Source organism: Sylvia atricapilla, chromosome 7 (assembly GCF_009819655.1).
Source record: "Sylvia atricapilla isolate bSylAtr1 chromosome 7, bSylAtr1.pri, whole genome shotgun sequence".
Classification (NCBI taxonomy): Eukaryota; Metazoa; Chordata; class Aves; order Passeriformes; family Sylviidae; genus Sylvia; species Sylvia atricapilla.
Window position 1 is genome coordinate 31,112,595 of NC_089146.1, and position 71,838 is coordinate 31,184,432.

Here is a 71,838-nt window from a genome sequence, read left to right on the forward strand (position 1 = left end):
CTTCACGAAATCAAAGTGCATTAGCAATAATTAGAGGAGTTCTTCTCTAAATACTCATAGCTCTGTAAAATACAGGAGGCACACACAGCTGCTGCCCAGCTGCAGCCCAGGATCACTTCCAGGGTGTCTGCTTGGGCTGAACACTGATTACACCAGAGCAGCCTGGTTATGGCTCAGCTCCCCAAAACAATGTAAAAACTTTTCTCTTCCCCAAATCAACCCTCAGGTAACAGCACAATTTGCTCAGAAATGCCTGGTGAGCCACAGTGAGAACAGTGCAGAGACATCCGTGCAGTGTCACCACAGCAGGGTAAGATTATCATTACCTACACTCTGTGGGGGACAAACACAGAACACTAAAGGCATCTTATTACAACCAGTCTCTCTCAGGACCACGATAAGCAGAGCTCTCCCTGGATTTATCTCTGCTTATGGGATGGGTGCCATCTCCTGTGCCCTCCCTACAACCAGGTGCAGAGAAAGGTTGAGATAACTCAGAACTGAATTGCAATGAGAGCGCAAAAACCTCCTGGCAGTTACCCAGTTATCTCCTGGAGCTGTGTCACATCCTGCATGTGACATCGATTCCCTCTCAGTGCACCTCCCGTATTCCCTGTGCTGAGATTCAGTCCTGCCCAGCGTCCCCAGGTGAGCGCCCACCGTTCTGCCTGGAGCACCTGCAGGGAGACACGGCTCTAATCTTCCTCCCCTTGACGTGACTACAAGGCACCAGCCTTTCCACGAGGGTTTGCCATCAGACGCTTTCACTTAGCTGCTTTTTTTTTCCAGGCAGGTTGGGATAAAGGGTTTTCCAGGCTGCAGCCACGCAGGATTTCTTGTAGGAAGGTGCCATCCTGTGGTGGATGTGAAAACCTGACAGCACTGAGCTGCACACTCCTGCCGGGCAAAGCTCTCACAACTAAAACACGTCAAGTGCTGCAATAAGGCAAATTCCCCCTCCCCACGGTGCTTCAGCTGCAGCTCCGCACTACAGCAGACTCGTGCATGTGCCTGATGTTCTGGCTTCCTTGGGAGATTTATCAGTTGCTTCATATTTGTTATTTATTATTGTTTCAGGCACAACTTTTGGTATTTTTTCACCACTAATCACTAGTTTGAAAATTGGAGAAAGCAATAAAACCCACAACGAAACTCCCAAAACCTCCGTTCAGCAAGGTGGTGCTTAATCTCAGAGCAGTCACATTAACTGGAGAAGGAGAGATGTATTTAAACCCCTGCTCCAGTTAATGTTCATTTCTTAAAAAAAAAAAATAAAATACTGGAACAACTCCAAGATGCTAAAAGAGATTAGTCCTGGGTGCTCGTGTAGGTCAACTTCTGGGCTTTCATGAAGTGGAAATGTTTTTTTCTGTGCCGGTCTGTCTTCCAAACAAAACATCTTTCTTGACCTTTTAATTCACGAAGACTAAAACTAAAGCTCTTTTCTCAGCCATATCAGTGCTACATGCTCTGCATCAAGCACTACATCTTCAGCTCCTATAAACTAATTGCTGCTGTGCTCTCTGGGCCTCCTCCCAGCAGTAAAAGACTTTATACTAAAAATATATAATTTATACCACAACGTTGGAGAAAAAACCTACAGCCACTGTACATGCTACTGTCCAAAAGCACAGGAACTCTGCTTCTCATGGAGGTGAGGGACACCTGCAGCCAACACGAGCCAAGCTTTACCTTCCCTTTGGCAACCCAGTTTCAACATAAAAATGTTAGAGACCTCTCCAGCATCCACATGGGAGCTGGGATCTCTGTCCTGTCTAAAACAGCAAACTCACAGGCTTGTACTGGAACAGGGGACTAGCACTAGGAGCTGATTTTTCCACCACTTTGCTTCTGTGAGGGAAATAAAGGAAAAAAAACCAAAACATAAACTAAGTGACACTAACAACATATTTCTTAATTTTACTGCCAGAGGAGTTTTGGCCTGCACAGAGAACAGCAGCCATCAGACAGGGGGGCTGCACAGCACTAACCCACAGCTGGCAGGAGCTCAACCAGCCCAGCAGTCGCCTCCAGGCAGCTTCTCAAGTAGTAACTCATCCATCCCACAATACCTAACGTTTGGTATAAACACTATCACAAAATGAAGAGATGAGCCTAAACCCATTTGGCAGTGATCTTTGATTTATTCCAAGTTCAGCTGCGTGAAACTACCAGCTTATAAGCCAATTAAACCTGGTGTCCTATCCCATCTATTGGAACAAAATCAAATTCCCGGAGAAGGGTACAGTGAGCCAAGTTTGGGCAGGCTGGACTGCAGCTGTACAGTGCTCTTTGCTATTTTCTGTGCACAACCAGCAATGCTTCAGACCATCCTGCAGGCAGCAGGACAGTACAAGTGTGTATCTCCACATTTCCTTTACAGAATTATAAAATCAGTAAGTTGGAAACTACCACCTCAGCTTTCAGCAGGTGGGGACAGCCGGCTCCTGAGTCTTTGAGATTTCTTTCTTGAAGAAGGTGGAGCCTTCCTGGAGTCCTCTGCCCTTCAGGGTCTGTCAGGCACTCTCACACAGGACTCAAAGCTACACCATGACATAGTCCCATTAAATCCTCCTACATGGGTTTAAAATTGCCTTCATACAACCTCCCCAGTAACAAGCCTTTGGAGAAAAAATATAATTTCATTCTATGTGGGTTTTTTTCATACACTTGCCTTTGCAATGAACCTTTCAGGTACTTTAAACCTAACTCCACACAGAACTACAACAGGAGATGCACTTTTGAAGACTGCAGTGTTTTCCTGCAGCTGTCTGTGTTTCACATTGTACAGTGTGTGCTTCACACAACCCCTGGGATGAGCTAGCCAGAGGCTGCTCAGCCCCTTCACCACTCAGCAGCAGCAGATTGATTTGGATCTGGTATTACAGGTGCACAATACTGATGTGAGACATTTCCAGACAGCTCTTCCCCTTGTACAAGACTGAATTTACCATTAATAAGAGCTGCTCATACTTTTTTTTAGTTCTTTTAACACACCCAAAATCAGCTGTGGCTGTGTAACTTCTCCAAAAGTACATCTACACTATTAAAAAAAAAAATAAAAAAGTTGCAAGAAACTCCTACTTACTTCATTCTATGAGAAAAAAAAAATCAACAGTTGTGTAAGGGTACAGCTGCTTTCTGTTCTCCTCTACACAAATGACACAGAAGCTTAGAGCAGCTTCCCTGGGGCCTCATGAAGATGAACACAGAATTTGTGTAACACTCAAGATCTCGCTACAGCTGTGTGTGACAGGAAGAGGAATTCACTCCTCCTCTTTGCACTTGTTCACTGTTACATGTCGGTGTGTCAGGAATTTATGTGTTTCAAGTGAATTTTTAAGACTTTCCTGGAGAGGAAAAATATCCTTACCCTATTTCCACACCACTGCTGTGTATCAAAATACCCTGGCACTAGAGTATGACACAGTGGCAGAACCGCTGGAAAAGGCACAACTCAAATTAACTTTATTTTATATGTATCTGCCTGTTGGTCCTCCTTAGCACATGAATCAGTCTACAGTTATGACTCAAACTGAGTTAAAAAGTGAGTTGTAAAAAACTAAAATACTGTATCACTGTTAGGGAGATGTTACTAAAATAGTTTTGCAAAAGAATTGTTTAAAAATTTGTTATTTGCATCATGTTCTGTTTGATTCCAGCATGTAAATTTTTTACAGTGCTTGCTGTAGAAACACTTTCCCACATTTACCCTTGTTTTGGAGTCACATTTAAGAAGTTTTGAAGCTCTGGCAATTGATAAGCTTCTCTGATAAAAATGTGAGGCATCTTTGCAACTCAGAAGAAACCGGGAAATCTCCCTCTTGTGGTCTTCTATGCAAACAGCCTCATTTCTATCTGTGGGCTCAGAAGTGCCTAAAGAAGAGTTTTCTCTCATTAAATAACAGAAATTGTAAGCAATTCCAGTCACTAGAGAAAGTGTTCTTCCTAGAAAGAATGAGAAAGAGATTGTTTTCACTTTATTTTTATCTACATGGTATTTTCTTGCAGAAAAACCACAGAGATTGAAAACGCAGTGCTGACTCCTGAATAGCACCACCTGCAAGAAAGTGGGGGGGAAAAAAGTTACAGAACAAAGTAGATGAACAAACCCAACAGTGGAGGAGCTGTCAGGCTTCTCTAGGTAAGTGCTAGCTAGCTGAACACACAAACTGCAGTTCTAAAATGCTCACACTTGAGTTACACAAAGCACATTACATCTCTACCTCACAGACCAACCTCACTCCTCAAAAGCCACAGCGGATATGTAGGGACCCATGCTCAGAACTTCCCATGTCATGAGATGAACAAGTCTGACACCAACATAAAAAGAAATTTTGTGCCTTTATTTGAATGGTGTTAGGCTTTAAATACACCAAATTTTGATAACCTGATTATTTGGTTTAATTAGAAATGACACTACAGAACTGCAATACTGGTCCAACAGTCTTGTCTTTACTTTTTTTTCCTTTTTTTTTTTTTAAAGCAAGAGATAGTATGAAAATGCACCAAGTAATCAGAAAGCACTAGCAGGCATTGGTTAATCCAAGATAGTAGCTTCTTAGTTCCAAAAGCACTCGCATTGTATGGAACCCAGGATTTAGACTGGTCATGATCTGCAAGAGCTAGTTGCACGAATCATGACTTTTTTTCTTTTTTTTTCTTTTTTAATTTACTTTCAAGTTGGTCACTGGTAATATTTTTTTCCTCAAATATTACAGTTTCTTGTATTCATATTTTTCCTCAAAGTATAAAAAAGTATGAAATATAAACAAGCTCCTGTATTGCACCCATGAAGGGGTACAATGGAAGCATTAGAGAGCTGACTATCTACACACCATCAAATCCCATCAAATCTTGGATATTCATTAATATACAAAATATCGGGCACAGAAAGAACTAAAATCCACTTTTTTTGTTTGTTTTGTTACGCACAGGTTCAAATAATCAATCTAAAGAAAAAATGTGATCATTTTGGCTTTCCACTACATCCGCATGTTGAGACACTTATTAAAATTATCCTGCTTAATTGTGTTTGGTCTTTTTCTTATTGTCAAGTCATGTTTGTTATCTTAATACCAGCCATCAGACAAACAAGTAATCAGAAAGACTCTTCCTCCTCCCCACTTCCCCATCCCTGACCCCTGCAGGGTCAGCTTTAAGACATGACTCCAAACACAGGGTTGTGACGACAGATGCTAGGGCCAATCTCTTCATAATCTTTTTTGGTATGGCATACTTGGTAGAATTCAGGCTGCAAAGGGAAGGAAAGAAAACATTAGTGTATGGTACAGACACCTTATTTTAACAATATAAACTTTTATGTAGCTAGTGGAAAAAAAAAAACCAAAAATAGCACAGAAATCCTAAAATTAAACACCAATGCAAACAATATATTCTGCCATAATTCTAAAATGTGCTATTTAAAAATTCACACAAATCTTTAATTCACCTTTAATTTGCCCTTCCATGTCTTTAAAGTCTAATGCAAAAACAGGGAAGGTATATTTACCACCTGGGGTCTATCAGAAATTCCCCTATCACATTTAATATACAATGAAGGGGAGATGAGAGCTCCAAAAGCACGGTCAGAACGGCTCAAACACGCTCAGCTTTACAGCTAAACTCACTGTGGAAGCCAGCATTGATCCTCCAAACCAGACTGCATATCTCTGCATATGGTGTGTGATGACCTGGACATCAATGGGCTTCGGCTGCAGAAAAGGAGACAAAAGCAACACATTACAACTCATTTCTGCTGGTAAAAAGCAGATGTAGTCTTAAAAGACTGTATATACCAAATGAGTATTTTCATAAATGCTGTGCATGTAAATTTACATTTGTGGCATCAGACTCTCTTCTACAATGAAGAGTAAGAAACAGCTCCTGCTTAAAGATCACATTACCTGCTTAATCAGACAGATACTTCCATTCACACCATGTTCTGATTAATTTCTTGATGGCCTATTTATTTATGCCTTTATAAGCATTGATCCACAGTACCTAAACGTCTCAAAAACTCACACTTTAGGAAGCTAATTTTCAAGTTTCATATTTCATTCTAACAAGGCATCAGCTGCAGATTGAAAGTTAATTCAGGATCAGTACAGTCTGTCATGTTTTTCTGAACTACAGCACTCATTCCAGTCAGCCATTCCCTTTCCCTCCATAGGCACACAACCCATCCTTACTCCTGCCAATCAAAACTGCCAGTGTATGTAACAGTTTCAGAATTTATTTATTGCAGCCCAACCTGCTGAAATTTGAAACAGTGTCTAAAAATGTTCTGTAACATATTTGCAAAACTCCAGCCAGTGATTCTTTGCCATGCCTGGCACTTAGAAAAAAAGAATCACATCCAATTTCCTTACTCAGATTCTGCTTCCTAAGTGGTACAAGTCTAGTAAAGAAAACAGAGACTAAATTATGTTCCTTGGGCCAGAGAACTGTGTATGACTGAAATTTCAGAGCTGTCTACATGACATATTATAAAGCTCTGCTGGGGTTTTAAAGGATTGTTTGAGCTCACCTAGCTAGAGTACTACTGAAAAATGAGGGAAATCACTTCAATTTTGCTTTAAAAGGAAAAAAAACCCACTTTTTTTTTCTCTGCTGGTCTTTTATTTATGCAGAGACAATAGAAAGATGCTCTTAAGTCAGAGGTCTGAAGTGGAAAGAGCACAAATTAAGGATCATGCAGTTTAGTAAAAAATGTTGCTTATAAGATAATTGGGGTGGGAAGGGACCACATATCTCTGGTTTGGCCTCCAGCTCAAGGCAGGATAAGCTGTGAAGCCAGAGGAAGGTATTTAGGGTTTTATCCAGCTGAACCTCACAATCAGTCATCTCCCCACATGTACTGAGGCACTATCAGCACTTCCCTTCTCTAATCAAAGCTCCCTCTTTCCTCACAGGACACGTGCTCCTGACTCTCCTGGTGGCTCAACAATGAGCTGGATTCATCTCTCTTATCTTCAGGCTCAGAAAGACTGAGCACAATCAACTGTAACTGATCAATAAACACCAAGCATAAAGACAGCTGGAGTGGCCAACTGCTGGTATGTGATCAGTGTAATGGATGAATGCCTGAAAAACCTCTGTAAGAACTTCACATAAGGTAAAAAGACATTTCAAAGACCACAATCATTACAAGATGTTATTTGCACGTTTTCCAGGTAACAGATGCTTTTTAAGTGTGTGAGCTGCAAGAACCAACCTTCAGCCTGCCACCACTAAGTTCTTCACTAAGTTTCAGCCTGGCATCAACAGTCCTTTTCAAGTCTCGCTGTAAACGGCGACCAAAGTCCCTGAACATGGTTGAGCCTCCAGAGAGGACAATATTCTGTTTTGAATAAAAAAAAATTGTTAATGCAAGTCTCCATCTTTACCCAGTTCCTACATTCTAAGTATCTAAACACAGTTTTTAAAGCTTCAGTTAGCAGGTATGCTTTTACTGTAAATTATCTAACATATAAGCATGACACAACATGAACTCATCGAGAGTTTGCCACATTAAAATTGTAATAAGATATAAATGGATTTTAAAGCACAGACATCTCACCACTTTCGCTCAGACTTCTGTTTCTCTAATGAAAAAGCCCACACTGAAAATTTCTAAGTGAACAACAAAGCCTTCTGCATATTGGATTAACTTCTAGAAAAAAGGTTAATTTTGCTCATTTGGTTTTGGTTTTTCAGAGTTTCAAGTATGTACCTTGATAAAAATCACAATTCTTCTAAAACCTGTATATTAAAAGACACTATAGCTACTGACCTTATATAGAGGACGTCTAACATCAATGGGACAATTCTGAATAACTTCATCTACTACTTCTGAGATTGGTTGCGTGAAGTCAGGATTAGCAAACTGCAATCAGGAATAAAATCAAGTCAAGTCACTGTGCAGGACCACATATTGCAAATGAAAAGAGGTAAAGTGGAGAAAAGGGAAATTACCATTTTATTATACTAGAGATGTCATGAAAATTAAAAATGGAAACAGCTGTTTAGTATTTTTGCTGCCATTTATAAATGCTTTGTGTATCAACCTGGATTTGTATGAAGATTAGTAGCAATCAAGAATCAAACCACGCTGACTTGCAACAATAGCTGGTATCTATTTATAAATAAGCAATGTAAGTCAGGATAACAACTTCTTTACAGTTTTGCAAATAGGATTTCTATGCTATCATCTAAAATGCTTTTAAAACAGAAAGTATAGACAAGTTAAATCAACTTACCTCAGGATGGAAGAAAATCTCTGGCCCCAGGAATCTCTCGTAACCAACATCAATGGTAAATTCTTTCTTTGAGATAGCATTAATTCCAGTATATTGTTTAATCCACTTTGTACCATCTGTGTCATACTTGTTAAATTCTTTTACTAAGTCAGGGCAAACATAACTAAAGCGCTCCTGAAAATGGAATAGATACAGTTAGAACTATCTAATGTAGAGAAAACTGGCAGGAAATTTCAAAAAATGTAGTAATTTTAACTTTTAAGAGTAAGTATTAAATTGGCAGATAAAGAATAGGCCTCAAAACAGCTGAACTGACATTTGCTGTACCCAGGTAGATAATGGCTCTGCTACTACAGATCATTTCTGTGCAGCACTGAAGGCTCTGGCTGAGCTAAATTACTTCTCTTCTGCTTTTCCTCTAAACTTCGATGATTGTGAGAAATTAACTCTGAAATACATTGAAGAGCTGCCAGAGAAACAAAATTTCAGTGTACTTTAAGCTGAATGTCTTTCAGAAAAGCTTTGTTCTCTGTGTAGTAGGCATTACAATAAAGAACACATTAATATTCAGAAAGAATATAAGAGCAATTACAGCTCTGTATGACACATCCAGCCAACAGTATTTCCTACAGAACAGTAAAATTATAATAGCAACAGGATAATAACAACAATAATAATGATAATGGAGGGGAAGAGAAAGGGGAGACAACAGGTGAAGAGTGAAATGCCAGGCCAGACTGAGCAAGCATAACCCAACTGGAAACCTTGAGTTTAAGCTATTTCATGTTATTACATTATTAAGACATTTTTACATTACCTAGAATCAGAGCCCCATTACTCAGAAGTACAATTACTTTCAGATATTCTTGTACTTTAAAACCAGATACCAAGTCGTGAAAATAAAATAACGTTGAGATCTGCAGCATTCACATTACCTTCACTGCTTTAGCTGTTTCCAAGGATTGTTCAGGAGGAATTCCTACTTCTCTCTCCCTCAGCAACTGCTGAATGAAGTATGTGATATCTCTTCCAGCAATTGGAATGTGTTTGATACAGCTGCCAATCACATATCCTTCAGCCTGTAAACAAAATTAATGAGGACAATGAGACTGGTAAGAACTACTTTCACCAAAGCTCAGACGGGGAGAGAAAGGCAAGGAGTCTAAACTCCTACCCACTACCTGTGATTCTGAGGCTAAAGCCCTTTCAGACTGGCTCATTTAATTACCACAAATCCAATTCTCCACAGCAAATACAGCCTTACTTTACTCTGCATGGCACTGGTTTATAATTCTTACAAGGTTAGAAGGAACAGAAAGGTCACTAGTACATAAGGCAGACAAATCACTATACTCACTATTCCTTGGCCTTTATTTTCTCTTCAAAATGAGGTTACTCTTACCAAAAAGGTCAAGGAACCTTTTTTTGTGAAATATTATTTTAGAATAACTGATGTGGCCCTGCAGTCACAGCCACTGATGTAAGATGTTACAATCCACATGAACCAAAATTAATTTTCTGAAAGCAGGGAGAAAATGCATCATTTCAGCACATTAATTCAGACTGCTCAGAACATCAGACTGGCTCATCCTCATCCATCAACCTACCCCTACAATCCACACTCATCCTGGGGAGCAGTATCAATGCATTAAAAATATCTGGTCTAAAAAGAGAAACCAAGTGTGCAAGGCTGGCCTTCAACCCTACCACACCTGCTAAATCCAAACAGAGGAATCCAGACATCACATTCACAAAATGCTTAAGTTTTCCTATATACAACCCTTATGTTCATACAAAAATGTCTTACTAACACAGAAAATAATGTCATAAAAAAAATCTACCACTACTGTTAGCTTCATAACAGAGATAAGCATTTGTTAATTCCTTTTTATCTACTTTGTAATAGAAGTGGTAGAACATTGCTGACAATTTGTCCAATACATTTAAAATTTTCAGAAGTAAATGACATTCTGCAAAGAAAGGTAATGCTGCAAGTGATACAGAATACCTACTCTTATTTCAATTAAAAAAAAACCCTGAAACCCACAAATCAGGAAAAGTTCAACTGTTTTAAACACTAATTTGAACAACTAAGGACAATTTTACAAGTTTACCTACAGAAGGTCTGAGGTGTCTATTGCTACCTAAGTGTTATTAAAAATACACTAACTTGGATGAACAGTCTGAACAAAGATTTAGTCACTATATTCCACCAAAGTTAGTAGGAAATTGCTACATGACATTATATGTTTGACCACCACCAATGATACTGGTTTTAAAAAATTGATGTTTCTATGGCATGATAAAGCTTTGTATAGATACTTGTCTTAAAAATTGTAATCCAGCTTCATTTTGAAAATACAAATGAATCTGGTACGTAGACATGAATTTAACTCCCCCAGAAAAGATGGGCAATAATTTGACAGTAAAGTAAATTACAGCAGCTCTAGGTGCTCATTACTTAATAAAACATCATACAATCATCCAAATTTCTGCTTTAGCCACTTGATATACTGGGGCAGATATTCAACACTAACCAATCCTAGGGGTTGTTTTCTTCCAGTCAAGCAGAACTTTTGCTTGTATGGCTGAGGCACTACTAAATATTGGGAACAGATGGAGAAAAACTATAAACAATACTACATCTGCCCTAGAACACTTTGTGTTATTTCTACTTTAAATGGACTAAGCTAAATAAAAAGTCAAACTTTTTTTTTGTAGTGGCTACTGTAAAGAGCCTGTTCACTCCTACCAGCAAACCAAACTGGAAATGTGCTAAAGCAATTTCACCCATCACTTAGCACAGCCTTGGCAATTCACCTTTTAAGGTAAGTCACTGAAAGACAATTAGCCCTGCCAAACTCAGCGCTACAGAGAAGCTCTTCAAGAGTTTCTGCACTACAAAACGAACCAAAACTCACACCCACAGCCCTGGGAATTATCTGATGTTTCTGAAGACTCCTATCTATACTTCAGTGTGTGTAGGTGTACACGTCAGAGAACTCAGAGGACTAATTGTTCTCCCTGGAAGCTGCTGTGGAGCTCTGAGGCACACTTACCACAGGAATGACATGAGTGACACCATCCCCACTGTCTATAACTGTGCCAGTCAGTGTTCGCTCTCCTACTTGTCTCGACGTCCAAGATGCAGCTAAGGCAAGGACAGCCTTGGAAAAAAACCACACCAAAATCAAATATTAGCAAAACATCTGCCTGCAGAACTCACTTCCCACCACCCCTCCTCCCAAGGAGAGACTGACACCCCCATGGTAATTTACAGCATGGAAACTGATTAAATAATATTATATATGGCTACACAACAGCTTAGGAAAAAAAACGCTGCACAAATGTAATTTTTGACACTTGCCTGATATTTTTTCAGCCATGCTCAAACATAATTTTTCGTTACTTCATACTGAAAGGGATTCAGTTCATGGATTAATAGAATTATTATGATGTGGTGTGGTTTTTTTATTTACTTATGACACAACAGATATCACACTCTACTGCTCAGAAGCCTGTAGAGGTAACAGAAGAACAGTATCCAGCAACCACCCACAGAATCAAACATGCAGTTCTGGAACTGCCAACCAGAAAGACATAAACGTTTTCCAAACACTACTTACACAGTTTTTTCACAGTGAACTTAGTTTTTGCCCAAGGAGAAATATTGCAGCTGTGACTCTCAACAGCCCTGCTCTTACCTGAACAGCAATATATAGCCCTGGAACGTTGAAAGATTCAAACATGATTTCAGCAGTATATTCTCTATTTTCTGGAGTATTTAATGGAGGCTCAGTCTGAGAGACAGGAAAAAAAGAAACCACAACCCATTAGTTTTACTTGCATTCAAATCAAACATTCGACTTAAAAAAAGAACCACCAACTCCTAAGTTCTGTTAAGATGAGTCATTCAACAACAATAGCATGTAAAAATAGTAATGGACAGAGGGCACTTTTAAGAATTTATGCAAATTGTATTAAAGAAAGAAAAACAAAAGTGCAATAAATACTACATCAGTTACTGCTTAAGATTTTATATCCAAGACTCCCTTTGTGGGTCGGTTAGCTCATTAGAACTTTAGATTTCACTTGAAAAAAAGCCAAGGGCTATCGAAATATGTCAAAGGCTGCAGTTTAGCACGTTTAAAGAATGGCATATTTTAGATTTCTCAGTGAAAAGAGCTGTTTTCCTTCTGAAGGCAGGAGAAGAGCTGTTTTCCTTCAACTGTAACACAAGTTGCTATGCTCAGCTGCAGGAATGTACTCAAGTGAGAGAAGCTGAACAACATAAAACATACCATAATAGTGTGCTATAGCTTTCATTGAAATACCAAACAAACTCAAGGCTCTACTCTGAAGGAGCATTTTGGATAGTGCTACAGAACACTTGAGAAAAGAAAATATCACTCTTCATTGCAGCAACTGTGTAACAGGAGGGTAAAAAAAGAGGGTAAAAAGATTCTTCACAAAGGGGTTGGGACAAGGGGCCAGGGAGACAAAACTCAACTTGGGCAATCCTAAATAGGTACTAGGAGGGAAAGAGGTAACTTAAAGGTGGTTAAATATTGACAAGGGGCCCAGGGTTGTCATGGCATTTTGATCCTTAGAGATATTCACAGCTTGGCTGGACACAGCCTTGAGCAATTGGACCTAACTATTGCTTCAAGAAGATGAAGGCATTTAAACAGGTATGGCCAGCACCTCTAATTCCAAACTTCATCTATAAATAACACACTAAACCAAACTGCCTATTTCAATGGCCCTAAATAAAATACTAAGGAATAGCAGATGCTTCAGAATAACATTGACCTTAACTGAGATCAAATCAGCCCAAAAAAGACAATCAACCCTTCCAGTTTCACAGAAAATAAAAGGCAAAAATTTACTCTCTAGATACTTCATCCAGATGGCAGTACTGTAAAAACAAAATAATTGCAATTATGTAAAGTCAAAACACATTTTTTTGGTCTCAAACATATAAACTCGAGATTATTGAATTCAGTAGAGAAAGAGAAAATGAGAAAGTGATGAATCAGACAACTTGGGAGGGAAATGAGAATAGAAAAATGTTTGCTGTTCAGACACACTGACATTTTTAGAAAATTAAAGAACTTGGATGGCTTAAGGCAGGTCAAGAAAGCTCCAGCTAATTTATTTACTTTTGCTTTCAAAATATGCATATTTATATTTGAGAATTTACATAAATCAGTGCATTGTTATTCATCATGTGGAATTTCTTAAACAGGGCATAAATTTACCTACCAAAAGAAAATAATGGTCCTCGGGTTCTGCCCTTAAATACTTAAAGATTACTTGCTCCATAAACCTCTCCATCAAGTCCCAGTCTTCAACTATACCATGGCGGATAGGCCACTGTTGGAGAAAAACATCAAATTATAACCGGAAACAAAGAAAGAAGAAACAAAAACTCCCAAAATCAAACCAAAAATCTGTTTTTAACTGCAGTAAAGGTATATGATCTACACAGGTAAGAAACCTCAATTTAGGCTTCCCCTATTCCCATCTGACACCTATTCAAAATTCTGATTCTAACCTTGAGTAGCAGAGGCAACACATTGCATTTTTCTCATTTGACCAGAATGGTGGCACTGGGAAAAAGCAGAAGCTCTCCCAGGCCAGTGTCCCACCCTGATGCTGCTGACAGAAGTCACCAAGGAACAAAAGAGTGTGGCATTTCCACTTAAAACCCTCTCAGCCTCCTTTCACTTACGAACAAATACATACATATGTGTAATATATATATTCACAGTTTTTTCCAAGTTCCCACAGGCTCCACAAGGTCAACAAAGCTAACATCAAAGCTTATTTTCTATTTAAACAGAGTTAATATATAAATAAGATTGAAGTAAATGTTAAGCATTCTTCACATTATATTTACTCTAGATGTGATGTTTGCTAAACAGTACTGAAAAATGATTTTAAATATTTTCTTAATACCTTGGTTGCATAAGTTGGTTTTTCTATTGCTTCGTCCCCAATGAAGAAGTCTAAATCATCCACACCTTTCAAAACCCTCCTTTGTGCTTGATCGACCACTTTTGCTGATTCTTTGATAGCAATACCTTCAACAGAGAACACAAACATTATTGTAGGTCACATATCCTGCACCAAAAAAGAAAACCTACACTGAGGAAACAGACACACTCTAATCACAACCATCCTTTGTTTCAAGTGTAACTCTCAAAAGCTACACAGAAAAAAAGATAATTTGACTTCCAGTCATGGGGTAAGCATGGTAAGGACTTAAAAAGTAACACAGTAACAGACTTCAATACAAATTTAATTGTTAGATACTCAAACATGCAACCAGGAAGATAAAATATACACAGAAACACTAAAATAGGATAACCCTACAGATCTCATTTTATTCAACAAATGTATTAATTTTCTGCACACTCCAATAGTGACAATTTTAAATGTTATTATTCGTGTTGTTACTCTTTTAAAAAGAATCACTCCCCAGCTACCAGGGCTGCAGCACAAGCAATATCTGCTGTAGTTTTTCAAATCTTATTAATTGCCTTTAAACACAATCCTTCACACAGATGAGGAAATTTATATGTTATAAATTTATTTATTTATAAGCAGCATTAAAGTCAGCCTCAGATGTCCCAAGCTTGTGCTCCAAAAGCTCTTTCAAAGACAGAAGCATTTTCCTAGTTCTCACCTTCAGCAAGAAGTTACCTTTGCTCACAACTAAGATTAAGAAAAAAAAATTAAAAATAGAGATGCAGTCTCAAACCCAGCAGCCAGGGCAGCACAGCTAGAGGATGTGGAAATCAGCAGCTTACTGAGGGGTAAAGCACCCTGAGTTCATGGATCCTCCCCATCCCCTCCCCTCCCTTCCCTTCCCACGCAGAGCAACACAGGCAGAGCCAGAGGAACCAAGAAGTTGAATGTTGTGAAAGACTGAACAGGATGGAACAGAAGTCATTATTTTGAGCTCTTCAGGAAGAAAACTGAATCATACTGCAACTTCTGTAGTTGCTTACAGGAGAGGAGAGAGGAAGCAGAAGGCTGGAGGAAGCCAAAGAGAAGGGGGGTAGATGAGAAGCAGAAGCTAGAAATCACAGGGAAGGAAATGTTGCAAGGCAGGTGCTTGCTTCAAGTCAAGAGAGGAACCTTGATAAATATTTTCAGGTCATTGTTACAGAGCTGACACATTTGGGTGAATTTTGCTGTCCAGATGGGTGTTATCCTCAACAACTTCCAAGCAAGATCCACCACTTGCCACAGGATTGCACCAACTGATTTCACCCTGTTACAAGCCTAAAATGAGATGGGAGGTCTCAAATATTTCGCTGCCCTTAAGGCCAGCTTGTTCAGCCCTGCATTTGAAAGACAGAAATTAGGAGCAAACAACCTGAATCAAGAATCATATCCTTGAGAACACAAACAAGAAAATAAATCTTGCTGAAACCTCAGCTGTGGTGCCTGAGGATGGGCAGCACCCCAGCAGTACTCGGAGCAGTTGCCTTTGGTTTGCTTGGCACAAGAATTAAAGAGATTTTGGGGGGTGGGGAAAAAGAACATCCTTGCATTGAATTAATTGTGCTGAACCACTACTCAAGCCAGTTTTTTCTTTTAGAAGTAAAGAAAAAGCCATCAGCTACCACAGATACTGAAATAATGAAAAATCAAGGGAACTACTGGGTAATGGAAGAAGGTGATTCCCATTTTAACAAACAGCAAGAAAAACCTGCTTAGGTGAATAAAAATCAAGTAAAATTAATGATCTAAGATCCAAAAAGCAGCCAGGGAAGAAAATAGTGAACACAAGCCACATCAAAAAATTGGCCTAATATATTCTCATTTACTTCACTTTTCATGTAAGAATTTATCATCTCTACAGAAGCATATTCAGAATAAAATCAAGAACACATCAGGAGGAGATAAAAATTTGTTAAGAGCAGGAGTGAATTAGATAAGGTGCAAGTGAACAAGGCACAAGGAATGCTGCTCAGACCTGTTTAACAGCAAACATTAATTTTAGAGAATCAAACTGATAAAATGCCACAGCTGGAAGTGCAAGGAGAAACTAAGTCATTTTTCCACAGGGAATAATTCTGAGGAAATTCTGGACAAAGTGCTTTTTTGTAACATTTTACTTTAAAACTAGGTACTGCTGTACTCTATTTTTGTTTCTCTAACGTGGATTAACCAAGTGCTATTTTATTTCATTGGAGGCAGAGGATTAACACAAACTCATGCCATTTCTGTAATTATCTAGCATGGATTGCAGCTAGATAATGAGAAAAATGCCTTTTGTATTGAGAGAATTGCAGTCAAGGGTCATTTCAGCTGCAGGAGCATCTAGACTGAGCATCTTTTTTTCCATACACCACACTGTATCAAAAGGCCATCAAAAAAATCTCATTTCTCCTCCTTCTACTTTAATAGCATCCCTGTTGGATAAATTTCTCTGCTTAATGATCTGACAGGTCATTTCATTCCCACTGTTTAAAATATCACAGTGTTTCTTCTTTTTTTGGAACAAGAAAGTGATCTTCAAACTGAATAACCAAATCTAAAGATGCAGAGAAATTATGTAAGTTCTATCTATCTGAAATTAAATAACTACTTGCCCACTTATATTTGAACAAGAGCTACAAAGTTTAAAGAGCACTGTAAGGGTTTTTTCAATGTTTAGAAACTTCTAATATCTAATGCTGAACTAGCTTTTGTGCAAAAGGCAAAACTGTAGTGCTTTATATAGCACCGAAATCAACTTAATAAAGTTAATCTGGAAAACGAAATAATCTAAGAAATACCTATTAGAAGCCAAAATAGAAGATACAGAATAGATTCTCTGCATGCATTCTCCTGTTCTCATCTAAGAGAATGAGCCTTATCTTGCTGTGAAAATTACTTTTTGAAGTACATTTCCTAGAAAAATTAACACAGAGGCTGAACTTCCAAGTTCTTTTTCACAGTGACTGCACTGAAGGAGTATTAGTTCCAGCTCTTTTCCTGTTGTATTTGCAAGGAAAACTGGGTGTGCTAATTATTCCTTTTCACCAGGATGTAATCTGTGATTACTTTGGCACAGATGAACAATGAGGAACTGCCAAGTGATGTAGGAGGTCAAAAGGTGAAACATCTCCAAAGGAAGCAGAGTGAACTCCACTCTCTGCAGTAGAACTGTATCTCTTCAAGTGGGAGAAACAGTTCAGGAGCCAGGGAGCAAATAAATACGCTATTCTAAGCGAGGGAAAAAAACTGACATGGTTTCTTGTTGCAGTTGCAAAACACAGTAAATTAATATAGCTGTAATACTGACAACTTCCAGGCAAGTAGGACATTTTAAACCCTAGAGATATTAAATCATACAATTTTAATTTTTTTCCCAGTTATAATCAACTCAACATTTTACCAGATAAACCACTGAACAGAAAAACACTCATACGAGGTAAATGTAGCCGTGCTACTGGATTTTTACATCATTTCAGTGTCCAAAAAATTAGCTTCAACAATTATTCATTCCTTTTTTAATGAATGTATCTTTCTAAACTGAGTATCCACAGCAAAACAAAAAAAGCCACATTATTACTCTGTGCCATCACTCAGAGGTCAAGTCAATCTCTTTTAATGCTGGGGTTTTTTGGGTTTTTTTTCATGGCATGTTACAGAAAGTCCAAGAGTAACTTCAGCACTGATACACAAGTAACAAATACTTACATGAAGGGATAATGAACTGGGGTTCAGTATTACCCGCATATCCGAGCTTTGTATACCTGTTGAGGGGAAAAAAGATTCGGTTGTAATATTTAACACCACAAATAACAAAGATATCGCCTTTTTTTAATGAGCAGACCCCTCTTGCCATACCAGAAGAACACCACGCCAACTTTTCTATAAAAATAAGCCAAGAAAAACTAAGGCAAACTAAGAATTTCTCTCTTTTGAAGTTTAAAACAATGCTCCCTGCCACAGATCAAGCATCATTGCTAACTTCTACTCTAATAACATTTTACTAAGGAACACAAAGTATGTAATTCAATCTATCAATGTTTAGGAGTATAATTTTGTCAGAGCAGTTCCTCCCTGCTATGGATCTCCATAGAAATATTTTCATTTAGCTATTCCTAGTGGTAAAAGTGTTTTTGCAATTCCTAACTACAGTGGAGAAAAGCTGGCCTGCCCATGGACTGTCAGCTGGGCATGAGGCAGGGCTGGTCATCCTCATGTCACAAGCAGCTGATAATGACATGTCCTAGCAAAAGCCATTCCATTTTACAAATGGAAAACAGTGTCACAAAATGAGTATAAGAGTAATGAAGCCAAGAGGAAAACAGCTACAAAACTCCACCCAGTCTCCAAAATGTGATATGTATATATATACATTATCTTCATTATCACGATGAAAGAAAACTGAAGAAATCAACAAAGTAGTCATGAAAAATAACTACAAAACTCGGGGTATCAAAAGCAGTCGCTAGAAACGTTGTCACCAAAGCAGCACAGGCAAATTCTAAACCACACAGCCCAAAATGCACAGCTCTAGCTCAAGAGTTAGAGCTTACCCACATGTTTTTAACAAACACAGACGTGCCAAAGTTCTCATTTTCTCTGTACAGCCAGGCAGCTGCACTAAATTAGCACCATCAGCAAAGGCATGAAGGCTGTAGTAGCACCTCTACAGCTTTCAGCACTCTGACGTAAACCTGAAGATCTCAGGAGGTGTAAGGCAGCAGTAACTCCAACAAACCATGAATTCCTGGCAGAATTCAGAGCCCAGAGGCTGGGCTCCCCAGGCTGGGAGAGGTGGCTGCTGCAGCAGGTCTGGCTGCCATGCAGCACCGAGCAGCCTGTGCATGTGCCCGGCACACCCACACGGTTTCTATGAGTGATGTTAACTGCACCCACCAGCGCCGAGATGGGTGAGAGATGGTGCTCAGCCAAGAGACCAGATCCTCAGGGGGAAAGTGGGTTTCTCTCTGAATGACAAAGTGCTTAGCACAGGACCTCATCTAACACCACAAATGCTTTGCAGGAGATGTATTTTCAAAACTTGTGTGTAACACACTGTTAACAGCTGTGAGTAACCATGCACAGAAACTTGACTTCATACCAATCAACAGGAATGTTTCTTGACAAAGAAAACTTTGCAGGCAGAAGGTAACAAATAATGAAAAAAAAAAACCCCTAAATATCAGAAAGAACTTCACAATCTCAGGAAGACATCACCATTAGGCACTATATGGGCCTCAACTCAGGACACACAACTTTGTTGCTCATTGAAGTTTGATTTTCTTCTTAAATACCTACTTCCCTAAAGAAGTACCGAGAATTCCACTAACTGGTGCTTCTTTAACCTATCACACAGAGTGAAACTGTTCACTGCATTAATAGTGCGTTAAGAGGCTTTTAGTGCCACAATTACTAAGTAAACCAGCAAATAGTGACCCACTCCCTCTACCTTCCCCTGCAAATCAGAACTGTGGCATGTAGATTTTAAAGCTACACAAGAACTTTGGAGCCTGAATGCTGCTTAAACCTACAACTAGATTAGAAGTGTTTTTTAACAGTTAAAAAAGTTAAAACTGTTTGATTATTAAACTCAGTATTTCAAAGAAAGCAAAAGCTGAACTGTTGCAGGTAACTGGCAGCTTCATTGCTTGTGGGTGGTTTTGCCCAGCACACACACAGCCAGCAAGACTGAAAGAAAAATAATCTCATGAAAGATGCATTTTACATAAAAAGAGTGTATTCAGACGTAAAATCAGCATATATAAAAATACTATGGCCTACTCAGCAAGAAGTGTACTGACTCAGGGAAAAAAAAAAAGTAGCAAATTTTTAAGCTTCTAAGAAAAGAAAGGGGGGGAAAAAAGCCCTGCATGGCTTTTGGTGTCTGAATATTAGAGCACTGTATCAACAAGTCTCCAGTGCAGTGTCCTACACAACACTTCACATTTCTCAGGTACAAGACTTCACTGCACACCTGGAACTCCAGCATCACTGGCACATGGGCCAGGGATGGATCCCCTGCTCCCCTGGGAGCCTCAGACCCACAGCACAGCCAGGGACCATGGCACAACACAGTATGATCACTAAACCTGATTTTCCTAACTAAATGCATAGAGAGATACTCTTGAGTTAAAATGGAGTCTAAAAATGTGATAGGTGAGGCAAAAAGCTAAGGTAAAACCGAATGAAAGTCGATAAAAATCTTCAGTTCTCCAAATGCACAATCTAGTCACTGTAGGATTCTTTACAAATTAGCTTTTGCAGATACAAGGCTTTTTCAGACTGATCAGATCTATCACTGTCAGTTGAAGTAAATATTTAAATCACATGAAAAGAAGGACACTATAGGCAATCCAGATTCCACAAGTATACAGTTTCCACGAGGAGTTCATACATGGCAATGTGTGTCTGACTAATGAATGATTCACAGGGGAACAAGGCACACCCCAGCTTCTTCAGGGCAGGAATTACTGCTGCTACAGGAAAACGAATCCTGATAGTAGAGATATCATAAGGCAGAACCGATACTGGATTTTCCATAAATGACCCCTTGTCTTGCTACCCAGAATTGAAGAGTGGCAGAAGGGAGAGAGGCAGGCACACCCCACTAATGAGACTCAGCTTTCCCACATGGAATTTGGGGCATTCAGCAATAAGCACAAGGCACTGCACACAGGAGTGTAATGGTATAAGCTAATTCCTATTAAAATCTGTAACACAGAACTGACTTACAAAGTCCCAAAGGTGAAAGCCTTGATTGTCTGGGTGTTTTCCTTAATTTCTCTATGCTCAGCTCCCTGAAGTGTTGCTGTAGGCCTAGAAGATCACTAAAAAAAACCCCACCTTTTTTTGGATAACCATGGCCTCCAAGAACAGTACCCAAAGTCTCTGTGCATGTCTGTATACGGAAATCCATATACATATATATCCCCTCCCACTCTCTCTCAGCATATATATAGAGAAAGAGCTGATATTCTCCTAATACCTTGTCCAAAAGGCAACATCACTCTTTAGTCTACACTACAGATCAGAGATATGTGATAAACAAAACATAATATTTTTCTAATGGACATTCATAGTACAAACAGGTTTGGGAGAGGAAATAACGAAGGTTCCTCCTGAGTTAACTCTACTAACCCCCATCTCACCTATCAGTGGAGAAATATCTTCAAACATGTGATCATCACCCTCAAAAACTCACATCCTGAAACTGCACAGCAGCTCTGCACTCTCTGCCCAAGAGCTCTCTTCAAGGACAGCTAGAGGGCTTTCCACAATGTTCTTTCTCAACAGCACTAATGGGATTTCTTACATGTACCCTCTCACCTAGAACAGATGTTTCTGAGGCTGTGACACGAAAGCAATGTCACTGGGAGGTTATTGTGCATTAGTCACACAGACAATTTTAAAGCCAAAAGGAAATGGTGCTGAGGGTAAGAACTTGTAACGAGGATGTCATTGCCAGAACCTCCATCTGCAAACCACAAACTATGACCACGTGCCTTTGCTCCACTGCTTTCCTACCCACAGCAAATGCCATTCTCCCGAGTTATACACCCTAGTGCAAGCACAACTGCAACTGTAATAAAAGGAGGAACAGGGGGACAACTCCTTCGTGGGCAGTCAGCTGTCCAGCTGCTCCTGAAGTACCACAGAGCTGGGGGGGTGTCCAACACAAATTGTGCCATTCCTCTGACAGCTCCACACAAAGACAGGAGTTAACCCAGCACAAAAGAGTACTTGAGGACAAGGATCACCTGATCGCCAACTCCTAGAGCAAATCTGGGTTGCAGCCTATTCCTCAGCTACTCCTAATGACCTGGGCTAAGAGAAATGTCATGCATTTAAAATGCACACACACACAGAAGTAAGATGTACCTACAATGCTGGTCCCACAGGAAAGATACAAAGCAACTTGAAAAACAAACAAAAGAAAAAATTAAACATTTTTCTGTGGGAAAAGCAAAGCAAGTGGGAGAAAAAAAAACCCAAAACCAAAGGAAATCAAGTCTTTTTCAGGTTTACCTTCAAGGTGCATCATTAGAAAAACAAGGGAATTTTTTTCAGAGGGCTATTTTTTTTTCTTGTTCATCAAACTGCTTTCTTTGTGATGGTTCTGAATTACTGCCCACCATCTGAGCCACAGCCCTTCTGCTCAAGTTCTCACTCCAAATACAAGAACACATCCTTGGGCTGTATCTCACCCTGCAGACACAGTGGGTTTCCCAAGCCTGGACAGTACATGTGTGCAACTCCTAAAATTCTGCTCTGGTGTGCACCACAGCCTGTACATCAAGCCCACCAAGGTCTCCCTACCTAAACTCACCCCAGCTCCTATGCAGAACACGTCCAAGTGGTCATGCTCCAAGTAAGTCTAACATCCACTGATTAGATTAGGCTTCACACAGTTAAATGCATTTATTCTTAAATGTAAGCTGATACTGCCTTTTTGCAAGGTGTCACACTTGCTCAGGCAGCAGATCCCTGCTCCATATCCCGTTCCATGCAAATAGGTCTGGAGCCAATCTCCCATTTCCCTTGAGAGCCACTTCCCGTGTGTTTGTGAACTCTCCTGAGCCAAGAGTGCTTTGCATTTCTTTACTGAAACCACGTGGAAAAGACTCCAAGAAATGAGGGCCAAAGACAGAAATCAAGATGATTACAACACTCGTCATTCAACACACATTCACTGCTGGCTAAATTACCTTAACTCAGAAAATTGTAACTAAGTACGCAGGGTATAGGAGGCACTACAGAAAAGCTCCGAGTGGGGAGACTCCAGGGAGAACATGCACCTGGTAATATATTCTAAAGGGCACGAAATAAAATTCTAGACAGGAATTATAAGATAGACACCTTTTTTTTCTACTGTCTAATGTCTTCTGACAACAGCTGCCTTAAAAAAAAAAAAAAAAAAGAGTGGAACATTTCTCAAACATGGATGAATTCCTAGGCTTCTACTCATGTGACTGAAAAGCCTGAACAAACCCTTATGTTGCTTTTTTCTATCATCCTTCTTGTATCAGGACTGTTCTCCCATCCAGATGGGACTGGGAAGTATTTACTTTTCAAATGCCTGTAAAGAGAAATGAGAAAATTACAGTGAAAGCAGAAAGCTGTCCTGCCCATTTATAAAAGGTCCTAGCTCTAGCATCAGGTGCAAATTGGTTAAGCAGTAGCAGAAGTCCCTGAAAGACTGATTATATTAGGAAAATGGGACCTGTATTAATAAATTAGTTTACTATATTTTTAAATGTCCTTGATAAAACATATGACAACAATATTTTTAAATGAGCCATGTTTTTCATATTTTACATCTTCAGCTAATATAGTTTACCTTTTACACATTACTTGTTTGCATTTTTAAATAGCAGCTGCTTCTGCCAAATTTTAAAACATTCTTGATCAACGAGTGTTTTAAGTAATTAATAGTGGAAAACAAAGAATTTGCTCTACAAATGGAAAAAACCCACAAGATTAGAAGCACTCTCAGGTAAAGAGAAGCTTCTTAAGCTGTAGATAAGACACATGAAGGGATGGTAAAAGGGAATAGTATAGTATTTCAACGACATATGGAACCTCTAGGTAGCAGAGGTGTTAAAAATCCCACAGTCTACAAGCTTGACCTTGGAATTAACTGTATTACTGTGTGTTTGAAACTATTATTTTACAGTATTTTCCCCCCAAAATATAATCCCACTCAAGCAAGAACCTTCACCTTGGCAACAAATACTTCTGTACCACATACTGAAACTGTCACGGTAAAACAAACCATAAGCAAATCGGCATGCAATTTAATAAATGAGCTCAATAGCAGCTTGAAAGAGAAGTGCTTCTAGCAAATGCTTATTTCCTAAATAGGTAAAAACCACCTTTAAAAAAGGCTGATTTATCTTTAAAGGCATCTATATTTTTGTGTAGAAATTAATCCAGTGCTGCTTTTTATCAGCAGCTACCTCTACAACTCAGAGCACAGACAACTGTACTGTGTGCTAGTAAAATCCAGCTAAAATGGAGAGTGAAAACCACACAGACACTGCTGCACAGAGCCAGAATGGCCAAGAGGAACAAGGGGGCAAAAGCAGCCTGTGCTACACAGCACTCACAATAAATTCAGAGATACTGTAATACAGGTCACCAGGTGACATTTTTAACACCAGTCTGGAGAACAAAGGAAACTACCAGGTTGTGCTGCTTCTAACTTAACTAACACTTGGATGGAGTAGAAGAGCAACAACTTTCAATTTCGCTTTGTGTTTACTAACAACCAAATCTTTGAAAATCAACCAACTAAACAATATTGGTAAGCTGACCCTGGAAAAGTCCTCCTAAAAGTAAAGAGGAAGATAAGATACATTTATATCCAAAAGACTGGCTTATAATTGAGCCACAAAAAGGGGATTTGAAACCAGCCCATACTTAAATGTTTTTAACTAACAATACCCAAATTCTGGCATCCTGACGATACTATCACCTAAATTTGTAGTCTTTGTCAATTTTATTTGTATTTGTAAACCAATTATTAATATTTAATGCTGGAACATACTTGAACACAAAAGTTAAAGCTTTCCTTTGACTGTGTTTTCCTCAAAGTAAGAAGAGCAAAGGGCTTTGGATATTATCTTTGTATAATGAGAGTAGAGTAGTTTGTGTTGGCAAAGGCAAAATGCTCCTTTTCTACTCACTGCTTCCTTCGAGACTTCTAGACTAATTCATTTTAACAAGTGTCTTAACAGTGCCTCTGTGTTACACCACACCCACACAGCACTCACCTGTACTGATAGGCTTTTTAATAAATTTCTATTTCCTTTTTCCAGGCTTTCTCAGCATTTTTCACAGCCTGCCTACTCCATGCAGTATTTCCAAATAATGAGGAAATAATGCCCAAAAGTTTGGCAGTCCTACATGAATAATTACTTAACAGTCTAAGTTATTTAGAATGAGGGGGAGATTTATTTGGCAACTTTCTACAACATTTACCCAAAATAAGCTGAACATCATGAGTAGGGCTCAATTATCCCTGTGGGTCCTTTCCAACTCAGAATATTTTATGACTGCATAGGCCTTTATCAGCAAGAAAAAAACCCAAGAAAATAAATTAATTATACATATTTTTCAACAGATAAAGTAAGGAAGGATCAATTGAATGAACGCATACATAACCTGCAAGCAAACAAAATACACTTGAAGAAATCAAAGAGGTGAAATCTAAGTCTAATGATGCAGAAAAAGCCCGACATGACTTGGAAGCTTCTTCATTTAATAAATGTAATAACAGGCTAAAAGTGTAAAGTTATGCCACACACAAAAAAAAAAAAAAAAAAAAATTTGAGTTTTGTGCTTGCTGTTTGTAGAGTTTCAGCACTTGAGAGCTCCAGGTTTGACCCAAGAGCTGCAGCCCCATCAATCTGAGCAGGATGAGCCTGAACGGGCTGGGAGAACAGGGAGAGAGGGCAGGAGCACCCAGCAAGCACCAAGGGACTGTCCCAGCACCCCAACCTGCCCCGTGCACCCAGAACCATTCCAGCTTTCAGCAGGTAACCAAATGCTCTCCATCAAGAGCAGGCTTGCACTGAAGCACCAGATTACATATTTATCGTGTTACACCATGCTCTAATAAAAGATTGTTCCAATTAGAAACAGTTGCCTCGTAGAAAAAAAAGCCCCACTCAGTTGTGGATAAAAAGCTACCATTAAATCTTGTTAAATATAAAAAACAGGTCTCATTTAACAGGATCACAGAGAGGCTGAAGTCTGACAGTAAATATCCAAGCAGTTGTATTGTGAAAGCTCTTACAGATGATAAACAATGTTCAGTATCTAAGGCAAGTCACGACAGAAAAAATACTAATGCTGAAAACCTAGATAAGAGATCTGGTTTTAAGAATTACAATTTGGATTCATCCATTGACAGCATTTATTTATCAAAATAAAGTATCAACAGATAACCTCCTGTCTGCATCTTGCTCTCTACAGCCTGAGCATGCCAAAACACATCCTGTGCACAGCTGCAAACATTTGCACTGTCCACAAGAGAATAATAAAGAGAAAAAGGAAATCCCAGACAAAATGAAAACCGTACATTTATCTAGAGTTTTTTCCGTCTAGTCTTAAAACTGCAAACCCATGACCAGAACAAAAAGAAAAAAAAACCAATCATGTTATACCCTGCATTAAGTCAGTGGATAAAATTATTATTTTTTAAACTTTGGATATAATTGAATAAACAAAACCCCAGCAATACATCACTAGTAGCACCTGGAAAGGATTGATGCTTTAAGTAACCCAGATACGGGCACTAACAAGTTTGCAATCCAATTGGAATTTTTAAGCATCTACCCAAAGATGATTTCTGTTACACTGGTACACCTAAATATATTTTAGTTCAGTAACCAAAAATTAAAGATTAAAGCAACAGAGATTCCTTTTCCTACATAGAGCAGAAAAAACCATGGAATTTCCTTGGGGACAAACCCAAGTATGTTTTTAGTTATTTTACCTTTGAAATTAACCTTGTCTCCCTAAAGTCTTTTAATTTTGGACAAGCGTTCATTTAAGGTTTTGTGGGTTTTTTTTAAAGTTTGTTTGAAATTGTCAGAAACTTTCAGCAGGTCCCAAAGAAAGTCTGCAATGATGAAACTAAATGTTGAAACATTATGTTGAAACCTTCCAATTGCATGACCTAACAGACCTACTGCAAAATTTCTTATACATGCCTATAAAACAATACAGAGCATGGATCACTACTCAGAACTGGTGCAATATTTCTGAACTCCTAAAAACTGTATTTGCAACGAATTTAGACAAGTAAGTGTCCATAGGTGTCATGCAGTCAGCACATTTGCTGGGCAGAAAGTCCAAGCCAGGTACCAAACACACCAAGGAACAGGAATGGAAGGTGCCCTCCCAGGCACACCTCAAACCCGGCCCCAAGCAGGAGCCCTGCAGCTCACTGCAGGAGGTTCATTAATCATTAACTTCACAGATCCAGCCCAGAGATGCAACTGGGTTTGTCCTCTACCCTGAAATGCTGCTTCCCCTTTCCTCTGTGTGGAGCACAAGTGAGCCACAGGAAAAGAAGAGCAGAAACAGAAGGACTGGAAGGTGCTATGCATCCTGAATGGCTTCTGGAATGCACTAAAACAAGACGTGAACTGATTCCTACGACAGAATTACAAAAAAAAAAAAAAAAAAAAAAAAAAAAAAAAAAAAAAAAAAAAAAAAAAAAGGTGTGTCAATAGAAACAATAGAAATATATGTACTCCTAACTGAACTCCTATTATTCCTAATTATATTGCATACTCTGAGCATTTAGTGTTGCCACAAAGACTGTGATGTATTAGAATCATCCAAGAGACACCACTGGTCATCATCACCCTCCAAAGTTTCCTTGCAAATATTTTTTTAATGTATTAAATCAATTCTTAACCTAGTACAGCTCCTTTTTCTACATGAAGGATGACACATTTTCCCCTCCCTCCCTAACCACACTTCAGCCACTGGCAAGCAAAAGATACTCTTAAAACCCTGGAAGAGTATTTTTTCCAAATGCCATCAAGGAAATATTTTGTCCATGCTTTCCATACTGAAAAATTACTTCTGGGATGACACAACACAGAGAAAATTCAGCTCAAAAGAGAAAATTTTCATGAAGACTCAAGGCCACAAGAAGCTTGTGACAAGATATCCAGTTGAAGTATAAACTGCAAAAATATCATGGTGCTGAAATCTTTATGCTAAGTCAGGCTTTGAAAAACCTGCAGAAATAACCAATGTCTGGAACACGAGGAAAGAAAAATAATTTCCAGGCACAGCATAAGATACTAAAAAGTTCAAGAGCTCACAAACAGACCGTTACTTGATTTTATAGCATTGGATTTCTCACCTCACAGGTTTTGCTCTCTATTGAAGATTACTGCTTTCCATGGATCTTGTACTCATTTACACTTTCAGGTCAAAGCCCAGAAGAGAAACAGAAGGACATAATCCGGTCATACCTCATCACATCAGAAGGCACTCAACCCATAAATACTTTGCTCTCCTTAAGAGCTATAGAGGTGCTGCATGGAGATTAACTAGAGCAGTAGGTTTTGTAGAGAATCTCCCCGAAGCAAAGCTCACTCCAGCCAGACACTGTTTCTCTGAGGTTCTGTGTGCCCAAATTTACTCTTCATTCACAGCACTGGTTACGAGAGACAGAATAGCCAAGAAACTCTCAAGAGATGTATGTGACTCATTCAAAAGAACAGCTTGCAACTCCACATGAAGAAACCCTGGAAATCCTGAGCAGCCTCAATCCTCCTGGCTCTCAGCTCAGTGGGAACCCAGACTGCCAGAGGTGTCGAAGAAATCCTGAGTTCCCATCAAGAACAGGAAATCTTTCTCCAGTCACTCCCAAAACCTTTAATTCACCTCTAATATGCAAGAAAGAAGTTAAAAAATACATAACTTTTTGCAACTTGTGCATGGGAAATAAAAAAGGGGCCTAGCTTGGCATAGGGGAGAAGGCAAGAAAACAAGACCCATGACAACAGGTTGGGTTTTTTCCACACAATCATATAACCAATTTACTCAAGAAAAAGGCTACCAACAGACATGACCCTCTCAACAAAAAACTCTTGGGTACATTAGAGGAGCTGGTAACCACTGACACTCAAGTAACAAATGCATCCACCCAGCAGCCACTGAAAAATGGCACACAAACCTGCAGAAAACAAACTACAGGTATAGAAAATACAAACAATATTCTGTAAATCTCTTTCACTGCTATAATTAAGTTCTCATTCTGGAAGTGCAGTAGCTGCACAGCCACTTACTGCAGCTCCGCTGAAGAGCCATTAATTTGAACACTTGCAATTATCTGCCACCCCAAATGAGCTAATTCAGTGTTATACAAGTTACACTGAAGGAAAAAAGTGCACTCACACAAAAAACCACAGTTAAAATCTACTTGTCAACCTAATCAAGCTAAATTCCAAAGCGGCGTAGGAAGAGCCTTTAATCATGGCTTGCAGGCAACGCTGTGTTCGCCTGTGGAAGAGGCAGCAAGAAAAATTCAAACACCCCAAAGGCACAGAGCAAAAGACTGCAGCCTACTGTGATTAAAAAATGACTAAGAGCCCTTTCTTTTCTTCAGTGCGTTGCTCACACGCTTTATTGGAAGAAGTCCATCTCATTTTTCTATTTTGAATTTTTGTTTTTAAAATCCATGTGATCCTTAGCTACACCAAAGGATGGAGTAAGTCTCACTCACAGCATACCTACTGACTTCAGGAAAACCAAAAATCTGCCAGTGTTTGAAGGATATAAACAGAACAGCACACAGGTGCTACTTCAAAGCTCATTGCTCATGGACCTGGTGCCCCTCTTTTGTGGAAAGAAGAGAAAGAGAGGGGCACTCAGCAGCCAAGTCAAATTCAAGTCCTAACTTGAATTCAAATTCACTACTGACATGGACAAAGACTTCCTGACAATAAGGTCTACGGTGTTGTTCTACAATTACCCAACAAAACAACAGTATACTTTAAATTAAACTGCACAAGGCTACCAGTTATAGAAACGAATAATACTGGGTTTAACAGTTATGTTAAACTAACTGGGCTCTTCAGATTTTTCATACCATGCCTGTAACTGTACTGTCCAATTAAAAGGACAGTGCTTCAGACAAGTAGCTTCTAAAACCAAAAGTATTTACTTGCTCTTACGAGATATCAATTACCTTATTTTCTAGGTATCAAGTTTGCTTAAGCAAAGAATGCAAATTTCAGGGTAACAAATGTAACACTGGAAGAATTTCAGCTGCATCTGACTGCCATGTCACAGATTAGACCCATTTCCCAGCTCCAGCTGTATGACAAGTACTTAGATGACCCCTAACAAGTGACAGAGCTGTTATAACCTCAAGCAACAGTCACCATATCATTCCCCCAATCTTTTCTGTGTTTTGGTCTCTTTATGCTTTGAAAGAAATCCTTATCATTTGTATGATCTCTGCAGGCTGATGCCAAAAAGCACAACTCCACTGCCTTTCTCATCATTCTGTCTTAGCCAGCAAAAATGCACACAAACATTTTAAAAATAGCCCCAAAATTTAACACTCAGATAAACAAACTGAACTGTGGCTACAAGCACAAGACATAGGAAGACACTCTTCAATACCACTTCTACACCTGCCCTTTTGCTGATTGAGGTCAATTCTCCTGAGATTACAAGCTATCAACCCTTCCCTCTAAAAAAAGCCTACTTATCGGAAAACCAGTGCACATTTAAAGCCTGTTCTAAGCAAGGCAGCTCCTTGCACCCTTTCTGTTTTGCCTGTATTTCCAAAACCTCTTTTCCTCTTTTTTGGAGCTATATTTAATTTGTCTGCTTTCTGTCGTTTTGGCAGACAGGACAGAACACTGAGACCTCAGCTGATCTGCACTGAGCATTGGCCTGACATAGTCTGTGTTCTCACACAAAAGGTGAGGGCTGCACCAAATAAAAAATACAAGCCAAGGGCATGATCTTGCTATTATAACCCACTGCACTATTACCCACCTGTTTCTTGTTCACCTCAACTATCTTGTTTTTCCCTAGTAAATTCAACACTTGATATTTTTGTCTACTGAAATTATTGAATTTAATCCACCCCAGCACTCTGTAGTCTTTACAGTGCTACAAATCTTTGCCCCCACTTTCTTGAAGCAGAATTCTATGGAAGAAGAAACGCACCTGAAATGAAAAGGTTGGAGAGTAAAACAGACTCAGCTGCATTAAAAAAAAAATACTGCAGACAACAAAACAGCATCTTAAAGCACTTTTTAAAAATTTGTAGGGAAACAAATAAATTAAACAAATAAATTAAGCAGGAGCAAGACAAATAAATTAAACAGGAGCAAGACACATCATTTTCAAGAACATTGCAGAGTACACCCTCTGAAGCAAAGTTGATTAATGGTGTACTTGCACACACATCTTTCCCAGGAACATTTGTTTTAACACTCATGTCCCCTTGGTACACCTCTCACATCAACAAGACAAAGTTATTTCTTACACAGCTCTGTGCTTATGCGCTGCTCCTGTGGGGCATTGCTGAAAGCTTTAAGCAAATTTAATCAAATGGTCACAACCTGTACTCTACAAACCTACAAAGACATAATTATTGCCTTTAATGGGACTATGATACACAAACGTGTGAGATGGGAAAAAGCCTCTGGTGGCATGTGGCAGAGTAGTTACAGATCTTTTGCTTTGAAAAACAAGCAGCATATGTTAAACTCACATATACTTGTTTTACACTCTGCTACACACCTCATTCCCACTGTGCTTTCCTCCATCCCACAGAACTCAAGGTTTTAATTCTGCTTTCACTACAGGAATGACTTCTTCGCACAACTGTTAGACATGCAGACATCAGACATACACATACATATATACCTGCTCTTCCTAAAGACCGATTTTTTAATGTCCTACACCAAAGAGATTCTCTGGAGGGGGATGATGAGCATGTGCCTTCAGAAACAAATGCTTGGTTTGCGGAACACGCCCTTTCAAGAAAGCATGATAAATACCTGCATCTACAGAGCAGTCACTGAAAACGTTCTTTATTTTTATCAAGAGAGATGGAGAAGTGAAACAAAAGTAAAAAAAACCAGTCAAAGAAGCAGCATGCCACCAGCGGTAGCTACAGAGCCTTGAAAATAGAGCAGTGCCTTCCCTTCCAAAGAAAAGCCGCTGCCTGGCGGAGCCGTTTCCTCTGTGCAGGGCCCCGCGGGTCACAGCGCAGTTCGCACTTCCCGAGCGGCACGGCACGGCTCAGCCCGGCTCAGCTCGGCTCAGCCCGGCCCGGCCCGGCTCAGCTCATCTCGGCTCAGCCCGGCCCGGCTCAGCTCATCTCGGCTCAGCCCGGCCCGGCTCGGCTCATCTCGGCTCAGCTCAGCTCAGCTCGGCCCGGCTCATCTCGGCTCAGCTCAGCTCAGCTCGGCCCGGCTCAGCTCAGCTCGGCCCGGCTCGGCTCGGCTCGGCCCAGCCCAGCTCGGCTCGGCCCAGCCCAGCTCGGCTCGGCCCGGCTCAGCTCAGCCCGGCTCAGCCCGGCCCGGCCCAGCCCAGCCCGGCTCAGCTCAGCCCAGCCCGGCCCGGCTCCCCCGGGCCCCGCCGCGGCGGCCGCGCTGCCGCAGCCTCCGGAGCCGCGCTGAGGCCGGCCGCGCCGCCGGGGCCTCCTCCCGCCACCGCTCTGGTGCCGCGGATCACCGGCACCGCGGTCCCTCCGCCGCCTGGCAGCCGCTGAACGAAAAGAAGCGTTTCCACGGCGGATTTGGTTCAGGTTTGACACTGAAAACTGCCTTATAAGGTATAAAAGCCCGAAAGCAGGAAGAGGCTTTGACAAAACTAAGGAAGTTCCTCTGCGCCTGCTCGATGGAAGGGGAGGGGTTTTTTTTTTCTTCCACAGAGAGAAGTAACACAGAATAAATGACATTATCCGCACATTAAAAAAAAATAAAATAAAATACACACGATCCCCCCCAGACGGCGCCGGGCAGAGGGGCGACTCCCCCGAGCCGAGGCATCCCAGGGGCTGTGGGCAGCCGCCGGAGCCGTGTCCCCGCTCGCCTCCCCCGGCCCCGGCAGCCGCACAAGGTCCCGCACCCCGGCCCGGGACCGATGAGGGCGGCCCCAGCGGCTCCGGGCGGCCCGAGAGCAGCGAGCGGGGCCGCGCCGGGACACGGCTCCCGCCGGGCGGAGAGCGAGGGGCGGGGAAGGGAAGGCGCCTGGATGCTCCCCCCGGCCCGGCCCGGCCCAGCCCGGCCCAGCCCTCCCGGCACCGGCCCCGCGGCGCCTCGGGCGCGGCCGCCCGGCCCGGCAGCGCGACCCCCGCCGCCATCTGCAGCGGCATCGGCGGCGGAACCCGCCCGGCCCCGCCCCGGGCGGCCCCGAGCTGTCAGCGGCCGCGTCTCACCCCGTGCCGCAGTCCACCACGCAGGCCGGGAGCCGCCCTGCCATGCTGGTCGGTAGCGGCGGTGCTGGGGACGGCGGGCAGCCCTGGGCTCCGGCGGGGCTGGACGGGCTGCGCTCGGCGGCACCGAGGGACTTCCGCAGGGCGGGCGCTGCCTCCGCCCCCGCCCGCTCTGCCCGGCGAGCCCAAGATGGCTGCGCCGCCCCGCCCCGTGACGTGCGGTGGCGCGGCCTCGCCCGCCGGGCGGAGCGGCCGCAGCGCCCTCGGGGCGGCGGGAGCCGCCGGAGCCCCGAACATCGCGGGTGTGCCGCAGGGTTAGTGAGGCTGGAAAACGCCGCCCCGGTCACCGAGTCCCACCGCTGACCGAGCAGCACCGTGTGGAACAGGCCGTGTGCCGCGTCCAGGCTTTCCTTAAACACCGCCAGCGACTGTGACTCCGCCACCTCCGCGGGCAATCCATTCCAGTCACAGAGCTGGTAGAGTCGGAAGGGAGCTGTGCAGATCATTCGGTCCATCCCTCACGTCCAGGCAGGGTCACCTGGAGCAGTGACACAGGACTGCATCCAGGTGGGCATGGAATGTCTCCAGTGTGGGAGGCTCCACGCCTTCCCCGGACAGCTGCTGCAGTGCTCTGCCACCCTCGCTGTAAAGAAATTTTTCCTCATGCTGAAGTGAAACTTCTTGTTCTTCAGGCTATGGCCTGTGCTCCTCATCTTGTCGCTGGGCACCACTGAGACGAGTCTGGCATCATCCTCTTGGCACCCGTCTTGGAGATATTTGTGTGCATTAATGAGATCCCCTCTAAGTCTTCTCCAGACTAAACAGGCCCAGCTCCCTCAGTTCCTCCTTGTGAGAGAGATGGGACAGACCTCCCATCGTCTTTGTCCCAAAGAGGGCAAGAGACACCACTGTTGGGGTCAGGTGTTCAGGTGGACAAAATATAGTCTGTACTATTCTCTTTCTTTCTCTTTGCACCTTCCACAACCCTTCAGGCCTTGAAGGACAGAGTTCTGAGCACACCAGGTCTGGCCCAGTCCTTGCTCTGTGGTATACTGCAGCCACACACTACTTCTTGTTTGTTTTCAAAATATCTTAGTGTTTTAACAGCTCTCATATTGGGTATTTCAGGTATTTTCAGTCCTTTGCTTGCGGCTCCTGCCTTGGCAATGAGAAGGTGTGAGCTTCATGGCATAACCACATGTCAAGCTGTGAAGAAATTTATTAGTCCATCAAAATGAGTAATTGTCAGGACTCGGTGGGCCCTAATGGATCTTAATGGCTCTAATAAGCATCACCAGGGGTCTCCACCCCACAGTCCTTGTCCCAGAGAACTGGAAACCCAGTTAAACTCAGTTCTGGCCCTTCAGATTTTGTCTGAGCTATGCCATAGGTCTGTGCTGTCTTAGCCTTGCTTGGCAGCTTCATATTAGACTTGTCTTGTCCCTCTGGTAGCCTCCAGACTGGTCCTATTCCTGGTCTGACACCCTGACTTCACCTCGGAGCTGTGTAGCTGCAGGTGACCCATGTCCCTTAGGGAACCCTCCAGGTATTCTCACAGTGGTCTCGCTTCCTTCTTCAAGCATGTTCTCCTCACCAGGTTTCAGCTACTTCTAATTAATAGCCTCTTTTTTTCACTGGAAGGATAGACTAGAGTCAGTGCCAAAGCAAAGGAAGGACTCGGTACATGCCCTTCAGGATGAGATAGGAGAGAACAAAACCATCCCTTTCAGCAGCAGCAGCTGGGCAGTTCATTTGGGAAGTTCAAGTCACCATCTGGCTTCCGTGGGCTGCCAGATCTTCCTGAGGAACATAAGCAAGGAAAGGAGATATTGAGAATATTAACATTTTTATTTTAATGTCAAAGCAAATTATGACTAGAACATTATGAGACATTTTACAGACAATGAAAGGGATTTCTGCAGGATATTGTGTAGCTTGTGAGCTGTGCTGAGCTAGAATATTAAAGATGAATATCTCTGAAAGCTTTTCAGAGAAAGTGCAAATAGCCCTTTTCTTTGTATGTGCTGCTGTGTGTGCATAGGTAAATATTTATCTAAAATAAATACAGTTAGGATATAAACTACCATGTGGACTTTTCACTCTCAGTTTTATTACCTGGTAGTCAGGGTTATACATGCAGCAGGTTCAACTGCTGCCTCTGCCAGATGGAATCATGGAATGAGAGAGCAGCTTTGGGCTCCAGCTGCTGGAGTTAAAGTATCCTCCCAGAGGAGCACAAAACAAGGTCCAAAAACCTGAGGCATGTGGAAAGGATGGAGCTGGCAGGTCCTGTCCAGGCCATACAGCTCACAGAGCCAGCACAGAGAGGATCAGGACCAGAGTTAATTTGCCCAGCTGCAGTGAAATTTAAGCAGAATAATCATTAGTGTTTCATAGCTGGCCAGCCTTTATTACCTAATATTTCCAAATAATGCTTCTGATTAATCTTGCTAAACCTTAATAGCAAAGCCAAAGGATAGGGAGTGGAATGGCTGTAGTAGTGTGCTGGAGACTTTCTGCTAGCAGAAGCATCATTTCGCTATAAAATTTTAAATCACACCCCAAAGCACTTATTATAATGCACTCTATAGAAAATATCCCGTTGCTGAATTTATCTTTTCCTCCCTGTGAGTACAAGTGTTTTCTGGGAAATGGTGGGGCACTGAGCAGAACAAAAAGGTTGAGCAGAACAAGAAACTACTGCGGGTCATATGGAAAGTGAAACAACTCTGTTAAGCAACTCCATTGCAATCTCTTGCTATCAGTGTGTGTTCTTCCTGAGTCTGCATGAAGAATGACATTGAAAAAGAGCAGTGCTGGTCCATTTTAGTTTACTGAATTACAGTGGAATTTACATTTGAAGACCAAAAAGCATAGGATTTCTCTCAGTATAAAAGTGCCAAGTTGGTCACAGTTTTGCAAGGGAAGGGGTTGAAAGACTGAATTCCCTGGCCATGACATCTCATGTTTCATTTTATTAGCCTTGCCAGATGCAGTTTTCAGGTGGCTGTGGACTCAGGCACCAGTCCAATAAAATAAAGGGGCAAGATTTCTCTTTAAGCACTATTATCTCACATTGTTGGACCATAAACACAAGTTTGATGTATTAACACATCCAAATTCAAATAGATCAATTTTAATTTCAATACTGGTTTCTGTATAGACCTTTTGTAGTTTTATGCATTGGCATCTAGATAATCTTGGTGGATATTTTTAGCATAGAAGTCTTGTGCTTAAATTACAAAATTGAGCTTAGAAAGCTGAAATTCAGCTAGATCCAGCAGGGTTGCTGTGCTGATTGGTACATTTCTTTCATAGAAAGATTTTTCAACCCATACTTATTTCTTTAGTACAGGAGCAGTAGAAAAGCCTACAGTCTGTTTTCATGGTGTAATTTTCTGAATCTTTTCATCCTTATTTGGCCGGAAGTCAGTTCCTGAGTTATAAAAAGCTTTTCATTGTTTCAGTGTGTACCAGAAACGAAATTTTTAGTGTGTAGAGGCAATGTCTTAGTATATTCTCAATCTTACCAATGGAATGGGAGTGAACAAAAGCCTGAATTGCCTTTATCTGGTATGGTCTCTGGAAGTGTTCTAAAAGTACGTGGGTGTGGGACTTGGGGACATGGTTTACCTGTGAGCATGGTGGTGCTGGGCTGGTCTTAGAAGTCTCTTCCAACCTTTATGATTCTGTGAAATCCTATACAGCACCCATAATCCAGCAACAGCATCCTTCTATGATGCACCAAGTCCAGCTTTTGTAAGCACAGCTGGATTGCAGGTGATCTTTTCCTAAATATCCATGATAACAGAAGTAATTACCATTGCAGAGCATCCTCCTTCTGTTGCCATCTGCCTCCAGGCACTTTACAATGTAAACACAGAGCAAGGGAATGCAGATGAATATAAATGAATAAGGAATGAGAGGATTAAAGTCAGAAGGAAAGTATTTCTATTAATCAACAGGTAACCAGAGATGCAGTCTAACAGTTTGATTCAGATGGAAGGAATTTGCAGACAGCTTTCTGCAAGTCTTATACAAATAAGTCCGGTTTTCCAAGGTGTAGGTATGGTTTACCAACTCCAGCAATGCTAAGTATTAAAACTGCACACAAGTACCTCAGCCTGAAGAAGTGTGCACCTAGACAAAAGCATTACAAATCCCCTTGCTAAGTTGTGTGGGAAGCTTTTCAGCATCCTGCTCACTCTGGATTGTTTCCATGCAGTTAATGGCCTGCCCTTGCACATGCAGAAAGAACAATGCTGTGAATCCAGATCCAGATCCAGGCCTGGGAAGTGCAATGAAGTCCAAGAGGGAAAAAAAAAAAAAAAAAAAAAACTAAAGGAAGTTCCAGGGGTGGAAGGATTTTGGAAATACCCAGGAGAGCTGAGAATCTGATGCCTGGATCAGGAAGTTGTCATTCAGATTGGCATAAACTGAATTTAAAAGGCATCTTCATATCCAGTACATCACACTGAATAGCCCTTAAGCCCAGCTAAACATGACAATAAAAGCTAGAGAAACAGCCAAAAAAAATCATGTCTAGGTTATCCATTAGACAATATTCCTTTATTGTATTTATTACAAAGTACACTGCTTAATCACTTAACCATTGTGTTCTGAGTATTTTAATACAAATAAGTTTTCGAATAGTTGAGAGAATACTACAAAGAGCTAAAAAAACCGAAAACATTTTATCTACCCAGATAAAGGATGTGTATAGATTTCCTCCAAGATGGGCCACAAGCAAGATTAGAGTGTAATTGGTTGATTTTGGCATAGCTATAGCAACAGCCATATGGGAGGCATGTAATTTCATGGAGCTGCACATGGTGAAGTCATGGCAAAGTACCAGCAACTCATTTCATGTGGCTGCTCTCCAAGAGTTCAACGTAGATCAGCTAAAACCATTAACTTTCAAAATATAATTAGTCCAACCATATTTTTTTCTAAATGAAGGATGCAAAAAAAAAAAAAAAGAAAACAAAAACCCAAAAAAACCCCAGCTATAATTGTTGGTGCACTGAAGCAAGGTGTGTAAGGAAGAGAGAAACTTCTCAACTAGGGCTTGTTAATATCCTTGGACTATTATGATGATAACACCACTATTGCCCAATTTATTTGGTAGGAATAACAGCAAATTGTGTATCAAAAGACAAACCTAGAAAAAGAATTTGACTGAAAATATGATGCCTCAAGAACTTGATGTTCTGAGCTGAGGCAAAATCTGCAAAAGTCGAGGGAAACTGCATTCCTATTTATGGCTTGCTTTTCCATTCAGAATTGGTTATCTGTATGCAGTTATTCTGTTCTTTCCAATAACATCGTAATCCTTTATAATGCCACTGTAAGTGAACTAGCAGAATGATGGCAGCAGAATTCCTACAACTGCAAAACAGGGCACAAATGTCTGCCCTTGACTTGTATCTGTACTGCACAGGCTCCACACAGTCACACCTGGGAGTCAAGGAATAGCAGTGCATAGTTTGCCCGTGATCAGAAAATCTGGGTTTTCTTGTGCAATAGAAACATTATTATGTGTTCTCAATTGCACCTATTTACTTCCTTGGCTGGAAGAAACATGCATTGCTGCCTTTTTTGTGTGAGTTGGGCACTTCAGCTGAACTGAGAACCTAAATCAATCACAGCTGTAAGTGCCTGACCTGTATCAGCTTCCACTCATGTCATGAACATCAATTTGAGTAAAAGCCATGATAACTCGAATTTATGTAAAGTCGCCATTTTTAATTTAGTGGTCCTTTTTTTTCCCCAAGATGTCAGCCATGTGCTAAATAAAACCAGTGTGTCACCAGTTTGCAGTTTAGCAGCTGTTAGTAATTGTTATGTGAGCTTTCCAGCAGAGCACATAAGCCCACAAGGGTAAAACTGAGCTTTGAAACAGTGGCAAGTACCAGAGCAAGAAAAGCTGGATTGGAAAAGAGGATCAAGGTGAAACTAGCGGGTCGTTTTACAAAAGAAGTGGCATGAAGAGTCATAGAGAGTGCAGTGGCACCACGGGGTTTTTTTGCTACCCAACCATTTGAAACTGCAAGTAATTGAACGTGTGACAGGTAAACAAATGGGTTTCTGTTCTGAGACATTTTTCTGGTTTTCACTGTTGCTTATCAACTTTTGAGAGGGTTTGGCTGCTAATATTTGAGCTCTCATTCTAAATGGCTTTTCATACGTGGATTGTTTAGAAACACTCATATTGTATGTGTTTGGATTTCTCCTTGGTGTGTGACTTTTGATAAAAATACATTCTCTTCAGTTGACCCAATCTGTTGACTCCTCAGATTAGCTTGCAGAAGACGATAGATGTTAGAAGGTTATTATATCCCATCTATGGTCATTTGACAGATTACTCTTAGTGTATTTACGTTAAGATAATGCAGGAAGGAGAGGAGGGCTAGGAGGAGAATTTGGAATTCACATGGACAGGTGTCCTGCTCTGGATGCAGGAGGGTGTTGCTTGAATATACAGTATCAGTCAGCTGGATATTATAGCATCCACAGTTCTGTCAGAGAAGCATGGATGAGCACTCTCCAATTGTCTCTAGACAAAATGGGACATAACTAAAAATACTCCTTCTGAGGGGTTAAATTATTTGGCTGCCTTCTTTCTAGCAGGATAGGGAATGTTCTCTTGCAGAATATGGAATGTTCCCTCCACCAGAGCTGGGGGAAGGCAATGAACAGCTCGTGCAGCATCTTTTTCAATTATCACAGCTATCTGCAGTCCAAGTTTCTTATTAAGATGTATGATTTATTTAGAAACAATATACAATACTATTTAAGTTAGTCAGCAGTGGAACACTTTAAAAATACTGTGTTCTTCGATAAGTGTATAACTCAATCTATTTCTAGTGACAGTGTTGCTTGCATACAAAATGGAAACAATTTCAAAGCACCATTTCTGAATGCTGGGTGCCTCCATACGGAGCTTATTCTATCTGTTTGGTAATATATAAAGAAACTGTTAACTCATGTCTATAAAGTTGAGGCTCCTTGCTTGTCCTGCTCAAAGACTATAGCAAATTTTCCTGAAATAATATCTTATTGAATCACCAAAACATATAAAAGCTGATTTTCAGCTCTACAGTGCTGTGTCTGACACTGTAAAGGATCATGTGGATGTCTTTGAAGAAGGCCACAGCCAATTTTTAATTATGTGATCTTCATATGTCCAGTATCAAAAGTATATAAAAACTAATACATTGTATTCAAGTGTTTCTCTCACTCTGCTGGTTTAAAAACAGTATTAAAAGCAAACACTGGTGAATTATGCTAATCAATATGTAAATTGAACAAAATCTAGACAAACAGATGACATTAATTATCTTAGTCCTTACTGTGAGAATAGGGGCATTAAAATCTCTATTTGGAGTACTGCATGCCTGTTCAATTTGGTGTGCCATCCTAACAAGCCAACAGACTTGACCTCTATGAACAATACACTTTGAAACCTTTTGATCTGAAAATAATGCACCAGCAAAGCCCCAAACCAGTAGCTTTGTCCATGCAATTCTTCACCTGATAAAATTTCATTTTTGGCGCAGTTTATGAGCATGTGCATTGAGAAGACCAGTGTTGTTCAAATTAGAAGACGTGAGAAACAAAACTTTACCTCCTGTATTTCCCTGCAGAACAGCTGCCAGTTTAATGCATTTCTGTGCTCTCTCTGTGGAACACACATGTACACAGGAGGTCTCCTTTGCTAATGGGGTAAGAATCAACGTGGGCCATTCATTCCTTTGCTTTGGGCCCTTCCCAGGAGATCCCTGCCTTCTCTGGAGCATTATGCATTCCCAGCAAGGGATCAGTTCCCTATTGCCATATTGGGCAATGCTCCCATTCCCTTTGAATACCACCTTATGTTGCAATGTGCCTCCGTGAATCATTGTCATTATTCACTCAGGAATGTGCAAAAGCACAAATGTAAAAATCTGTTCTGTGTTCTGAAAATGCGGGGTCAGATTCTCAGCAGTTCCATCTGATCAGACTTGTGCAGAGAGAAGTGCTTGACTTGACCTTTAGCAGAGTTGCTTTAATGGGGATATTCAGTGTAAATCAAATTCACTTTTGGCTCTCTGTCAAGGCCTCTTCTGTGTTTTTGGATCCCATCTCCAGCAGGACAGGTATTCATGCTCACACATGCATTTCTGCCAGCCCTGGTGTTCAAACGGCTTTCTGTTGTCAGCATGCATGAAGGCTACACATGCAGTGCACTCCTACATGTTATTCTCTCAATGGCATGGTAATTCTGTAGTTCAAAACACTTCCAAAAGGTTTGCTTTTCATTTACTTCTTGACTTGCTTGAATAGGCTTTCCAAATGGTTTTTAAAATTGTCTTTTTAAAAACAATTAATGATCACAACTCACCTACTGAAAATAATTGAGTGATAGCAATTTAGTAATTTTCAGTCTGAGAAATCCCATTGCCAATTAAGCTTCCTGTTTTCTTTCCTATTATAAATCAGCAGAGTAAAGAAACTGAAGCAAGTGATGACAAGTTCCCCAAATGAGTTGTTTTACTCATGTGTAATTTTATTACTAGCTAATATTTGCAAGTAATGTTCAGTAGGAAGCAGAAAAAGCTCTCAGTTCCAATTAATTTTCGACAGCTATTAAAAGTAATGGTTGATGGAAAAACTACATCACAAAAAATATTTGTGATTTTTTTTCTTTTATTACATCTGCAGAGTAACATTTTCCCAGTATGAACCAGTAGTTCTTATAGTGATCAGCATAGATTTTATTCAAAATAAACATGTTTAAGCACTAAGATTTCTTAGAGCCTTGTCATCAGGTAAAACATTTAAGAAAACAGCCATGTAACAGCTCAGCAAGGGTCAAAACCACAAAATGTTTGTAAATACACAAAAAAGGGACTGAAAACAGAATGGAAATTGTAACTTTAACACTCCAACTATATTTCACATAATCATATGAATGTTTTAATTTCAGCCTCTCAAGAATTGGATCAGAAGGAGAGGAAGACAGTGAGCAATAAAATCATTCCTTCAGTCACAAGAAGCTTTTTGCAAAGCTGAACTTAGGATGTGAGAACACCTCAAGGACACTTGAAGACAAATATAAGACAATTAAAACTCAAATAATGCAAAGAAGGTGAAGTGGAACAAGGATTACAAAATTTGTGACAAGATTATAATCTGGTGGTCTAAACCCAAGAAAAACAAAATATTTTCTGTTTCACAAGACTCTGCCTCAATAAATCCCTAACAGCTCTGGCAGCATTACTGGGCTCACAAAAGGGATTAGCCAAATTCATGAGTCCATCAAGAGCTATTAAATGCATTGGCTGAATTGCATCCTTCTAGATAAGGATGCTGGTACATTTATTTCTAAAAACTAGAAGGATGTACCGTGGAAAACACTCCCTTGTTTCCAACACCATTTTTTCCCAGGCATCCATTGAGGAGACATCCGGATTCTGAGCTAGATGGACTTTTGATCTACTCCAGCAGGACAGGGGAACACCCTGTTATCATGCATCCTCCACCAAGTCTAGTCCTGAACACTCAGACTGTTTCCTTTCCCTAAGGAGAACAGGAGTTGATCAGAACTGACTTTGTCAGTTTGAATTTTTAATAGTTTCTTCTGCTGCCTTGCCTTATTCATCAACATTAACATCTTATTCATCAAAGATGTTCTGAATCCTTTTGAAGGAAGCGTTTCTCTAAAATAAGTAGATTTAATTCCTTTGTAGAGATCTATTATGAGACCAACAGAGTATTACATTTCATTCTTGAGATCTGATCTATTTCTTCCAAATCAGCTTTTATGTTCTTGTAAGTAGAACACATATGAACAGAAACTAAATTCAAATTTTCTTGATAAGTGCAATTTAGAAGGTTTGCAGATTTGTGGATGTTTTATCTTACAGAAATATTACTGTGATGCTGGGAAATAGATACAATTTTGCCTTGCCTACAAAAATGCTGTGCATGTAACTAAAATATTCACAGCAAGAAAAATAAATAAATATGCAGTGTGTATATACTTTCAAGATACATATTGTTTTACTACATGTGTTTACTTAAATCTAATTCCTGAAAAAGGCGCAGTAAAAACAAAAGGGAAATCATTCTCATAATAGTTTCTTTCAGAGAAGACAAAAGATCATCATGTGAACTTTTACAATAGGAAACAAATTACTTCATCAAGACCTAAAATACAGAAGTCCTGTGATATTTTTAAGTTTAATAACTACAAACCTCTAGGCTTCTGACAATGTTGACTTGTTTATCTCAAAGTGCCCCAGGAAGCACAGCGTGAGTGCCTCATCCTGCGATGAAGAAATCTTGGCACTCCACCTGAAGGACAACAGTGCCCTCCTGTTTGCCTGCCCCAGTCAAAATGCTTAAAATCAGAACCTTAACAAGGTGCATTTAACTGTGTTGCCATATTGAGGTGCAAACTGCTGCACTGACTCCTAAAGAAGAAAACTCATACACATGAGAGGACATATGGAGCTACACCCTGAAAGCTGGTGTTAATTCAGGTGGGATTTCATGTGCTTTCCACTGTCAAATGAGACTAAACCACAAAAAGAGAGAAAATCTGCATATCACAGATATTTTGTCATTACTACTGCCAATCACTGTGGGAAAGCATTTTCCAGGGGCAGCAAACCAAGCTGAGCTTTTCTGTCAATGCATGATCAGCTAAGACAGTACAGCCTGGGAATCTCAACCTTCCCTGCTGCCCTATTTATTCTCCCTGTTCAAATGCAGTGGGGTTTTCTTTTAATATAAAACATTCATCCCATTTTCATATAAATTATGCATAATATTTGTCAATATATTATTTAGTAAAGGCACTATTGGCTATAGGAAAGCATTCCATGCAGTTTCTCTGTCAGAGTACTGGAGTCATAACTCTTTGGTTTTCTCTTCAGGTTTTGCTGCTGATGAATGGACTGACCTTGTATAAGCCACGTAAGTTTACTGAGTCTCTGTATAAATACTAAACAAAGATCTCCTAGACCCAAGAAAATTAGGTGCTGTGAGATGCACACATGTTTTTGCAGTTACATTTTATATATTTTTCAACTCCTCTGAATTCCACAGAATGCACCATTTCAAGAGGACTGATAAATTCCCTGAAGCTTTGTCTAAGAAATTCAGTTTACCTAAAATCTCATTACAAAGCTGTAAAGTCACAATTTCACATAAAAGCACCATATTGCACATTTTGGCTGAAAGGCCAGTAGGGATAGTGAGGCCAGAAGAACAACAAATCAATACTGTATTTATAATGTATACTCAGAGTACATAAAAAAAGGACAGTTTCAACCAAGAGCATAATTTGCTGCATGCCCTTGTGCCATTTATGTTATAAATGCTTCTGGATAGGGATTGTATCTCCTAAGAGCCAGTTTTATGGGGCATCAAACTTGTAAGATGTCTCTTAGTGCTACTCTATGCAAATTAAAATACAGCTGGATTAAGAAATTCAGGCTCACAAAATAAGCCCAAACCAGTTTCACGCTAAAAGTTCTTCAAGGTTTTGGTGTTTTTTGGTGGTTTTTTTTTTTTTTTTTTTTTTTTTTTTTTTTTTTTTTAAGGAGAAGTAACTTTTGTTTATCTACAGGAAATAGCTCAAGCCCAGCAGCAACACTCACCCAGATATATGATAATAAGATATCACATTTTTATATGAAGGAGAAAGGATTTTTTCAATTTTTTTTCAATCACCAACTTATAGGAAGGGTGAAATATCATGTTTTATTTCAACAGTTTGTAAGTGTGAGTAGCACTGAAAATAACTTCACGGCTATACCATATGTACCACCTAATAACAATTAAACACCTTTTTATTCATGTGTATACATTGCTTACTATTGTTTCCTAGCAGTTTTTGCTGTAAAATTTCCAAAATATGTAATAGCTAAATTTTGCCAAAAGCTTTATTTCTGTTAGCAGGTGAATACTGAACAATATATAAGATGTGACAGACACCTGGTTATCTTAAGTTGGCATTGTGAGCTTAATTCTTAAATTTTAATCAACAGTGACTACAGAGAGTACTAATATTGACTACAAAACCAAACCAAACAGAACCAGAATCTGATTTTGCAATTTCATCTAAGCCTATGATAGTTCATTTTATTCAATATTTTTGATAGACTTTGTCTCGAATTAACTTTTACAGCTTGTTAGTCACTAACATAAATATCTCAAAATTTTGCTTTAATTTATTTTGCATGTCTACACACTATCACTTTTTATGCTCTTAAAAGTGTGTGGATAGTGAAGCAGACATCTATTTTAAAAATTTAATTAGTTCCCACTGCCTTCAGGTCCTGTGAGATTTTGCATCACAGAGCATAAAAATTATGGTAACTACGAAACTAAGATTCCACCGCCTCACTGCATTTTAGGACATTTCTCAAGGTCTTGCAAACTTTGGTTTTGCTTCTTCCTCCTTTTTTTTTTTTTTTTTTTTTTTTGACCGACTAGTTTCAAGCTTCATCCCACTTCTCCATCTCTAGTTCTTCACTCCATGCTCTCTTCCTCTGCCTTCTCTGTTCCTCCGTATTTTAATTTGTTTCTTGGGGTTTATTCGGTTTTGATTTGGATTGTTGGGGTTTTTTTTGTGGTTTTATTTGTTTGTTTGTTTGCTTGTTTGAGGGGCTTCTTTGTATGTTTCTTGGTTTGGGGTGTTTGGGGTTTTTTTTTATTTATTTGTTTATCTTACAGTTTTTTGAGAACCTGTATAAATGCCCGTGTGTGCGGAGCAAGCTGTGCTCCGTTAGAGCTGTTCCACCATTCATTCCCCCGTTAGTGACGGTCCATCCCTTTGGCACGGCCGGCGCTGCTCCCGCTGCCAGCTCCGCTCCCGGGAGCCGCGGGGGATGGCTCCGCCGGTGCCGGGACCAGCCGGAGCCCGGGGCTGGCAGCCCGCTCTGCCCCTTCCCCGCTGTGCGGAGAGTCCGCTCCGCGCCCCCGTGCCCCGGAGCACTGCCCCGGAGCCGTGCCCAGTCCGGCGGCACACGGAGCGCAGCGGGCACCGGGAGCGCTGCAGCCTTGGGCACGGGATGGGGACGGGGATGGGGATGAGGGTGCGGACGAGGAAGGGGCAGTGATTTGGCCTGGGATGGAGATGGGGATGGGGCGGTGAAGGGAACGCTGATAGGAATGGGGTCGGTGATGACACTGGGGACGGGGATGGGATGGGGACGTAGACGGGGACAGGGACAGTGATGGGGCCAGGGATAGGAATGGGGACGGAGATTGGGATGGGAACGGGAGCGGGGATGAGGTTAGGGATGGTGATGGTGGCTGTGGTGGGGACAGGAATATGGATGGGGATAGGAATGGTGATGGTGGCTGTGGTGGGGACAGGAATATGGATGGGGATGGGAATGGTGATGGTGGCTGTGGTGGGGACAGGAATGTGGATGGGGATGGGAATGGTGATGGTGGCTGTGGTGGGGACAGGAATGTGGATGGGGATGGGAATGGTGATGGTGGCTGTGGTGCGGACAGGGATATGGATGGGGACGGTGGCTGTGGCGCGGACAGGGATATGGATGGGGATGGGAATGGTGATGGTGGCTGTGGTGCGGACAGGGATATGAATGGGGACGGTGGCTGTGGTGCGGACAGGGATATGGATGGGGACGGTGGCTGTGGTGCGGACAGGGATATGGATGGGGATGGTGGCTGTGGTGCGGACAGGGATGTCGCCGCCCTTCCCGGTGCGGATCCCCCCGGCCGCCGGGAGGGGGGCGGGCGGCAGAACAGGGGTTGGAGCTGCTGGCCGAGCGGGTCGATGGGGCCGGCCCGCGGGCGGGGCGGTCGCTCGCGGACTCGGGGATGGATTGCCCGTGTCCGGCGCGGGCGGGCGGTGCCGCCGCCGGACGGAGCGCGGGGGGCGCCGGGCCCGGCGCGGCCTCAGGTACCGGGAGCGGGGCCGGGAGCGGGGCCAGGAACGGGAGCGGGGCCAGGAACGGGTGGGTCCCGCCGCTGCCGGAGTACCGCGGCCGAGAGGCCCCGAAGGGCTGAGCGGGGCCGGGCCCGGGAGGGAACTTTGTCCCGTGGCGCGGGCGGGGGAGCCGTGCCCGACCGGGCCGGGGCAGTGTGAATGTCCCGCCGCCCCTCGGCCCCGTCCGCCCGTGACAGCGGTGTGGGGAACGCGCTCTCCGCTCCCCGCCTCGGGGGCGCTCCCGTGGCCGGGCTGGCGGTGTGGAGGGGTCCCCAGGGCCAGTCTGTAGCAGCAGCAGTGCGGGCAGCGCGAACAGGGAAGTGTTTGTGCCCTGTGCACTGGCGAGGCCACGCCTCGGGTGCCGTGTCCTGTTCTGTGCACTCGCTGCAGGAAAGACATTCAGGCGCTGGAGCGTGTCCGGAGAAGGGCAGCGGAGCTGCTGGAGGGCGTGGAGTACAAGTCCTGTAGCGGTGTCTGAGGGAGTTTAGCCTGGAGTAAAGGAGGTTTTGGGGAGACTTTACTGCTCTCCACAGCTCCCTGGCAGGAGCCAGGTGGGGGTTGAGCTCCCAGGCAGCACTGACAGCACAAGAGGACACGGTACTAAGCTGCGCCAGGGGAGGTTCCGGTTGGACATTTGGAAGAACTTCTTTACAGAAGGGGTGATTAAACAATGGGACGGGCTACCCAGGGAGGTGGTGGAGTTGCCATCCCTGGAGGCGTTGAGGAAAGCCTGTGCCATGATGTGTTTGACAGGATGGTGTTTGGTCGTGAGTTGGGTTCGGTGGTCTCAGTGCTCTTTTCCAACCTGACTGATTCAGTGATTCTGGCTGGCACCGCTGTCCTGCCTCGCTGGGGCTGTGAGGGGTACGTGCTTCCCCTGCTTGGGCTGCAGCTCCCTTTTCCTTTTCCTCCCCGCATTTTCCAGTGTTCTGCGTGTGAGTGCAGCGCACTCATTCTTTCTCCCTCGAGGTCCCCAGGCATATATCTTTCTTCTTAGGCATCCGCTTTTCTCTGAGTGCATTAAGAAGACTTACTAATTTCCCTTCTCTTTGTTCCTGCTGGTTTTCCCCAAAGATATCCCTCGGCAGGAAGGAGACCCCCCCCATTCACTCTGAGTGCAGTGATTTCACCGATTTCTACCTTGCCTGGAAGGCTCAGCTTTCAGCTGCCGGGCTGTCTCTCTGAAAGCTGCCCTGCTGGTTCTTATCAGGGATCTGTGTCTGTATATCCTGTGACAAAGCACGATATGTTTAGTCCTTGCACTAGACAAGATTAGATCTGCAGCATGTGCAATGGATGTCATTTGTAATCCTTAGCTGATGTTAAATGTGGAGCTACTGGTGGCTGAGAGATTGCTCTGTATGTGGGGTTGCTCAGAGAGGCCTTGGCTGCTTGACATGGAGTTCTTTCTCCTAATGTTGCTGGTCAGGAATAACGGGGAGGTCAGTGTCTGTTCTGCTTGTCAGCTTTCACTCTACAGACCTGAAATTCGGGTGTTTCTAACTCACTGCAGGCAGACTTCAAGTCCGGCAGGGCCACAGCCTTGCTGGGGGTGCTGCAGGAATTACTGAGAACTCTGTTCTTGCACAGGCTGGTAGCTGATAAGGAAGGACTCTGAGGTATAAAATATATTAATACTCTGCAGTACTAGTTCTATATAGGAAAATCTGTTTGAAGGGTTGTTTCATGAATTTTAGGTGTGTGCTGAATAAGAAGCTTTCGTTTCATTCATTCAAAATGAAAACATTCAAACGTTCATGTTCTTTTTATTCCTTAGATACCCAGGTCCAGCTGTCCCATGACAGTTTGGTAGCGTGACTGTTACATACCACCAGCTTCCTAAAACACATCTTTGATTAAGCTAAATTCTCCTATTTTGGTAATAAAATTAAAGGGGTTTTTGTGCAGACTTTGGTCTTGTGTAACTTCCTGTGTAGATGGGAGCAGTGATCTCTACTTGCAGAACTCAGTACTGGCATGGAAAACTTGGTTGCTTTTTTGGCTCTTTTGCTTCACTATTTTCTAAGGTCCTACAGGAAATTTTTCTATGAGTAAAAATGACAGGGCTGCAGTGAATGTAATAGTCATGTTGTTGTTATATTAATGTTTTTGTAATAGTCATAAAGCTCACTTTTCCATCTCTTCTGAATATTCTTGCCTTTGCTCTCCTGTCGTGGTACCCTTTGGAGGTTGAGTGGACATCAGAATTGTGTTAGATTAATGTTGCTTTAGTGTGTACTTACACATTTTGACATATAAATATGAATCATTTTACTTTCATTTTTTTTCTGGTTAAAGTGAAAGCAATGTCTCTGTTTCTCTTATCTCAGCATTCCTATATGAAACAAGAATCACCTGATGACAGAACATGTTAAAAGGGGGAGGAGGTTGTATCCCAGAACTTGTATTGTTGGTGCAGCTGGTATAACTGGAAAAACTAAACCCATTTATTTTGCTTGCAAGCCTTATCTTGATACGTTGTCTTTCAAATTGTATATGAAATAATCTTGAGTAGATACAAGGAAGAATTTCCAGTTGACTTGCTTGCACCATGGATTATGACTGAGATGCTGTTCTGTGTCTTTTGGCATTCTTGTTACGTCCTTTTTTTCTGTTTTTTGGTGGTGGAGGGGAGAGACAGGCTATATATTTTCCTCCTGGAACATCCAGAAGAGCAATACTTCTGTTTTGCAATGATTTGGCAGTTCTTTGGCCTGTAATGTTCTCTTCCCTGATTGTCAGTGCAGTAAAAGTTTGTGAATTTCATATGATTTTTCTCTTCTTGGGTGGAGCTTTTAATGTGGAAATAATCTGCACAAAGAAACACTTGATGCTGCCCAAATAAGATTGCACGTGAAGTATCAATGGTGCAGTTTTATTTCCTGCCCTCAGAAGCTGCTTCTTGCGTGTTCAGAAGAGGAGAGTTGGACAGGCTGCTGAGCCTGTTGGCTTTAGTGCAGTCAGCTGTGTGACAGCTACATGCACTGTAGGCTACACAGTGAGACTGCTTTTTATGTCTTTTTGATATCAGAAATTGAAGTGGTGACTCTTCTTACATGATCTAGGGTACTGCAGCATTTTAAAATCAAAGTACAGTGTCGTGACAAGAAAATTTTTGTTTATTTTTCAGAAGATCTTCATGTAACTGGCTGAAAAATGGTTCTGCAAGATGACAGCATCTACTCTAAGACTGTTGGAATGGTAAATAAACAAAAAAAAAGGAGACTTTAAAGTGTCTCAGTTCTGTTTGCTGAAAATTATGATGATATTAAGAAATGTCTTTTAAATGAATATTCCTTTAAATGTCAGATTTGAGCTGGTATATTTAAAGTTACACTATGTGGAAAGCATATTTATTTCCTAATAATGGAAACAAAGGGCAAGCATTCTGAAGTTTCTCCTCTATTAATAGAGTAGAATATGATATTTACTTTTAAACCATAATTCTTATTGCAGTCTCTCTGTCTTCTGGTGGCTTAAATTTATCATTACTTCGTGCACTTGATAAATTAAATATTCTGTAAGTGTAGAGCCCTACAATAATAATGCCAAGGTTGTGACTTCAATCCCTGGGCCATTCCCTTAGAAGTGGACTTTATGATCCTTGTGGATCCCTTCCAACTCAAAATAATCAGTGATTTAGTGATTAATTGCCTTGGTGTTCAGGATCTACAGTGAGCATTGTCTTTGTGGAATAGAAGATGGAGTATATCACATGCTTTTGTTTCAAAAAATGCATATTCCAGTTTGTTGGTGTCTTTTAAGCCGTTATGATCATTTGGAGGGAAAGGTTTGCACTTGCTGTGTGTAGATGTTGAGTTCAGTGGGGCTGAGCCATAGGCTTATGGGGTCCCTATTTATGAGTTTTAATCCTTTTAATCTAATGGGTGAAAAGCATGAATTTAGTTATTGCTCCCTGTTAACAGTTTACAAACTCTCAACCCTGCTTGACAGGTGATCAAAAGCTTATTTAGGGGAAACATTTAATTCTGCCCTTGCTGCTGTTTCTGTTTGGGACATGAATTTGAGACACCTTAGCATAGTGTGGGACTCCTGTTGATTCAGGATATCCCTAAAACAGAGCTTAGCAACATTCCACAATAAATAAGAATAACAATAATAAATTCCAGCACTTCCAGGCAATGAAACTTACTTCTCTATTTTGTATAACTTTTTTTCCTATATAACAGTTTTAATGTGGATTTTATTGAATGTGTTTATAGGATCTGAGTTTAAAAATATCTAAAAAAAGTTTTATGTAAGATGATGTTTTGTTTTAATACAATAGTAATGCTGTATCCATTTAAGGAAAGATACTTGGCTTTCACAAGACAAAACATTGAGGTGCCTTATCTTTCTAGATTATTTCAAGGCCAACAAGCCTGTATGTTCTTCCATTACCTTCCTTGTTCTAGTGTTTAAATTCTTTGCTTAGGAACGTACACTTAAGAAATAGTGCCTGTCTCTGCATAGCTTAGAAAATCACATCATCATCGTGTTCATGTTCCTTGTGTGAATCTGCGGTAGTGAATTAATAAGGAAGGGTTGTGTGCTTTGTAATATCAAAAGTAGGTAGGATCCTGTTTTCTTGCAGTTCAGGGCTGCCCTGCTGGCATTTTTGATGCAGATCAATTCTTAAGGTTCTAGATACGTGTGTTCCCAACAGTTAGGACTTGAGCTGCAGAAGACACTTGTGGAACTTGAAATTTTAGACAGTATTTTGTAAAGGTAAATGCTTAATATACCTATGCACACAGTGTTTCACACTCTGCTTTTCTTTTTTGGTTTTTTTTAGGAGACTGTCTTCACTTTGACATGAAGTGTGAAGTTTGTTAGTTACCACTTTTGTTTCCTTTTTACAGTTATTGTGGAAGGTAATATGAAGAAAGTCTTGTTCTTGTGTGTTCATTTCTATCAGAGAATATTACCCTCAATGTGAAGAAACCAAACATAAAAGTGTGGAATTGTATTTCATTGCAGTTTGTGAGTACTGTTGATAAGTGGGACAATGTGTCTGTCTAAAACTTCTCAAAATAGTTGTTTCAATCTGTCTTTGCATTTTTGCATTTTTTATGATGTTTTACAGGGTTTTAATTCTGTCCTAAAACTTAGTATTTAGGTTTCAATAGGCTTTCGAATTTCTGCTGAACTTTACAGGCATTTTAATATTGCTGCTTGGTGACTTTTAGTCAACTTGAAGGTGACCATGCTGCACATGGTAGTCACCTTTTCTTGTTAACTTTTTGCCTTTCTGGGGAAGGATCAAGCAAAGGCTATATTAGGCACGCAGAAATGTTAAACAGATACGTGGTAGTCAGATGAGAGCGTAATAGCTGCTCTTACTGCAACATATTAAAAATTTTGACTTCTGAGGCATAATTACGGGTTCTTTATTTAGAATGTTAATATGTACTTATCAAAGGTGCAGCAGAAATGGTGTAAAATGTACATAGACTGTGAATAACTTTATGTGTAACCTCTTATCTAAGAAGTGCTGGATGTTCCATCATCCTTTACTTCGCTCCTGTTGAAGGGTTTTAAAGCAAGGGATTTGCTCAAGCCCAAGGTAGACAAGCTGAGTACAAGATTAAACAACTGCAGGATGTGAACGTTATCTGTGCACGATCTCTGCTCACAGAGTGTGCTTTGAAGCAGCCTGTGGTGAGAGCAGCAGAGCTGTAGGTGTGAGGGAGTTTGTGATGTGGAGATGTCCTGCTGATCAGGCTGCTGCCATTCCCTCCTGTCTCCCCAGCTACCTCTCCCCTCCTGCCTGCAGCACAGAGCTGGTGGAAGGCTGCACTGCTTTCTGTTTCTAGGATACTTCCCCACTGTCCATGTGTTGTAGCCTGACAGGAATGAGATTTCTTCCTTCTAGCTTGTTTGGAGCTCTTCTATGCCCAGCTTCCACGTTAGCTGCATATTATGCAAACACATGAGCAATTTTTAGGCTATATGTAATATAACTTCATGTAATGACTTGTAGGCTATTAGTCATAATAAAGTGAAGGCAAAGTTCGTAGAGTTTATTATGTAGTAACTGTTAAACCAATTCCTAAAAACTGAAAAAGCCTTTATAAGCTTTCAAGCATGAAAACCTTGTTGTTAGTTTCCTCAGGTTTAAGGTAGTACATTTATTTGCTCTCTGAGAACAAATGTTTTCTCCTTTATTCTGTATCAAGCAGAAATTATAATTTCTTGTTATAATTCCTTGCTGAGTCTTTCATAATTTTGCCTGTTTCTACTTACAGATTTCTGCTTTCTTTTGTCAGTCCCACCATTTTATCAGAAAAGCAGAGTAATTATCCAGAACTGATGCCCACACATGCATTATATCAGCACAGATCTAGTGGTGTAATTATACTTCAGGAACTCTGCCTGTTCATTTTTCTTTTGAAAGACGCCTTTTAAGAAATGGAGGAAAAAGTGTCAAGATTTGAACATGGCAGAGACTGTTTAGAGATATGAGTCAAAGCAGAAAACAGTGCTGTGATCTCAACGTGCTTGTGCATATCTGGACATTTAAATCCTTAATCTGAGGAAGAGGCTACTCTGGAAAAAAGTAATGTACCTTCCTCACTCACTGAGGACATTGTTACACTGCCTCCTTCATAAATAATTTGTAAATAATGAAAAGAAAGCAGGTATTTGTATGTTGGCAGATGCAGAAAAAACAGAGTTTAATTTAAATTTATCAAACCATGTTAGCAAAGCAATTGACCTCTATTTACTGTGAAAGTCAGAAGCTGCTCTCTAAAAATGACTTAGATTGCAGTTCCTTGAGCAGTTCTCTCAGAGATGGTGTTTGAGTTTATGGCATGCTATGCCATCTGTAGTTAATAAACTCATGGTAAATTGGTTCTTAGAATATATACATAAATAAGTGCATGTTAGTGATAGAAATACCACATACATGTCTGACTGACATTCGTTAGAGAGTTTGTAATGGATTCTAGTACAAGAATGAGTCATCAGTCTCTGTCACTTGTATTTGAAGCTTTTTAGTAATATGATTGAAAGCTTTCCTAAATTTAGGCCTTCCATAAATTTAGGCCATCCAATGGGCAGCTGTAAATCTGTGTCACAAATCTGAATTCCCTTGTAGTGGCATTAATGGATTTTTGACAAATTTTCACTAGAATTGCTTCATGCCTATATTTCATAAATTACCAAAAAGCCATAGAATTTTTTAAATTCAGTTGCATGTGTACTCTACTTTTTTGAATTTACAATTAATTATTCTTTTTTTTGTTGATTCACCTCTTGTTGTAAGGGTTTATAATTTAACCAAATGTTTTCCTATGTCTTCTGAAATATTTGTTGAGTGCCTCTAAGTTTAAGCACAATTCTGACATTTGTCACAATACGTCGATCTAATTTATACTGTCAGGTATCTAAACTTACCAAAATATAGTGGTTTCAAATTTTGCAGAACTCGCAGTGCAAATTTCAAAACGGCATTGTGTTTTACCTACTTTTTGTTTCATTGCTAAAGCAGTTGATAAAGTTTTGCAAAGTCAAGATTTACTTTCTAATTTTCCCTAGTATCTCTGAAAACTTCCTGCCAGATCTGTCAAAGATCTGCTTTTTAACAACACAGCTATGTGTGTCTTTGCATATTAGGTCCTGATCATTTATATGAAGCAGTTGCCCCCAGTGTTTATTTTTCTGTAACCTTTTGTGTTTTCTCTCTGTGCCCCTCTTGCTCAGGTTCCAAATGGTGTGGGTTTTTATCATGAACCGGATGAGCTCCCAGAGCAGTTCATCTGCTCAGCGCAGGAGAATGGCTCTAGGAATTGTCATTCTCCTCCTTGTTGATGTGATCTGGGTGGCCTCTTCAGAACTCACTTCTGTAAGTATTGTTCCACACAATTTAAAGGGAAAATCAACGAGAAAGATGCAGCAGAAACGTGTTTGTCAAACCCTCAGTGTTTCACCAGCCTGAATCCACTAAAACTTACAGATAAGTTTAACTCCTTCAAAACAGCCTGTTTCTTTTGAGACTGAAGGTGTTGCTGATGACTTTGAAATTAAACAGCATAAACTCATAACTGTGTATTGTAATCAGGGAGTTCATTTTTTTACTGCCATATTGATTAAAATAATGCTCATATGGTTCCCAAAAATTAGTGAATGAGCTGTAACATGGCAGGCTAGTGATGTGGAGAACTGTAGTTCAGAACAGCCAGAAGTCCAGGATGAGAGGACTCAGGTCATGGAGTTTAAAACCTGTAATTTCATCTAGTTCATACATTAACCATATTGGAACTGTTGTGGTATTTATTTCCAGACCTAAACCAGAGCTTTAGGAATAGAAATAGAGTTTTTAATAAATTCCTAAATTCAGTTTTCTGACCTGTCATTAAGTTATGTTCTAAATCAGTTTTGAAACTAAGCATATGCAAATGTTTGTGCTTATCATGTGATATTAATAAAACATTTTTTGGAACAAGCTGGTGGAGTCACTCTTGATACTAAAATGTTATTTAGCCAAAGAAATCTTCTCTAATTTGATTAATATGTTATTGCTTTAAAAAGTAGTCTTCAATTTAGAAAATATTTGTATGTAAATGTATTTTCAGTGCTATTTGAGTTCAGTATCATATAAATGTGTTGCTTGGTGAGATACAAGTAATAAGTAGTTTTCCTTCTGTGGCATTGTTTCCTGCAAAAAGGCTCCTTTTTGTTGTCATTGGAGGTAGTTTGGGAGAGGGTTCCCCCAGAGCAGGTAGGGCCACTTGGTTCCTTTGGTCATCCATAACAATACTCACAACTCTGATACTTTGGGAAGCAGGCTGTTCTGGATGTATAATTATTTCCACTTGATCATTCATTTTGTGAATTCTTACCTATTTGGTAATTTTGGATACTGCAATTATTTTCTTTCCACAGTATGTTTTTACAAGGTACAACAAGCCTTTTTTCAGTACATTTGCAAAAACATCCATGTTTGTTCTATACCTCTTGGGATTTATTGTTTGGAAGCCATGGAGGCAACAGTGTACTCGTGGGTTTCGTGGAAGGCATGCAGCTTTTGTAAGTATTATAACTCTGTAGGTGTTGTGATATTTGTCTAAGTTTGTACAGAAAAAAAAAAAAACAAACCAAAAAACAAACCTAAAATAGAGACTAGAGAAGAGCAAAGGTTACATATTTGAGGTGTAAACTGAATCATGCCACAGGAAGGCATGGCAGCCCTAACAGTTGTCATGTGAGAGGATGAGAGGCAAGAAAAAGCAATACAAGATGTAGGAAATGGTCTGCTGGGTCCCTGCAGCCTGGTTTTGTATCCTGGGCAATTGCAGGACATAATTCCTCTTAACGAGAGCTTATGAAACTCCCTGTTGACTTTTGGTTCCCTTTAACTCCCCCGGCATCTGTAACCAAAGGCATCAGAAATTGAACTGTGTAGTTGGTTTTTAGCACTGACTCTTTTTGTCTCTGGCACCACTATGAACCATTTGGTGACTATTTTGAGGGATTTAGAGTTACATTTAGTAGAGGTGGTAGAATTATGTTTGTGTTAATATTGGTTTTTATCGCTTTTAGGCATGAGTGACCTTCTGATGCCCATTCCAGAGTTAGGCATAGTTTGTGCTAGAACCCAAAATTGTTGTTATATGACACAAACACTGTTTTTTTTTCCAAAAGATGCTGGGAAGAGCAGTTGTTCTGTGCCAGTGTTTCAAAATGCTGAACGGCAGCACTCAGGAAGCAGTAAGGCATTTGGCCTGATACTAATCCATTAAAAAAAACAGAAAATGTGATCCAAGAACATGCTGTTAATCAACATGTCTTTATAGAAAATAGCTTAAGATTTTCTGGATATGTTAGACTTCACTGATAGTGACAGTTGTAGGCATAACATATTGAAAGTGTTACATGACTTGTATCTGTTTTTTCTTTTTAAAAAAAGAAAAGACAAAACACAAGAGAACAACTAAAAATTCTTTTTTTTTTAATTCTTGAGTTAAACACATAGAGCATTTAAAGTTGGCTTATATCTTAATATAATTTTTGCTAGATCAGCCTTTAACACCAAGTGTTTGTGTGTATTATGGCATGTGTTAAACTTGATGTTGTTCAGAATTTTCATAAGATAATTTAGGAATAAACACAACTTAGTTTCTTTGCTGACAGTAATGAAATACAAACTGGAATGCAATGAGTAAGAGTGCCCAGTCTGTCACATGTGGCACTCATGACACTATTGCTGGAATCCCATTATTTTTCCTTTTGAAAAGAACAGTGCAGACAAGACTGTAATGTGCTCTTGGAAAATTCCTTCCCCTTCAAGGAGTGTAGTTAAATATTCAACTCTGTAATTATTGCAAGTGCCTTTAAAGTGTCTTGTGTTTTATTAGTCTGGAAAACACATCCATATAGATGGTTTTATTTCAATGATGGCTTGGGTAAACACACCTTACTTTTAAGTTCTCTTCCACGTTAGGGGCTTTTTTTAGCAGGTTTGCCACCATCATGGTCGAAGAGCAAACTGCAGGTCAGGGAATGTGGGTTTGGTAAGGTGCAGAAAGGAGGAGGGAAAGGAACTTTGCCTCAATGAAATGAAGAAAGAAGCAGCTTGTTGTCAATAGATGCACAGTCATTTAGTGGGGATTGTGTCCCCAAGGCTGAAATCTGCAGGTTTTCTCTATCCAAGAGCCTCATCCTGCATTCCTACCTGTGTAGTTGAATTCAGTGGTGTTCTTCAAAGATACAAGGAAGTACTGAAATTATTTAGTGAACTTGAAGGTACTGAAATTATCTACTGATCTTGTAAGCCCTCTTGGTATTGGGGAGGAGAGCTGAGAGGAGAGAGAGAATTTTGACAGAATTATGGAAAAAGTAATAAAAAACCCTTACTCTTCAAAAATTTAAGTTACTTTGCCTTGTTAGTTTATTGCATTAAATTTTCTGTGATTAGTTTGCAGATGCTGAAGGTTATTTTGCTGCTTGTACAACAGATACCACTGTGAACAGTTCTCTGGTAAGTGCTTTTGATTTATGAAGGTTAGTGCTTTACAATAAGATGGCACAACTGTCATGATTTACTGTTTATAAAATGTGGCAGTTTAAAGTGTAATATGTTTAGTCAAAGGGGATTGGTAACTTACATACTTACATGTCACTAAAAAGTACTGCAAATAATGATATTGCTTACTATAAGAAATATGGGTTCTCAGCTCAATAAAGCACTTACTTGAATGTTTCTGTAGTAGTTTGTCAAAGAAATATTATCTCTTAGAGAAGAAACCTTTGCATATTTAACTCAGTACCATTTCTGCAGTAGAGTGGGGGAAGCAATTGAATATTGCAAGTTACTGTAATGGATGTTTTATACAGAATTACTTGAAGTGATATTTTTTCAGGTGTATTTTTCATTTAATTTTTGGGGGATTTTGAAGTTTGTCTATATTTAAGAATAAAATTTTCTTGGCCTTCTCAATTCATTAAGATCATGTGACTTTAGAGACTTGGGCAATTTTGCATTAAACACCAAAATTCTCATCCTAAACAAGCCTAATGAAAATCCAACTCCCAGATCTTTTTCATGGCTTCCCTTTTACTAATCTAAAGTTTATTAATTTAATCTAAACAAGTACCTTAAAATTTGTATTTTTAGCAGACGTTTTAATTGCTTGTAATACTTCTAAGTGCCTCACGTATTGTAGATCTTTCCTAAAGTGTTTTGATGCTTAGGGCTAGGGAAGAAAATAAGGGGTTTTAGGGTCATGGGAAGGAAATGAGTACACGAATTTTTCTTCATACATTCTGTATTTTATGTTTTTATTCTATAATTAAGACAGAAACTCTAGCTAATCAAATATCTGTGATGTTGATGACTCATTTTGTAGTTGTAAATCAGTAGGTGTGAATTTTCTGGCCATAAGTTTTGTGCTCATGAAGATACCCACAAAAGAGCACAGTTCTCTGTGTTTTACCAGTATGTGTAACATACAGTGTATTGCATACATGAATTTTGACAGGTCTATCCACTGTGTGCAGACCTGCTTTAAATCTGATTCTCTTACTATTCACCAAGCTTTTCTTTATCTAGTTTTATAATTTGCTAAATAAATTCTACTGGTTATATTTTAAATATCCTGCTTAACTGTATTTTTACTTATACTGATTCATTGCAGAGTGAACCTTTATATGTTCCTGTAAAGTTTCATGATTTGCCAACTGAAAAAAATGGCAGTAATAGTAATGATGCAGAGAAAAGTGAGTAAAGACTTTTGGAATGCTGTAATGTTAGTTCTTTGGTGAAGGAGTTACTTTTCTCTTTGTTTAGTATAACTGCTGTCATTCCTGCTGTTGCAGGAATTGCTTCCCCTTCCTCCACTCCTCTTTTTTTTTTTTTCTTTTTTTTTTTTTTTTTTTTTTTTTTTTTTTTTCTTTTTTCTTTTTTCTCCTTTCTGAAATTTCTTATTGCGTGAATTGCAGTCTCATATATTTACTTTCAGGTAGAGAAAACATAGGCCTGTCGTTCAGTTTACCTTTCTTGGTCACTACAGATGCAGCCTGTGTTTATCTCAAGGGACCAACTGGGTTCAGTACTTGTGATTCTTTTCTTCTGGGCTTGTAAGACCAGCAGCAGTGAGTCAGCCTCTGGAAAAACAAGCTATTGTCCTTTTTAGAGCAGGAGCAAAGCAGTCAAAGTAAGAATTTTAACAGTCTGTGTGCATTCTGGTTTTATTTAAGCCTCACTATCTTGTGATAGTACCTTAAACAGGCCTGACTGTCCCAGACATTGTAGAAAGGTTGGCTTCAAAGCATCCTGTTAGCCAATCCTCAGCAAAAGAGTCCCTGCTGATCAAAGAGAAGTTCTCTTAGTTTCTACATGGCACACGTTAGGAACCACTTTGGCATGCTCTGCTTCCCGTGGCAACATGCACCAATCACTTCAGAGCTGTCCCAGCTGCAGCTTTCCCTTTACCTTTTTTTTTTTTTAGAAAATCAGGCATTGTTTCACATTGATTTAGGCTAATATTTGCCTGTAGTGTTTAGTGTAATGTTTTCTCTATGGGGGAAGCTAATAATACCAAAATAACCTTCTAAATAAAATCTGATCTTAATTTGCAAGATTAGTTCGAGAGTGGCAAAGTGACAAAAGGGCAAGTGACTTTATGGTCTCTGCTAAGCTTTGAGGTATGTTGGACTGTAAGCTTCTGAATGAAACATTGTCCCTGGAGTTAGGTAGAGTTGTGTGCAGGTTTTGGCTTTTTGACTATTAGACAATTGAAGAAAATCTTATATACATACCGTTTTTGAAGATGGTATAGTTCCTATCTAAAGATGTGTTGTTACCTTCGGTTGATTTTTTTTGACAGGAAGCAGAGGTGGTGCTTTTCAGTGAGGTTTTTTGTGGGTGGACAATTTACTGATTGAAAACAGTAATTCATTGTGCTTTGTCTTATTAATAAACTTATTATCAGTTTAATAAATCATGATGGCACGTCCTCTGTTTGCAAAAGAACCTGCCATTTCTGCAGTATTCTGCAGTGGTGTGTTACAACTTCGCACAGATTTATTTGCATATCGTGTCAGCTCAAAAAGCTTAATAATAATAATAATAATAGTAATATTAATCTTTTTCTATTCTTTTTTCCTCGTCTGAAGCACCCAAAAAGCCTCGTGTGAGGTTCAGTAACATCATGGAGATCCGGCAGCTCCCGTCCAGCCACGCGTTGGAGGCCAAGCTGTCCCGCATGTCCTATCCAACTGTGAAGGAGCAGGAATCCCTCCTAAAGACTGTAGGAAAACTCACTGCAAGCCAAGTAGCAAAAATCAGTTTTTTCTTTTGCTTTGTGGTATGTGCTCCATTCTTTCAGAAAGCTTAAGTAAAGATACACTTAAAATTTGTATGATAATAATGAATAAATATTGAGATGACTTGTATTCTTTAAACCTTATTTTATAAATGTACCATAAGAAATAAAAATTTTGTTGGGCTGGACATGGGTGTGCAAGATTCAATTATGAATCTGCTTGCTGGTAGATGCTGTTGCTGCATCATGCCTCAGTTCTGCGGGGAGAGAGACATTTCAGAGAGATTTTCAGGACTTTTCAGGAGACAGAAAAATGTAGAGGGCAGGTCAGTTATACCTTTTCCAGAAACAGCCTCACTGATGCTGCCAAATGGATTCTCTGTAATGTGAACTCATCACGACTTTTCCTCAGGAAGTAGAGCCCTTTAATTGTTATCATCAACAATAATAATATCACTGATGCATGCAGCAGAAAATAGTGGTGTATTTTTTTCTTGGGTAGTGTCCTGATGTCCAAAACAAATCCTGTTTATTCTGTTCAGGGATGTTACTGGCATGTACATGTACTTCTTCTTGGACTGTATGAATATTTCTACATGAGACTGGAGAGTGGTTACTTCCCTTAGGATATATCTGAGATCTTACTAATGAGATCCCAATCAAGGAGTGAGAAAACACTTGCCGTTTTATTCCTTTATGGAGGAATTAAATATTTTTAGGCAAATTAAATATTTTTTAGACATTGAATGAAAAGGATGCTTGTTTTTAACAGTGGAGATGTGTGCTGGTTTTAAGTATTCTAAAAACACCTCGTTAGGCTGATTAAAGTCACGCATTCCTGATATTTCTTTGCAGACCTTGTGTTATCATCTTGAAGCACTCTGAAACAAGTTAAAAGTACCTTTAGTTACTACAGACTAGCTATTATAATGTCATTTTAATTCTTTTTAAGTTCTGAAGTATGTTATTTCATAATCAAACATGTACTTGAATGTGCTTAGTTTGAGCCAATTCTAAGTTTGGTACTGTCTTTTAATGTGCCTGCCACTTTAATAGAAGTTAGAAGTGTCTTTAAGCCAAAAATATAATTCTGATTTTATTTTTGATTAAATAATTGGGGTTTCTTCTTAAGGTAGGATTTTATTGCACTGAGAATCTTAAGCTCTCTTGTTGCTACCCATATAATAACAAAATTATTTTCCTTTTGCCCCAGTGGTTCTTGGCAAATTTCTCATACCAAGAAGCTCTGTCAGATACCCAAGTTGCCATAGTTAATATCTTGTCATCAACTTCTGGTAAGTTTTATTTACACCACCAGGTGTGCATTGTAACACTGTTTATAACATAAAAATCTCATTACAATGCATTTGTGTAACGTTCTTACCTGTGGATTTGACCTAAAGGCATTGAATATGTGTGTTTAAAAAATTCATTTACAGTATTTGCAGAGGTTTTTTTTAGGATACCTTCATGTTTCGCCTGCTTTCTGTGTGTGTATTTCTGCAGTTACATCTGTATATTAAAGAAATATATATGGAGTGTAATACCTTTGAAGCTGTGTAGCTTTCTGAGCAAGCTACTGACAAAACTTGATTGTATAAACTCCTCTGAATTTCTCTTGCAGGGCTTTTTACATTAATCTTAGCTGCAGTCTTTCCCAGTAACAGTGGAGATCGGTTTACCCTGTCCAAATTATTAGCTGTTATTTTAAGGTAAGATAATGGGAGGGAATATTTAGTCCAAAACTCCCTGGTACAGTGAGAGGACAACTGTACCTGTTGTTTCTGTAATGATAAATTATACCCATCACTTTTTAGAAAAATCCTTGTTTCACAGATGAATTGAGCAAGTGAATTAGCTGATTTTAAATGCTTCACATCATGAACCATTTCCAAATCTCATTCTCCCGTTGGAAACTAGATTAATTTCTGTTGGAAATAGATCAACTTATTTTCTTGTTGTTATTTTGTGATTTGTTTATTTTTGTGTAAATGGTGAAAAAGGAAGAGGTTTGACATTCAGTGTTGTCAGCCTCTTTCATTAAATGCCTGATGTGTTATTCTGGGAAATGAGGTTGGTTGGTTTTAACTTGGGATCACGCCTTAACACTTGAGAACTCCTTTTGACTTTCCAGAAGTGGGTTTTGGTTAACTAAAAATGCCTAAAGATAGAATTGTATATTTGTTTTTCTCTTTCTTTTATCTGTTTCTGTAAAGAAATTCCTGAGTTCAAGCAATGTTTTAAATTTCTTCTTTTTTTTGCTAGCATTGGTGGTGTGGTACTTGTTAACCTTTCTGGATCTGAAAAATCTGCTGGAAAAGATACAATAGGTATTTACACTTACGGGTTTTACTCCTGGAATATGCAGTGATCAGTACCATCTTCTGACAGTACTAAGTAGTCATATAGCAAGCTCTCTATCTCTTAGTCATGTAACATTTCACAATCTGGTTTTTTAGTTTCATCTTCTAAAACTTGACATTTATGATAATTTTCCACTCTATGGGTATATTGGGAAAGTATTTACATTTTAGAGCTTTCTCCATTTTCCCATGTTTTTCCTTTAGTAATGGATTCTGTAATCAGCAGAGGTTTAGGAGAGTTTATCCTACTGTGCATAACATGTTTGGCATTTCTTAAGGGACTTTTTTTTTCCATTTTTCCAGGTTCCCTTTGGTCTCTTGTAGGAGCAATGCTGTATGCTGTCTACATAGTCATGATAAAAAGGAAAGTAGATAGGGAAGATAAACTTGACATACCAATGTTCTTTGGTAAGACTAAAAGTAACTCTGTTGAAGGTTTTAATTCAGTGTGTGATGAAATGATTTGCTTTCAGGCACTGAACTGTGTGTGAGTGGTACAGGGGCTTAGAAAAGCCAAGTAAGTAGAAAAAGCCTCTTAGTCCCATGGTTGTAAGTCCTTTAGAGACTGGTTGTGTGAATTGTTCCTTGTTTAGAGCATTACCAGGTATGGACAGCCCCACTGACTTAATGAGATTTCTAGTTTTTATTTTCTTTTTATTTCTTTTCACATTCAAACCTGTAAATATGTGATGCAAATTCAGTTTGTGAATTTCAAGGTAAATTTCTTAAATTTGTGTCCTTTGAAAGATTTAAAATATTGCTTCATGGCTGTTTTTCTATATGCATATTGTCAAAATAGCAGATTCTAGCTTGGATTTTGGTTATGTTGAAGAATATTTATTATGATTCACTTAATACTGTTTTTATATTCAGGTTTTGTAGGACTGTTCAATCTGTTGCTGCTGTGGCCAGGGTTCTTCCTTCTTCACTATACTGGGTTTGAAGCATTTGAGTTTCCCAATAAACTGATATGGATGTGCATTGTCATAAATGGCCTTATTGGAACAGTTTTGTCAGAGTTCCTCTGGCTGTGGTATGTACTCCATATGTTAAATACATTTCACATGAATTATCTTTCCCGTGTTCTCAGATGTTGAGATGTAGAATTGTCCAGGTTGGAGTTTGTGCCCTTTTTCTTTTTTTCCTGTCCACATGTGCAGTTTTAGTATTGTCATAATGTCCTGTTAAGACAACAGCTAACTTTCAGAAGTAGTTGATGTGTTCTTATAGTAATTAAAATACTGTGCTTAGTTTATTCCAGAATTAACATTTGGAGAGACAGAGACTTTGTGCTACAGAGTTGCAGTAGCAAAGGAGAGTATGAATTCTGTTGTAACAGTTCTGTGACAATACTGCAACAAAAGATCAAGATGGAGTAGATGGAGTTCCACAAAAACCTTTTAGTTTTTTAGGGGGGTGTGAATTTTTGTTTGTTTTTTTCAAGTTTAAAGTTATGTACGAATTGTAATAATTTTTTGTTTATTGGCAAACTTTTACACCACACCTAGGTATAAAATGCATTGTAGCATATGTTCCTTTGCAGTTGAACTTGTTTGTTGAAACAATATTTTTGTGATTATATCTGATCTGTAAGATTAAACTGCAGCTTAGTATTAGTGTCAGGTTAAGTGCAATTTTAACTTAGGCAAAATAACAAACAAACACATGAGCCCCCCAGATCTCAAACATTGTCTCCTGTCCCAAAATCAAGTACTAGTGTAGGGTTCACATACTTTTTGACATATGTGGTATTTGTTTAATTACTCAGAATGATATTCCAGTCAATTAGGGAGCTAGTTTTATTTCCAGTTCCTTTTCCCTAGAGTTTTAGATTGGGACTAATTACTGCTGCAATCTTTCTTTACCAGTCCAGTGTGCCACTAGTATAGTCTTTCTTACTTTTATTGGAAATAAATAATATCATTTAACCTCTTGTTTACTCCACCCAACCACATATTGCTAACTAAATAATGTAGGGCTAGATGTGACTCTTCATTTTATTTTTCAACCTGATGATAAATTTTTATTGGATTCTCTACCATTTTTTCATTTACAGTTTCCTGTGGACAGGTTGGTTGTAATTCAGAAGCAGTCTCTTATGCTGTAGAGAATCATGGTGTGAAAACAAAATGCAGATTTTTCTAGATGAAGTTACATGTGAAATTGGGAAATTTCCATCACCTCAAAAGATTGCTGTGGGAATTAAACCTCAGCCCAGAAGACATCCATTGCCTGATTAAGAATTTTATGTACTTTCACAGGTTTATGAGGGACTGTGATGGTGTGAGTTAATTTTTGATTATTAGACAGTAACTAACAGTCCATCAAATGTCTTCCTCATTTGATGTATTACTTTGGTTATCTTTTAACTTTTAAGTAAGACCTGATTATTATAAATATTATTTATTGTCATTAAATTGTATAATTGTTATTATCTTATTGTTTTTTAGGGGCTGCTTTCTTACCTCATCACTGATAGGCACACTTGCCCTAAGCCTTACAATACCTCTGTCCATAATAGCTGACATGTGCATGCAAAAGGTAAGGTACTACGAAATTTTCATCATTGTTTATAGAATTTCTTCCAGTTAAATTCCTTTTAGGCTTCTACTTGTTTTTTTGGTACAAGAAATTAGTCAAGTTTTGCACTTGGAATGTTTTCAGCCAAAAGAGGCTTTGCTGTTCAGTGTTTTTGCAAGCAAAATGTGAATTGTAAATGAGCACCTTCCATCTTCTGAAACTTAGTGCATGAAAAAATGGAGTAAAAGACCCCAAACACAGCTTGTGTTTTGCTTTTACTTCATGTCAATGTGGATTTTGGAAAATAAGTCAGAAAAACAAAAGGATAAATATAAGAAAAGAAAAGTCAAAAATAATTAGACCCTGAGTAAATACTTTTGTAATGAGCATATGATAGGCAGTATGTTTGTGTTAGTCTTACCTGCATATTCCAGCATGGAAATGGAGCAAACACTGCACTGATTCCAATAATAATAAAACATTTCTTGATAAGACAATTGTATTTGTGTTGCTCTTAAAGTATCTGCAGTACACTTGAGACATAAATTGTTATGGGATGGTAAATGACTCGTGATAACCATAAAGGAACAAGAAATTAAATATCTGTAGAGTCCTCCCCCAAAATTCATTTCCATGAGGTCAAATTAGATTTATATGAGAGCTAATGCTGGTAGTAAAAATAAGAATTACATATGTAGGTTTGTGTGTCAGTACATATTTTAGATAGACACAGATGTGTGTGCATGTGCGAATACATTGGTAGAGGTGTATGTAGATATATGTATTCATATAAATATATGAAAATTTTAGGTTGTCTTCTGAAGTGATTCATCTAAACTTTCTTCTGGGATGCACTGAAAAATGGACTATGCTTTTCTAATTCCCAGTAAACAGCTTAATCTCTAGGCTGTTTATTCTGAATAAACACAGAGTCCAGAGCTTGTAAAATTAATTTCTTCTTCATGTACTAATGCAACATGGAGTCATTTCAAATAGCAGAGACGTCTTCAAAGCTTTGGTGGATGACTTTCAGCTGAAATTGGTAACAAAAGGGCAAATTACCTTTGTAACTCACATTGTGGAAAGTAAATCCTTTCTGTCTTACATTTCAGAAAATAAATTGCTAGTATTAGAAGCACAAATGAGGAACCCTGATTACAGACAAAGTGCTGCAGACTTTGAAGTTTTTTGCACAGGTGTATTTGTGCAAGTCTCTCTCTGTCATACAGACACCAGAATATCCTAAGCCAAGCCCTGTGCTGGCTGAGGTCTCAGGTGTCCACATCTCAGATGACTTGACAGAAATTTGAGCTTCCAGCTTCATGCTGCCCTGTTAGTGCCTCGGGCCAGCCTTGTTTTTACTTAAAAGAAATCTGCACAGGGATGCCACTGGCATGGCTAAGAATCATGGAATCAGAGAATGTGCTGAGCTGGAAGGGGAGCAGTCAGGATCACCCAGTCCAAATCCTGGCTCTGCATAGGACACCACAAGAATCACACCATGTAATATAAAGATTAAAATATCAATGCATGCAGCTTTCAGACTGGTAAATGGCATGGTAATTATACAATATTCATAATTACTGTCATTCTGGATATTTATTTTTCTGTAATTTTCTAACATAAATATGAATCTTAGGAAATTACAGCCAGGTTTCTAATGACGAATTCCTTTTGGCAACGTAGGTGTTCTGAATTTCATTAGAAATCAGTTAGGAAATGCAGAGCTTAACAATTGCAGTTGATGAGATCTTTGAGGAGGATCATCAGTGCCAGGAACCCAAGGCGAATCTGTTTTCTCTGAAGTCTTCAGTTTAGGATGTTTTCTCCACATGGGGGGGCTCATGGCTCTGTCATCCTGAGAGGCAGGCCCCAGGATCTTCCTGGCCTCCTGCCCTTGGTTTGGAGTCACAGAACATGGAATGGTTTGGGTTGGAATAGACTTTAAAGATCCAACCCATGGAATGTCCAGGAAACTTTCTCCTTGGCACCAGAGACGCAACTAAAAGCCTAAAACCATGTTTGGAAATAGCAGTCCTCATTCAGCTCCCAGTGCAAACAGGATGTTCCATTGTAAAGAATGGATCAGGGGAACAGGTTTTGCAGTTCTTAGAAGCAACAACAGCTATAGAAATTGTACCAAATAACTCACACTGCATCTCAAAACTTAGAACAACAGTCATTCTAAATATAGAGCATGCCAGTTCTTTTTTAAGCTATCTAGTGAATGATGTTTGTGTTTCAATTCCAGGTGCAGTTTTCCTGGTTATTTTTTGCAGGAGCAGTACCTGTATTTTTTTCATTTTTCATTGCGACTCTCTTGTGTCACTATAACAACTGGGATCCAGTGATGGTGGGAATCAGAAGAATTTTTGCCTTTATTTGTAGAAAACATCGAATTCAGAGGTAGGGCAGTCACAAACTAAATCCTGTCCCTTTAGCCTTTCCAGTATCCTGTAGTCTTTCATAGGCCACAATACTCACACTCTGTTTATTTCCACCTAATTTTGTATTCAGATGTACTAATTTCTTACTAGCAGTAGTTGCCAATCTATTTATTAACCTATATAGTGCTCAGAAAAGGGAAAGTTGTGACATCTGTTTACCTTTTAAAAGAAGTTTCCTAGTGTTTGTCACAGTTTTTTCTCTTAATGCATCTATTATAATTTATGTACCCAGCACATGCAACCTTGAGTACACTTCATATACTTAAAGAGTCTTTGCATGGTTTTAATGGCTAAAGTTCAAACAGCTGAATACTTGGTGCTTATGTTGGTTTCATAACAACCAATTTAATATTATTGCATGACTGTAAAAAAACGTGTTTCTTTAAAGAATGCCAGAAGAAAATGAGCAGTGTGAAAGCCTCATCCCTATGCACAGTGTGTCACAGGATGGAGACAGCTGCTGTTCATAGACACAAGGTAAACCTTTAATAAACCTCAAACAATGCACAGAAAGGTGAGGATTGGTTTTTCATCGTGGCATTTGTGTTTTATGCAAGGACACGTTTTTAAAGAGCATGTAGTCAATCATGTTCTCTAATGATGGACAAAGTTTTAAAGTGTATCTTCTAAGTTACTATTACTACTTGTTGCCAAGCATTATTGTCACAGTTCTTGGTCAATGATTTTGAAATGTAGTTTTTATTAAGGAGTATTACAAAGTTCATCCATCCAAAAGTGGATGTGAGTCAATATAGCAGGAGAGCCATACAACTTCTTGGCATGGATGATGTGTTTGGAAGACATCTGAAATAATTAATTCACTCGTTAATGCTGTTGGGGTCTCAGTTTGGGCTACTCCAGCTCAGGAAAAACACCAACCATTTAGGGAAGTTTAAAGAACATCACCAGACTTTATCATTGTGGAAAAGAGCCCTTGTGTTTGTGGCTGACAAGAATTAAGTTGGTAAATTCCATTAAATATTGGGCTAAATATTTCTCATGATAAGCATAGGGAGAGTGGACTAGAATAGCTAAAGAGTTTGCAAAATATCCCACTTTAAGAGGAGGTTACACAAATCTCTAAAAGGATTATTACATAGTTTGTCAGTACTGGCTTGGAGTATTAGAGCAGACAAAGTTTAGGTGAAGCACCTCTGTGCTTCTGGGTTTTCAATAATGTGTGCAGAATTACATGAGAAGTATATTTTTATTTTCCAATGTTGCTTAAATCTTATAATGAAATTTAAAATGTTCTAACGAAAACAGTAATTGTGACGTCTTAAGACATGGAGTTATTTCCTTTGTTAGTAAGATGGAAACAAATACTTAAGGTAATTCCTCTTTTGTAATCCTGAGTTACGTAGCCCTGATAATTTTTTTCTTCTTCTTCTTAGTTTCAAAATGGAATGATGCCCAGCGAAGAGACAATCTTCTGGAAAAGTCCCTAAGGAATCGTGTTTCAGTGCCTATCCTGAATTTGTAGTAAAAATGAGAAGTTTCAGTTCTTTTGAAACTCTAAACTTTTTCTCTTTCTTGCTTTCATCTGATTTTATAAATGAACAGATTTACTACATGCCTGTCACCATAGGGAGTCTTAGTCCATCTGAACAACCAACCTGCCTTATAACACTTGAGCTGGTGACATTACTTGACAAAATCAAGAAAGCAAATGCTGTTAAGTGATTTCTTTCTTTTTTTAAGTCACGATTTTGTTAAATGCTGGACAATATTATTTTTAAAAGATACTTTAAAGTGAGTTATGTAAATAAGTTTGCAGGTCATCAAGTCTTACAGGCTTTCAGATGAAAAGCTAAATAGATACGTTACCTGTAGTAGGTACAAAATAAATTTTTTATGTTGTATAAACTATTTGCATATTAATAGATGAAAATAGAAAAAATAATTTATTAAGTGCATTCTTATAATTACTGAGGCAGGATCTTTGTACGGTCCTGGAACACTACATATATAATGTCTTAGGCCATTTTGAGTAGCCTTGTAATGGCAATGGGTGCTGATGTTTAAAAAATCAAAAATTGCCCAACAATCAGGAATGCTTAAAATTTCATTGAATGGTAAAATATTTCTAATTACAGTACATTTGGATATACATTCTTATACAAGTTTTAAAACAGACTGGTTCTGTAACCCATTCTCAATCCCAGTTGTCTCTCAGGCATGAAAATGTTCAGGTATAGCTGCCACACTGTGAAAGAGATCAAATTAGTTATGAAAGTTTTCAGTCAGTGGATTGGCACTATACTAACCTGCTAAGCAATATGAAAAGGAGAGATGTTTGCATTGATTTTTCTTTCCCCCCAGCTGTATTAATAAATTTATTCTAAAACTGATAATTATCTTCCTTCCACTGCAGTGTTTTATCCTTTTTAATCCAGAGAAGCTATTATAATTATATTCAGGAATATTTGAAATTAGTCCATGCCATTTTCCAGCTCCTGGCCTGTAAGACACTTAGATCAAAGTTAATTTTGGCTTTTGATGGATTTTATTTTTCTATAATGAATGTAAGATGGATTTTTAGCCAGGAGTATTTTCTTCCACATAACAAGGTTATTAATAATGTAGGGTATTTCTCCTTTCCTTCCACACAAATACAGAAGGATGACATAGTAGAAATGCCTGTTCATGTTTTGGCACTCAGTAATGATTCTTCCAAAAGCAATTTTGGTAATAAACTATTATTTGAGAGAGAATGCATGAAAGCAACATGCTTAAGATCTACATTTATAGAAGATTTTGAGCCAGCAGCTGGAATTTAATATACGAGCTGTGTGTAGAGAAGGAAGACAAAATGAACCTGGGGCTATTCTGTTAAAATATTTAACCTTCATCAGGTTTTTCTTTCCTGTTTTTAATACTGATTGCACTACAAACTTTGGTGATCTGAGGCATCTCTTTAAAATGAGATAGTAAGTCCTTCTTGGACACTAAAATAAGAATTTAAAAAACCCCAAAACCAACCACAACAAAATCACAAACCCAAAAGAGATGAGAAAGTCAATTAAATTTCACAGTTAAACTTCCAAACCCCACAGGCAGAGGGGTGGAAAATGTAGTATGTTGAACTAATTTTCTCTTGGTAGAATTTTCAGGCATTTTTTGATCAGTGGAGTTTCTTTAGGTTTTGGATTTGTCCTTCTCAAAATTACGACAAATTCAGAGGATGTTTCCTTTAAATTTTTTTTCAAGAAATATTGTTAATGCCTACTCACAATAAAAAAAGAAGTTTCTTTTCAGTTAATGAAATGTTTCAGTGAGATCCTTCAGAATATTTGATATGAGGCATTAACTCCAAATTTGAATCAGCTGGGACTTGTAGCATCAGTGCATTAAGCCTGGGAAAACCAAGTTTGCTTTCAGATGGGCAATGACAGTATTTGTAGCAAAATTTTCTATTGCTGTTTTTTTGCAGTTGGTCATGCAAACAGGATTTGATCTGTAATGTCAAATATGCAGTTGCTATTTATATTTGCCCTTATGTTCATGGCTTGAAGTCAAAGACCATCATAGCCTCCCATGTATATGACTGTTAATTTGCATTATTCATTAGTATGAGAGGTTAAGAAAAGAAGTACTAGGAGAATATTCTTCTGTCT

At 39.6% G+C, this 71,838-nt stretch overlaps 2 protein-coding genes across 2 annotated transcripts in view; one reads left to right on the forward strand and one right to left on the reverse strand.

The window, feature by feature from the left end:
* Window positions 1–4,325: 4,325 nt before the first annotated feature.
* Window positions 4,326–33,357, reverse strand: ACTR3 (actin related protein 3). The gene is made up of 12 exons (XM_066323136.1): window positions 33,172–33,357; window positions 17,943–17,998; window positions 14,202–14,326; window positions 13,506–13,616; window positions 11,945–12,040; window positions 11,300–11,407; window positions 9,176–9,319; window positions 8,241–8,414; window positions 7,775–7,867; window positions 7,217–7,342; window positions 5,631–5,714; window positions 4,326–5,254 (listed from the first exon to the last, which is right to left on the reverse strand). The coding sequence occupies exons 1-12, from the start codon at window positions 33,213–33,215 to the stop codon at window positions 5,159–5,161; spliced, it is 1,257 nt and encodes a 418-aa protein (XP_066179233.1). The 5' UTR covers window positions 33,216–33,357; the 3' UTR covers window positions 4,326–5,158.
* Window positions 33,358–47,041: 13,684 nt separating this feature from the next.
* Window positions 47,042–71,838, forward strand: part of SLC35F5 (solute carrier family 35 member F5) — a 30,346-nt gene continuing 5,549 nt past the window's right edge. The window contains exons 1-17 of the mRNA XM_066323138.1: window positions 47,042–47,095; window positions 50,253–50,323; window positions 51,918–51,996; window positions 54,830–54,971; window positions 56,012–56,155; window positions 58,044–58,106; window positions 59,263–59,344; window positions 60,743–60,933; window positions 62,105–62,186; window positions 62,516–62,603; window positions 63,157–63,221; window positions 63,558–63,662; window positions 64,128–64,287; window positions 65,705–65,795; window positions 68,026–68,180; window positions 68,610–68,698; window positions 69,616–71,838. The exon at window positions 69,616–71,838 is cut by the window's right edge and continues 5,549 nt beyond it. Of these exons, the coding sequence (XP_066179235.1) occupies window positions 54,837–54,971; window positions 56,012–56,155; window positions 58,044–58,106; window positions 59,263–59,344; window positions 60,743–60,933; window positions 62,105–62,186; window positions 62,516–62,603; window positions 63,157–63,221; window positions 63,558–63,662; window positions 64,128–64,287; window positions 65,705–65,795; window positions 68,026–68,180; window positions 68,610–68,691 (1,443 nt within the window). The 5' untranslated portion in view covers window positions 47,042–47,095; window positions 50,253–50,323; window positions 51,918–51,996; window positions 54,830–54,836 and the 3' untranslated portion in view covers window positions 68,692–68,698; window positions 69,616–71,838. The remainder of the gene's footprint in view (window positions 47,096–50,252; window positions 50,324–51,917; window positions 51,997–54,829; window positions 54,972–56,011; window positions 56,156–58,043; window positions 58,107–59,262; window positions 59,345–60,742; window positions 60,934–62,104; window positions 62,187–62,515; window positions 62,604–63,156; window positions 63,222–63,557; window positions 63,663–64,127; window positions 64,288–65,704; window positions 65,796–68,025; window positions 68,181–68,609; window positions 68,699–69,615) is intronic.

Bases quoted from the DNA above. Each gene is read 5' to 3' on its own strand.
- ACTR3 (XM_066323136.1), bottom strand. From the start codon at position 33,215: ATGGCAGGGCGGCTCCCGGCCTGCGTGGTGGACTGCGGCACGGG. The intron at 14,327-17,942 runs GTAAGTATTTGT...TCTCTGTTGAAG, and splicing joins CCAGTTCATTATCCCTTCAT to GTATTGCTATCAAAGAATCA. The intron at 11,408-11,944 runs GTAAGAGCAGGG...TTTTTTTCCAAG, and splicing joins GGCTATATATTGCTGTTCAG to GCTGTCCTTGCCTTAGCTGC.